Source organism: Pipistrellus hanaki (assembly GCF_964339955.1).
Source record: "Pipistrellus hanaki genome assembly, chromosome: 10".
In the NCBI taxonomy this organism is placed as follows: domain Eukaryota; kingdom Metazoa; phylum Chordata; class Mammalia; order Chiroptera; family Vespertilionidae; genus Pipistrellus; species Pipistrellus hanaki.
This window is the reverse complement of record NC_140512.1, coordinates 24,068,187-24,140,275: the sequence shown is the minus strand read 5'-3', so window position 1 is coordinate 24,140,275 and position 72,089 is coordinate 24,068,187.

Below are 72,089 nucleotides of genomic sequence, written 5' to 3'. Positions count from 1 at the left end.
TAACTTGGTTGCGGGAACATTCCCAATAGAGGGTGTGCAAGAGGCAGCTGATCGATCTCTCATCAATGTTTCTAACTCTTTATCCCTCTCAGTTCCTCTCTGTAAAAAAATCAATAAAATATATTTTAAAAAAATAAAAATAAAATGATAAAGAAAGGGACATATGGGTATACACACTGTGGGCTTTTTATCACATTCCTACTGCCCAAGAAAAAAATATTCCTTTGGGATGTGAAGAATAAGCCCGTTTTGCCATAAAAAGCAGTAGAATGATGTTTCTTGCTGCAGTTTTTAGGGTCATAATCTAATGTGTTCTGAATTGATACTTTCACTTGACATAAAACATGACCCTCATCAGTATTAATACTTTCTTTCAACTACTTTACATGGTATATAGTTGAACATTTTTCTTAAGATTACCACATTTTCTTTCACAAAGAATTCAGGTAAACTCCATATATTTAGTAAAATGCACAATGCTTTATTTCAAAGGTAACACTTCTAAAATTTTCAAAGATGTATTTATAAAATTTCAAAATACCTAACCATAAAAAATACATAACCACTACAAAATGCCATATTGTCTTTTTTTACCTTATGGAATTATGTTTTCCAATTTATATATTTATTAGTAATGTATTTAAATCTTGATTATTCAGAAATGTATAAACATCTTTGTGGCTTCTCTGGGGACTATTGATAACCTTGATATAATTTTGTGCCAAAGATGAAAAAAACGGAAAGTGAATTAATGTTGATTATACCTTTCTGCTTGAAAAACATCTCAATTCTTAAATAAAATAGTTTAATTTCAGGATTATGACTTTTTGTCAGTTACTCAATTATTTTATGTTTTGAATATAACATTTTTATATGCAAAAATTAGTTCTAAAACATTTAAAAAGCCTTCTTTGCTAAAAATCCCTATAGTTTAATTTACTATATGTATAGAAATACTAGTATATACTAATAATATATGTGTTTTATGTAGTATAATATATAACATATATTTCAAAATATATATATATAATTTAAACATTATATATACAGGGGTTGGCTAAGGTAGGTTTACAGTTGTTCAAATTAAAAATAATAATATAAGAATTAATAAATAAAAATATAAGAATAAACTGTTTCACATACTCACAACTGCAAACTACTTTTGCCCACCATTGTACATTATGTGCATGTTATATACATATAATATTCACATTACATATACTAGATAATATAGAATTGCATCTATATAAGTAAAAGGCTAATATGCAAAGTGTCTCCTCAGGAGTTTGACCAGGAGACCAGGAGTTCAATCACTCACTATGACATGCCCTGACCACCAGGCGGTGGCATGGAACATGGTGGGCAACCAATGGCAGCAGTGGGGTGCTGAGGGAGTGAGAAAAAGTGGAGGAGGGGAACCTGATTGGCCCTGATCACCAGCCAGGACTAGGGACCCTACCCATGAATTAATTTCATGCACCAGGCCTTTAGTATGTATATAATTTATACATACTTTAGAACAATTTTCTTTTTTTAGTGAATAATTATAAACTACCAGATTTATTATAAAAATAGCAATTTTTACCATTGAGTTGAACATTCTATACACTTTGATAACTGATTATACTTTTAGGCCTGGCCGATGTAATACATTAGAGGTTGTAGGTGATGTCGCATACTTCAATATGTTGTCTTTCATCACTTGATTGATGGTTAACTGTGCCTTGAAAATATGAAATCAGATACACTTAAGTAAATTTCCCCTTACTGCATTTCCAAATGTACACAGAAAAAAACAACCCAACTCAATTCACAGTTTGTAAAAATGCCTTAAAAATAAAATAGAAAATAACAGTTTATAATGTTTGGAAACTTCTGAGAAGCTTTGTTTCCAGTATTTTATTTTACTTATTGACCTTGTCCAACACAAACTGGAGTTCCAAAAAATCAGATGATTTTCCACCAAATGAATTCAAAGCTTGCAAAAAACCTGATAATAATGGGGACAGTATTTTGCTATCTCCCCCTCCTGTTTAGGTCCCTAAAGAGGAAAACTATAAAAATAAATAGTGGTCCACACAAAAGGAAGAAGCATAAATATGACAGGCCTCGTGGTATTTTTTTTTTCTGAATGGCTCATGTGATTTTTTTGGAGAGTGTTTTTATAGGCCAAATTTCAGAATCATAGAATCATGGAATTTTTAAAACTGGAAGTAATTTTAGCAATCACTAGGGTGCTGTTTAGTAAACTCTCTCTTGAATTTCCAAAATGATACCCAAAATAGAAGAACATCCTCTCTCCAAAGGCTGCTTCCTATATGTGCTGGGTACCTGGCACCACACGGCGTCACTACATTGTGGTCTGGTACAGCGAGGAAAAGGTTGGTTTCTCTAGGAGTCCATCCAAGGAGGCTTAGTGATGGAAGTTAAAGGGGTTCTCAGTCTTACATATTTATCTAACCAAATCTAGATATTATGACTGGGATACATTTCCAGTATAGAAGAATGCATGCCACTAACTAAAATATGAATTATTCAGAAACTTTAGCCTAGCTTATCATCTCTAAACTCATAGTATAATATATCAATAGATTATAATACTATTGATACTAGAGTCCCAGTGCACTAAGATTTCTGCACCCAGGGGGTGAAGGGGAAGAGGGTCCCTCAGCCGAGTCTGCACCTTCTCACAATACAGGACCCCTCAGATAGGGTCCCTAGGCCTGACCTGAGATCAAGGCCTATCAGGGCTTTCCTTCCCCCAGCTGCAGGCAGATGGCTCCACCCCCGTCACTATACTGCTTGCCATCTGTACAGTGCCCCCCCACTCACCCACCCCCCGCAACTGGTAGCCTCCCTCTGTATGCAACAGGCTTGGGGTGCGATGGTTTTGTTGGTCTGGGCCTCCCTCTGTGGTGTGATCGCTGGCCAGCAGCACACTTGCCACAGAGTCACCATTGCCAGTGTCTTGGGCATCTCTCTTTCTTTGAGGGGCTGTCTGCCTACCTGATCGCCCTTAATCACTGGCCTGCCTACCTGATCTCCCCTAAACACTTGTTTTCCTACCTGATCACAAAAGGATTTGTATATTAATTCAACCATTTTTTAGAGGTAGGATGTAATTCTTGGAAAAGTTCTTATATAAAAAGGAAAATTACAAACTGTAATTTAAAATTGGGAATGATTTTAACTTGTAATCTAATCACAAAACAAAATCATTTTCCTTAGGAATCTCCTTTTCACCCTTACTCAGAATTTCCTCATATTAAAAAAGAAACACTGAATTCCTTGCAATAAAAACAATACTTGAAAAATGTGCTTCTGAGGATGCCACTGAATTTGTTTCTCTCAGTCTAGCTTTTATTTTATTTCCTTTTTTTTTTTCCTTCTAGCTTTTAAGTTTGAGTATAGGTGGTCAGAATGACCATCCATCCATGGAGAGGCATATGCTTAGATAGTCCTTAGGTTCACCTGTTTCATATACTAGTCTACAACTGTACATTCCCTCAACTTTTTCAAGCATTCACAGACTTGGTAAATTATTTCAAAGTCCTTTTTCAATTTATATTTTTAACATGATGATGTTTTGCCTCTCAAGAATTATATTAAACACTTATATGTATTCACTGAATTCTATTGTCTTTCCAGAGAACTGCAGATAAAACCACAAAATATAATATACAGATGATATATGATAGAATTGTAACCCTAAAACCTATATAATTTCATTGACCAATGCCAACTCAACACATTTAAATAAATAAGCAAACTTTAATCTTATAGATTACGCAATTTTAAATATATTTCACCAACAGCTGACACTAAAAGTCTATTCTTTTATTTTCTCTTCCACTAGGCATTTTTTCCTATCTTTATGGGAGATTTATAAGGTCATGGATACTATCAAGTTTATTTAGATATTTTGGGTCTTTAGGAAAAAAGAAAGCTTTCTACTTATCTACTGAAAATAAATCAAAATACTGAATGAACTGGTGAAGTTCCAGAATTATTTTAAAGTCTTATTTAGCTGCCAAAATTGATGGAACTTATCAGCCTGCATTTTTTTATGCAAGAGAATTTCTAATATTTGAATCAACTTCTAAAAAAATCTTCATCAAGGAATTTTTTAATTCATTTTTTTGTTGTTGCTTAGAGAGAGGAAGGGAGAGAGATAAACACTAATATGAGAGAGAAACATCATTGTTTCCCATATGTGCCCTGACCAGGGATCAACCTGAAACCCTTTTTGTTTATTGTTATCAGTTGGTTTGTTATAACCAACTGAGCCACCTTGCCAGAACTTTTGAACCACCTTTTAAACCAAATGATTTGATTTTGTCTATGTAAAAAAAAAACACCTTTTAAAATATTGTGTTTCTTTGGCTACTTTTTATTCTGATTGGCTAAAATTGCAAATAGCAACTTAAATATTACTAAAGAGAAAATAAACAATGGGAGAAATTATTACATTTGAACTCAGTTCTCTTATAGTATGCTTCATTCAATGCTTTTGAATTAAGTTAGAACTCATTAGCAGTAATCAACAACAAAGATTCATAATTTTAATATGTATTAATTCTATCTCATTAGCAAACCATTTAATAAACTAAATTATACTATGCAGATGCAAAAATATTATCAATCTACATTTATTAAACCTGATTGATTAATACTTCTTATAAAGGGTTCCATTATAGTTACTGTTATCCTATATAATAAAAGCCTAATATGCAAACTGTCCCCTAAGGCAGTCATTCCACCAGGAGTTCCATTGGGAGACCCAGGAATTCAGCCACTCACTATGGCGTGCACTGACCACCAGGGGTCAGCATGAAACATGGTGGGCATCAGCAATGTGGCGCTGGCAGCAGGCAGCAGTAGAAGTGCTGAGGGAGCCTGTTGGGTGCCCTGCCCTGATCAATTGCCCTGCGTGCAGGATGGTGGAGCAAGTGAGGGGGCAGTGCCAGGCCAAGGCAGGGTGCCAGGTGGGGCTGTAGGGCTGCAAGACTGGGTGCACAAGCTGGGGCCCAATCTCTGCATGCCACCTGGAGGGACCCCATCCAAACATGGATTTGTGTACTGGGCCTCTAGTAATTACATAAGAGGAAAAAAATATTTACATTCCATTTCATAGGAAGTAAGAAGTACATATAATTTTACAAGAAAAATTTCTTATTTAAATAACCCTCCATCTCAACTCCAAAATTGTCAGATTTTATGTATTTGCTAAAGTATTCAATTTAATTTTATTAAGCTTCCCCTCTGTTTTTTAAACACAGAGTCCCTTTCTTAACAGAACCATTTCTGTCTATTGCCTACAGAATTATTCACTCACTCCGCTACGTTATATCTGGCAGTATATTTTTCTATTTGAGGTGATACTCTATTATTTTAAAATAATGCGTTCCTAAGTGGAAGTTCATTTTTTTTTCATCTTTTCATGTTCTCTACTTGACACTTTATCTAGCACATAGAAGATAAATTTCCACATAAGATGTGAATTTCCACCAGCCAATAAATTTCATGAGGGCAGACCTTTCATTATTTGATCATTGTTTTATCATGATCACCGAGAAAGTAGCTGGCAGATAGGAAGTATTCAATAAAGAAATATTCAGTGAGCCCAGCCAGTGTGGCTCAGTAGTTGAGTCTCAATATATGGACCAGGAGGTTAGGGTTTGATTCCCTGCCAGGTCACATGCCTGGGTTGTGGACTCTATCCCTGTGTAGGGCATGCAGAAGACAGCTGATAGAAGATTCTCTCTCAGCCAGTGTTTCTATTTTTCTCTCCCTCTCCCTTCTTCTCTGTAGTCAATAAAATATATTTTCTTAAAATATATTCATTAAATGTATGAAATTTCATTGAATTTGATTAGTTATATATAGTTTATTTAATTTCTGATTCATTTAATTTGAATTATCCTAAAGTGTCTAATCATGAAAGTTATTTCTCTATTATTTGCTATTAATTGTATTAGTGTACAAAGTATTTTCTGACTTTAAGTTTATACTTCCAAACACATTTTATTCATCAAAATAAAAGAAAGAATGAGATTTTCAGCATCCAATTGTAACCTATGCCTGACCTCTGACAGGATCAGCATCTGACAGGACCAGCATCTAACATGTGCTTTATATCTCCCAAATCTGGAATGCTCCTCAGAGCTTTCACTAAACGGCATTTGAATCTTAACACTGAAAATGGGGTGGAAACTTTGCTGTACAGTCTCACTTGTGATATTTCTGGCACCACTTAGGTCCTTTCATGCCAAATAATTGCAATAGGTCACATTAGATTTCAGAATTATTATCTCTTGCCAGGAACAGGAAGATAAGTGGACATGATGAAACTCTCACAGGTTAACAATAATTACAACAATATATTTTTCAGCCCTCTCTTTGGCAATCTCCTGTTTCCAGTCTATAATTTAATTGCTTCATTCATATTGAATTAAATGGGGACTAGTAAAATGGAACTTATTGTTTATTTAAAAGAGCACTGGATTGTGAAAATCAAGGGACTCAATCATTAACAAGCCCTGTGTCTTTGACAAAGACTCCTCTGTTCTCTTATTCTTAGGAACCCAAACAGAAAACAGGAGATTGAGCAGCATGATGTCTGAAGTCCCTTCAAACTCTAAGATTCTATGATCCTTTTAACTTACCTCCTTTGACATTTTCCAATTAACACCCATATAATTATACTTCATGCTCTTTCCTTAGCTTGGAATACCCTATCATCTTTCCTTGCCTTTTCAAATCTTGTTGATTTTCAAGACCCAGCTTACCTCAAATTTCCAACCAACCTTCTCACGTTCACATTGATTTTTCTTCCTTCTGATCACTTAATATCATCCTGTGAGGATATATATTAAAAGCCATATTAATATACTATATTGTTGGATGTTAGTTTTTCATATTTAACAATATTGCATGAACATTAGTGTTTGTCTTATTTCTCCAAGTAGATTATCATGTTCTTGTAGAAGAGATGATGGCTATACATCTTTTGTATGCCCTATGACATTTAACAGTATTCTGAATATTCATTAAGTTTTGTTGTTGTTTTAAGAATCATTTGATTGGCTACTTAACTGATTTTAAAAAGAAACCTGTAATATTCTGCAATTAAAAAACTCTATAAAAATAGCTTTTTGCATAAGATCTTAAGCAAAGCATGACTAAATGTGCCATTCCATTCGTAATACTAGCATTTGAAGTGTCTTCTATTATCTGATTCATATCTTGCTATTTCTGAGAATCAGGTTTGTGTATGGAAGAGGAAAAGGCTTTTGCTGAGAACTCAGTGTATGTTCAAATACCCTTACAGATGATTCATTTTCACTAAAATATATATTTTTATAAGGTGCAAAGAGTAAAAAAGGAGATGACTGAGGAGAACCAAATTTTAATACCAGATTTGTCAGGAAGTCCCTGGATAACAAAACTAATATGTTATCTCTATGCTCAGTTTTCCTATTACATGTTCTATTCAGTATCATTCTCCTGACTTACTTCACAGATTAGTTTAAGATAAAATGAGAATATTTTAAAAAATAAACTTTGAAACATATAAGCAATATTAAAATTCTAGAATAATACTACTTTAGTTTTCTTTTTATCCTAAGTTCAACTGTGTCTTCCTTATCAACCATACTTGTTAGTTTTTTCTAAATTTGGTAGATGAAAATCCAATAGAAAAATTGATACATGAAGCTAGGACTTAACTTTCCACTGAAAATAGAAACAACCAGAGCAATAGATGTGAGACACCTCTGACGTGAAATAACTTGAATTTTAAAGATCATTTTTTTATTTTCTGAAAAAGGAAAATTTCCCCCTAAAATATTTCTAATAATAGACTCCCGATGCATGAAGATTTGTGCAAGAACGGGCCTTCCTTCCCCTGGCTGATGGCACTGCCTTCGCTCCAGCTGGAGCCACCTTTCTGCCTTCCCATGCTGCTCTGCACCTGCATATGCAAATTAACCCACCATCTTTGTTGGTTTAATTTGCATACTCACTCCTGGTTGGCAGGTGGGCATTGTGAAGATACGGGTCAATTTGCATCTTACTCTTTTATTAGTGTACTTTTTATTTATGGAACATAAAGTGACTTTTCTACAATGGTTAAAATTGCTGGAGCACAGGAGCCAGTGGTAGCACATACTATTTCTTTTTTTCTTCTTTTCTTTTTTGACAGTATTACAGGTGTCCATTGATTTCCCCCCTCCACTTTACTCCCCTCCTTGCAGACTCTGCTCCTCTTCAGGCCTTCACCACACTATTGTCTGCGTCCATGGGTTTTGCATATTGTTATATAAGTTCTTTGGCTAATCTTTCTCCCATCCTCCCTTCTAAGATATGTCAGTCTGTTCTATGCCTCCAGAACTATTTTGATTACCAATTTACTATGTTCATTAGATTCCACTTACAAGTGAGTCATATGATATTTGCATTTAATTAACTGGCTTATTTCACTCAGCATAATACTCTTCAGGTTGCAAAGGGTAAGAAACACTTATCCTTTTTATAGCTGCGTAGTATTCCATTGTGTAAATGTATCACAACTTTTTTATTCACTCATCTACTGATAAGCACTTGGGTGGTTTCCAGCTCTTAACCTATCTGCAATGAACATAGGGATGCATATATTCATAGAAGTGAGATTACTGGGTCAAATAGTATTTCCATTTTTAATTTTTTTAGTAAATTCCATACTTTTTTCCATAGTGGCTGTACTCATCTGCTAATAAACATATTAAAAAAATGCTCAATGTCACCAATCATCCAAGAAATGTAAATTAAAACTACAATGAGACAGCACCACACAACTGCCAGAATGGCTATCATTAATAAGTCAACAAACAACAATGGCTGGCAAGGATGTGGAGAAAAGGGAACCATAGTGCATTGTGGGTGGGAATGCAGACTGGTGCAAAGACTATTTCTATTGAGATCTTCAGTCTCAAAATGGATTGTTAGAATGTGCGGGTATTTATTAGCGTGTGTTGCATCAAAAATACAGTTCTTCATTAAGATAAATTAATTTATAAAGAAATTAACATTTTATAGAAGAATATAATTACACCTTTTAAAGGAAATATTAAATTAAAATGTCAACAGAAAACAGATAACAAATTAATTGTGTTTGATTTCCTCTTGAGAAAGTATATATAACTTCCATTAGCTACATCTCTTCCACTTTGTTTAGTTTTAACAATACTTTTTAAATATTTCTGAATGATTATTTCTTCTAATCTCTTTTTAAGCTTCTTTCTTTTGGTTTAATAATTATATTTATTAAGTGCTAATTTAAATTTAAATTTAACTAAGTATACTAATTATACTATTTAATCTTCACAAAAACCGATGAGTGAAATTATTATCTTTAGTTAGTTGAAAACAAAATTAATTTCCAGGAAAATTGCTACTCACCCAAAGTCCACATAGAAAGCAAAAGTCCAAGTCTGTAACAAAATCCAAGATTCTTTGAATCCAAAGTAGATTTTCTAAACCTTAATCCATTCTGCCTTTGAGGTTTTTAATTCTTACTCTTTGTAGAAATGCATTATTTTTTTGGAAAAAAATTTCATACTCTTTACAATCAGAATAAACATTTTAATTTATTTATATTTCACCTTCTTATCAACATTTAAGCTATATTATATAATATACAGAAATTTTAGAAGAACAAACATAATGTAATCACAGAATAAACACATTTTACATCACACAGTTCTTTACACAGGCACAAAGTAAAGTAATTGGTTGTTTTTTAATAAAGCAATTCATTCTTTTAAATAAAATAATTTATTTGTCAAGGATATTAAAAAAAAAAAAAGCTGAGAAATTACTATAGGTTTGAGGAGATTAAAGAGACAGAACTAAAAAGCCATTTGCTATTCTGGATTAGATCCTGGAACAGAAAAACGATAATAGTGAAAATGAGTGAAATTCAAATAAAGTATTTTATTTATTATCAAGGTTAGTGGTTTAGTATTGAACAAAGCACCATAGTATATACAGTATTTTGTTAACATTAGGAAAAGTTAATTCAGTAGAAGGTGTTCAAAAACTCCCTCAACTATCTTTGTAGTTTCCCTGTGAACTTCAAGATACTTTTAGCCCTGACTGGTTTGGCTAGGTGGATAAAGTGTCAGCTTGCGGACTGAAGGGTCCCTGGTTTGATTCAGGTCAAGGGCATATACCTTGGTTGCAGACACATCCCCAATAGGGGGTGTGCAGGAGGCAGCTGATCAGTGTTTCTAACTTTCTATCCCTCTCCCTTCCTCTCTGTAAAAAATCAATAAAATATATTTAAAGGTATTTTTAAAGTTTAAAAAATTTTAAATGTTTTATTGATTATGTAGTATATGCTATACTGTGCTAAGGAGTACTCAAGAAAAAAAAATTAACTCAGCTTCTCAGTTGGTGGTAGGTAGCATAAATAGAACATAATTTAGAACATAATTCTATATACTCTCAAAGTTAGACGTGTAAAATTTTTCACTTTTTCACTTTTTCAAAAAATAATTTAGACATGGAGTTTTCTTAGGCTTGTTTATAATGCCATCTATCATTTTCCAATAGAAAATTTAAATTATAATATGCTCCTCAAATATTCAATTACATTTGTTACATTTGACAGAGTTATAAAAACTAATGTAGTAATTGCTTAGATAAAAGGTTTATTTTAATATTCATAAACATAGTATACTTGAGAGAATAATTATAAATCAATTATATGATGTGCTTTTGTAACCAATCATTTAGAAACCCATTAACACTAAGTTCTGAGAACAGATGCAATACTGTGAATGTCACTGTATGTCGGAGTACTGTAAATACAGGATTGGAAAGGCTCTATGAACATTTAACTACATTTAACCCAAAACCCTGCAGTTCATTTTCTATCAGTAAAATGCCTAGGAGTTTACACTTGCAGTTTTAAGAAATCCAGATGGACCATATTACCATTTGGCTTCCTTGAATTGTATGAAAACACGACCTGTTCTCACAAAAGTATACAGTTTTATGTTAGTATTAAGTGCTGTAATATCTCTAAGCTTTTAATTTTACTGAACCTGCTAAAAAAAAATGAATATTCTGTTTTGCTGTCATATGAAAATTGTTTTGACTTATGATGACCCTGGAAATCAATAGTATCATGATGCCACCTCAGATATGTGAAGTTGACTTTCTGACACACCATCAGAAGTGTATGGACTTTCTTTGTTTTCTTGGCAGTGGTAGTAAATTTAACTCAATCCATCCACATTTTGTTTTCCAGTCCTTCATGTGACCTGTGTTTTCCATGTGCGTTCTAGATGTCACAGTTTCAGAAACAGTAAATCCAGCTATAATGAAGTAATAAAATTTGTTTTTGGTTCACCACCTCCTGATTTCTGTCCATATTACTTCTCCTGCTTACTCACCCTTTAGATATTCTCTCAAGGAATGGTTTAAGGATTTGAGCTGGTGACTGCATTTGCATTTCATAACAAAGAAAATCATGTCAACTTTCCCAGTGGCATTTTCCTTTTTCCTTTTTGCAGTTAAAAAAATCTACTCAAGAAAAGGATACAAAAATATACCTCTATTATATTAGGTACAAATAGACAGATTGTTAGCTCTGCTTTTAAGGAAGGATAGTCCTATTTATTACCATAACATGAACAGTATATAGGGATGCTTATATGCTTATAAAGAAATACTCATATTTCTTTCCTGGAAAGAAATTCAGTTCACACCTGTTATCCTGGCATAATTAGAAACAGAATCCCATTTCATTCTCAAAAATGTCCCAATTTGGATATTAAATTATATAGTTATTTAACCATATGGAAGACCTTGCCCACAAAGGGACCCAGATTTGCTCACAAGAGGATACAGGAAGAAATGTATGCATGAATAGACACATAAATTGATGTGCATACTTTTTAGTTCTTCTTTTCAAATATTTAATGATCCTATTATAATCATTAACATTAACTTACGATATTTTTAAGTTTTTACTCACCCTTTATTACCATAAGTAAAAGGAAGGGTAAATTCAATGTCAAACACCAGAAAAGGCAAGTCAGCATAGATTTCTGGTAAAGAAAAATATCCAATTTCTGATATCTGTTTCAAATATTTATAGGTGAGATGAACAGAGATGATAGCCAAAAAGACTGGGTTTGGCTCAAGATCCAAGCCCCAGTATAAAACTATTGTAAAAATTGTAGTTGTTCCAACAAGACAGAAAAGTTTTATCTGTTCCAAAAAATTGATTGATATTATATTTGTCATTACTTTAAAAAATGTATTTTTATTTGAAAAGAATGGTTAGAAACATATAGACCCAATTAACAAAATCCTTAGAGAAGTGGAATATTTCAGAAATTCTGTAATAAAATATACTTTCAAAACACGTGCTTTTTTGGTCACTGGCTCTAATCACATTCACAACACAAGTCATATTTTTGCTGAAAATCCGTGAGATAGCAGCTGATATTCTCCAAAGGTAGTTCGGATATAAGGATCAATAGAAAAATCAGCTTGTTACACACTTTAGTTAACCAGGGCAAACATTTCCAATATATCGATAGTTGCCATGGTGTCTTTTCATTGAGTTTTTCTCGTTTTCAGGCATTACTCTTTATATGAATACAATTACAATAGGTGATATATTTGTAATTGAGGAAAAATCATGTAAAGATTCAGTTATTTTGTGTTTAAACTTTATGACAAGGCAAGCCTCTAAAATATCATAACAATTTAAAAGATAATACTACACAGTTATTACCTAGAGCAAATGAGAAAAGGGGTATCTATTTGCACTTAGATCCACATCAGCAATAAACATACCTCAAATGATGTTTCTTAATCATGAAAATAAAAATCAGTAATCAGTAGGGTTTTGTATACCTGTTGCTGATAACCCATTATAAATATATGTAAGTCACAGGCAACAAAACAGAAGTTCTTGAGCCAGATCAAGTGATTTATTTTTCAAAAATACCATTCAATATACTCTTTAAAATAGGAAGTTTTATATAAATGTATACATTTTAGTGTGTTGTTTTTAATTAAAAGCCCTCTTAAATAGGCTGTGATTTCTTCAACTTAAAAGAATGCTTTAAACTTCTCACTATTCTTGTACTTGATCCTTTGCCTTTCTATATAGTTCATCTGCCTGTGCTGACTGTACTCAGTTGCCACCCAGCTTAGTACCCTCTTATCCAACATTGGCTGCAACACCTTTTTAAAAATCACTTTTCCTTACTTTCTTACAACAATAGAATCTGAAAAACTTAAAATCTACTTTTCCATAGTTTCTCAGAACTAAAGTTCTGGATGTGACTTTTGTTCTGCCAATGCACAAACTTAGATTAGTTTTAGAAGGCAGAGATGAGGTATTTCTGTTTCCAGCAGTGTCCTTGGACATGTGTGTGGTTAGTAGAAGTTACATTGGTGGAGCCAGCATCCCATTATCTGGTAAGCTGCTGCCAGGGACAGCTGTAGTAGCTAGATGTTGGCAAGAGGAATTTAGCCCTGGACTGCAACTATATATCGACTATTGCAATAACAGTTCCCTGACTCCAGCTTCTCCAGTTACTTCATGTGAGGGAAGATCTAATTCTCTAAAATCAGTCATTTCTATTGTTTGAAATAACTAGAAAAAATTCTATTCCATCTTGATATTGTCCCTTGAATAGATCCCTATTCAGTATTAAAAAAAAAAAAAAAAAGAACACTTTCAGCTACCCTTTATTTGAGAAATTCACTAGAATTATCAGTCTCAGTTGTATTAATGTAAAAATGTAACAATGTTTTTGGTGCAATACTGCCCCAATATCTATTACTAGAGGCCCAGTGCACACAATTCATGCACTGGGTGGGGGGTCCCTCAGCCCGGCCTCTGCGCTCTCGCAGTCTGGGACCCCTCAGGAGATGTCCGACTGCCAGCTTGTGGATGGATGGCCTTCTGCTGCTGCATGGCCTGCTGTTTGAGCTTCAGCAGCTGTTGCACTGGCTGAGACAACACAGTCTGTCCTGGGAACACCATCAAGTGGGTAAGCCAAGCACAGAGGCAGGCTCACCCTGAGTTCCCTCTGAGTCCTGAGTCACTGAGTTGTTCAGACTTCTATAGAGAATGGCATCAGGATTGGGCCTGAGCCAGCAGTCGGGGACTGCTCAGGGGATGTAGCCATGCATGAAGCGGCAGGTGAGAGGAGCCCGAATCGAGTCCATGTGCCACACTAGTGCTCATCCCAGTCCACTGCGCCTGCTGCTGCTGCTAGGTAGTGCTGTAGAGGCTCTTGCAGTGAGCCCAACTTCTGGCTGAGTGGTATTCCCCTGTGGGAGCGCACTGTATTGAGCATCTTCCCCCGGGTGATCAATGTGCATCATAGTGACCAGTCCTTCAGGTCATTCCACCATAAAGGTCTCTTAGGCATACACACACACACACACACACACACACACACACACACATATATATCTTAGGCAAACACAAATGCTTTTGAGTAAAGGCAAGTGATTTAAATGATAGAGAACTCATACAACTTAAAAGGAAGACAAACAATCCGATTTAAAATGGGCAAAGGGAAGAAAGTTAGTTGAGGAGGATCCAAGATGGCTGCTCGGGTATACACCTAGCCGCAGCAGCTCACAACAATTTCAAAGGAATACAACTAAAATGTAGAGTGGACATTGCCCAGAGCTACAGGTAGTCGACTGACTGAAAACTCTACAATAGGAAGGAGGGAGAAAACCAGAAGGAAAATCAGAGGAGCTGAAAAAAAGCCTAAGGTACGGAGACATGCTGCGCGCTCGCACGCACGCGCGCGCGGAGAGGTCGCAGCCGGAGAGGAGGAGAGGGCTGGGTGCTGCCTGGCGTTCCCTAGCAGGAAGGAAATAGAACCCCCAGCCTGGGCTGAACCCCCGAACCGGCAGCGCTGAGCCCCAAGTTATGTGCCAGACCCTGGGGACCCAGGCTCCGGCAGGGGGAGACAATCCCGGGGGACGGCGAAATGCGGGGCCCCCGGAGTCGCGCGCACATGGCGCGCAGAGGACTGAATGTTGACTCTGATGCTGGATTACCCTAGCCGGAAGAAACAAAGCCTCCGGCGGCAGCTCTGAGCCTCAGTCCAGACCTCCCCGAACTCCAGGTCTGGGCCAGTCCCTGGGGACCCAGGCTCGGGCAGGGGGAGACGGGGCTGTGAGGTGGAGTCCTGGGAGCGCGGCGAAAGGCCGAGCCCCCGGAGTCGCGCACACTGTGCGCAGAGGACAGTCTGTTGACTCTGATCCTGGACTCCCCTAGTGGGAGGGAGAAAGAAAGCTCCAGACTGGAGGAACGCCACGAGGAGCAGGAGCCCCTGCCGGACACCGGCCAGCTGGGCGCCAGCAAGGAGCCGGGCGACAGGGCCCCCAGTGGGGGGGGTGCCCCTGAGCCTTCGACTGCTGAGCGCTGGCAACGGAGCCAAGGACGGGGGCTGCTTCCTGGGCGGCGCCGACCCCGGCAACAGGCTGGAGCAGCGCCGGAGCCCGCGGAGAACAAAGGGGTGCCACAGGCCAACCTGCTGAGCTCCCAGGACAAGGAGGAAGAAACCAAAGAAGTTCTCAATGTGAAGAAATCAAGTGAGAGCAAATGATAGTAAAATTACTTAAGAAAGAATACAAAGAAGATCTTGAAAAATCAAAGACTAAGTCAGAACTCAACGCACCAGCCAACATTGCAACATAAATGCGTTTTGTTGTTTTTTTTAAAAAAAGAAAAAGAAAAGAAGAGGAAAAAGGGACAGAATGTTGGAACAGCGGCGACCAGGCCTAGAGTGGCCAGGCACAAGGCAGTGGCAGCTGGGCCCGGAGCAGCAGTGGCCAGGCCCCAGAACAGCAGCAGCCAGAACAAGAGCATCAACGGCCAGCACTGGAGCAGCCAGACCTGGGGCAGTGGCAGCCAGGCCTGAGGCAGAGGCGGCCAAGCCCAGGGTGGCCAGTCCAGGAACACCCAGACACGGAGTGGCTGGGCCCGGAGAAGCCCGGCCCAGAGCAGCCGGGTTGGGAGCAGCCAGGCCCAGAACAGCAGTAGACAAACACGAAGAATCCAGGCTGGGAGCGGCCAGACTCGGAGCAGCCGGGTCGGGTGCGGCCAGGCCCGGAGCAGCGGCGGCCAGGCTGGGAGCGGCCAGGCCCGGAGCAGCTGGGTCTGGTGTGGCCAGGCCTGGAGCAGCGGCTGCCAGGCTAGGAGCGGCCAGGCCCGGAGCAGCAGCTGCCAGGCTGGGAGCAGCCAGGTCCGGAGCAGCCGGGTCTGGTGTGGCCAGGCCCGGAGCAGCGGCTGCCAGGCTGGGAGCGGCCAGGCCCGGAGCAGCAGCTGCCAGGCTGGGAGCGGCCAGGCCCGGAGCAGCCGGGTCGGGTGCGGCCAGGCCCGGAGCAGCGGCTGCCAGGCTGGGAGCGGCCAGGCCCGGAGCAGCCGGGTCTGGTGCGGCCAGGCCCGGAGCAGCAGCTGCCAGGCTGGGAGCGGCCAGGCCCGGAGCAGCAGCTGCCAGGCTGGGAGCGGCCAGGCCCGGAGCAGCCGGGTCTGGTGCGGCCAGGCCCGGAGCAGCGGCTGCCAGGCTGGGAGCGTCCAGGCCCGGAGCAGCCGGGTCTGGTGCGGCCAGGCCCGGAGCAGCGGCTGCCAGGCTGGGAGCGGCCAGGCCCGGAGCAGCCGGGTCTGGTGCGGCCAGGCCAGGAGCAGCGGCTGCCAGGCTGGGAGCGGCCAGGCCCGGAGCAGCAGCTGCCAGGCTGGGAGCGTCCAGGCCCGGAGCAGCCGGGTCTGGTGCGGCCAGGCCCGGAGCAGCGGCTGCCAGGCTGGGAGCGGCCAGGCCCGGAGCAGCCGGGTCTGGTGCTGCCAGGCCAGGAGCAGCGGCTGCCAGGCTGGGAGCGGCCAGGCCCGGAGCAGTGGCTGCCAGGCTGGGAGTGGCCAGGCCCGGTGCAGCGGCTGCCAGGCTGGGAGCGGCCAGGCCCGGAGCAGCCGGGTCTGGTGCGGCCAGGCCCGGAGCAGCGGCTGCCAGGCTGGGAGCGGCCAGGCCCGGAGCAGCCGGGTCTGGTGTGGCCAGGCCCGGAGCAGTGGCTGCCAGGCTGGGAGTGGCCAGGCCTGGAGAAGCGGCTGCCAGGCTGGGAGCGGCCAGGCCCGGAGCAGCCGGGTCTGGTGCGGCCAGGCCCGGAGCAGCGGCGGCCAGGCTGGGAGCGGCCAGGCCCGGAGCAGCCGGGTCTGGTGTGGCCAGGCCTGGAGCAGCAGCTGCCAGGCTGGGAGCGGCCAGGCCCAGAGCAGCCGGGTCTGGTGCGGCCAGGCCAGGAGCAGCGGCTGCCAGGCTGGGAGCGGCCAGGCCCGGAGCAGCAGCTGCCAGGCTGGGAGCGTCCAGGCCCGGAGCAGCCGGGTCTGGTGCGGCCAGGCCCGGAGCAGCGACTGCCAGGCTGGGAGCGGCCAGGCCCGGAGCAGCCGGGTCTGGTGCGGCCAGGCCAGGAGCAGCGGCTGCCAGGCTGGGAGCGGCCAGGCCCGGAACAGCCGGGTCTTGTGCGGCCAGGCCAGGAGCAGCGGCTGCCAGGCTGGGAGCGGCCAGGCCCGGAGCAGCCGGGTCTGGTGCGGCCAGGCCAGGAGCAATGGCTGCCAGGCTGGGAGCAGCCAGGCCCGGAGCAGCGGCTGTCAGGCTGGGAGCGGCCAGGCCCGGAGCGGCCGGGACCGGAGCAACCGGTCCCAGAGCAGCCGGGTCGGGTGCGGCCAGGCCTGTAGCAGCAACAGCCAAGTCCAGAGCAACTAGGTCGGGAGCGGCAGTGACCAGACCCGGAGCAGCTGGTTGTGGAACGAACCAGAGCAACAGAGGCCAGGCCCGGAGCAGCCAGGCCCGAAACAGCTCGCTCCTCGCCTGTACCTGCCCACGGCTGCCTCTCAGACATGGCTGGAAACTTTTGCGGGAACTTGAGGGTCTGCTGAATCAAGTGATGAAGGCTTAGATCTGGATGTGTTGAGTTAGTATAGCGCTGGGGTGTTGATCTGTAAGTGCCTTGGGTGGGGCCTGGATGAGGCTGGTTGACCTATTTGGAAATGTCTTTTGTGTGAAGTGTATCATTGGGCATGTGGAGGTATTATTGATATGAGATAATGCTAAGTAACAGATTTACTATCTGAAAAGGGATTTACTATCGGGGAAAGGGAGGGAGGAAGAGACTGAACATAAACTGTGCACCTATGGATGAGGACAATGGGGGATGGGGAGGGGGCGGAGGGTGGGGTGGGAACCTGGTGGAGGGGGGAAGAAATGAGGAACCTTTGTAATAATATGAACAATAAAGATTGATTTGAAAAAAAAATAAATAAATAAAAAAAATAAAAAAATAAAATGGGCAAAGGACCTAAATAGACACTTCTCCTAAGTAGGCATATAGATGGCCAAGAGACATATGAAAAAATGTTCAATTTCACTAATCATCAGAGAGATGCAAATTGAAATAACAATGAGGTATGTCCTAATACCTGTCAACAAATGGCAAGTGCTGGCAAGGATGAGGAGTAAAAGAAACCCTAATATCCTGCTGGAGGGGATGCAAACTGGCGTAACCATTATGGAGAACAGTATGAAATTGTCTCAAAAAATTAAATGTGATACTGCTGTTTGACCCAGTGATTCCACTTCTGCGAATATATTGTAAGAAATCAGAAATACCAATCAGAAGGAATGTGTGCATCCCTATGTTCATAGGAGCACAATTTACGATAGCTAAGATCAGGAAACAGCCCAAGTGCTCATCAGTAGATGAGTGGATAAAAAAGCTGTGGTACATTTGCACCAAAGAACACTATACAACAGTAAAAAAGGATCTCTTACCTTTTGAGACAGCATGGAGGAGCCTGGAGAGTACCATGCTAAGTGGAATAAGCCAGTCAGAGAAAGACAGGTATCACATGATCTCACCCTCCCCCAAAGAGAGGGGAACCCATTGTGATTAAAGAAAAAGTCTGGTCTCAAGATTTAGTTAATCAGTAGTAAGACCCATTCTGAAGCGAAGGTATTAAGGCTAAATGACTGTACCTCTAATCTACCACAGATACTCTAACATGGCATGCGTGCTTTTGGAGAAATGGCTTACGATATAGGGCTCAATTGAACATTATGAGATTCCATTTCAACCTCTCAAGGTGTTTTCCCATAAAGGCTCCCATGCATTGTCCAAATCAGTGAAGATAAAGGGAGAGATTGGCTTGCTGCTATTCCAGCTAATTGTTACTGGAGTCAGTTTTCATATTTAAACCTAAACTGTGGAGTGCTTCCTATTGGTTCCATTATGTCTTTGCCTAGAGAACTAGAAAATTTTCCCCAAAATTCTCTCCTTGAACACTGATTGGCCAATGATTTAAATGCCTCACTTAAATACTTACATTGCCAGTAGTCTAATTTCAGTCTCCATGACTTCTTTCTGACCCCAACTGGAGTCTCATGTTGGCCTCCTACCCACGTGTCTCCCCAGCATTACACACCTCTAACAGATGAATGATCCTAATGCCACTGAGTTCCTTTCGTCCTCCAACATGAACACTGGCACTCTAGAGTGCAGGATGGAAGTGTTTCTGAGTTAGTTTTTGCAACTTAAAAATGCATATGTCAAAAGCAGTTTCCCCCATAGAATTAATGATACAAGACCCCCGTTCATTTCCAGGGTGCTGACAGCAATAACCAGCGGTTTGTCTCTATAATGACATTAGGAGACACTTAAGCATAAAGCTCTTCACCCAACAAAGAGAAACACTTACTGTCACACGTGGCAAACTCGGGATATAAACGCTGCTGCCTGGCAGCATCACAGAGGGAGGGTCATGAAGCCAGTTGTTCTCTAGTTCTGCGTGCCCTGACAAAGGTCCATAGGTCAGGTGGAGATCTTTTTTTGCATGATTTCCAGACAACTAAGCTTTTAATAAAAAAGGAAGCCTCTCTGACATTTAAGAAATAATCTATGTGGTAAACAACTCAGCTTAAAAGTGCAGCAGAGATTTACATAATTCACAGCACAGCTACAATAAAAATACAGGGATTTTGTTGAAGAGGATAGGTTGTGTTCTCCTCTGGGAGGGATTACAGACCAGGGTGCTGTGCTGGCACTGTGTAATGGCACTCCTGCCCAGTGATGGCCCAAGTTCTGAGAAGTTGTGTTCATATGTTTACTAGAGTTTTAAATAAGAAACATGCAGCAAGGCACATGGGGGCAGACCAAACATTTCACATCAGAATCCACATATGAGAATTAAAAAGCTTCTCGGCTGTAGATTTTGCTAGTTGCTATCCTCAAAGTCTAAGAGCTGTTTCCCACACTCAGGAAACTTACCTGTCTCAGTGCATTTGGTTCTGCTCAAACCCAAGCATCGGATCAGTATGTAATAGTTTATTAGAAACATATTATCATCTGTTATTTGACCGTGTGTAATTCTGTACAGACAACGATAAACAGGAACTTCCTTTGCTGTCAAGAAGTTCATATTGAAGTGAGAGGAAGAGAAAGAAAGGTTAGCACACAAGTGCAATGCACTGTAACACATGCAGTCACAGACAAGGTTGTGATTAAGTCTTATTGGGGAAGGTCAGCAAGTATGGGAGACAATATTCCATGTGCTTCTGTACATTCACAATGGATCTGGCAGTTAGTTTGAGCCGTATGACTATGCCTGCTTTTGGGTTGTATATCACATAAAAGACAATTTCCATCCTCTTTTTCTTTGTTAATAACCAAGAAGGCATTAGGGAGATTCCAGAGCCACAGTAAAGAGGGAGCCTGGAACTCTGAGTCTACTTGAAGGAGAAGTCATGGTGAGATTGAAAATTAAACCACTGAGGTTTTTTTGGGGGGGTTTTGGTTTTTTGTTTTGTTTTGCTTTGTTTTGTTTTGTTGTGTGTGTGTGTGTGTGTGTGTGTGTGTGTGTGTGTGTGTTTGAGAGAGAGAGAGAGAGAGAAAGGAGAGAGAGAGAGAGAGAGAGAGAGAGAGAGAGAGAGAGAGAGAAAGAAAGGAGAGAGAGAGAGAGAGAGAGAGAGAGAGAGAGAGAGAGAGAGAGAAGCATTGATGTGAGAGCAAAACATTAGCTGCCTCTTGCACACCCCTATTGGAAATTGAATTGAAAACTTTCAATACAAAGTACCATCCAACCAACTGAGCCAGACAAGCCACTGAGGTTTTAATGTGTCTGCTATTGCAGGTAACATTTGCCATCTTGGTTATATCAGAGAAAAATAATTTGGATGGCTAACTTAGATAAATATTAGTAATGAGAATAAAAAAATTATATCAGATTTTGACAGATGAGTAATAAACTATGGCATCAAGCAGAATATCATAAAAATTGTACATATACATAAGAAGATAACAATTTTGAAGAATATCCAATTTTGGATATTGCTAATATATAACATTTGATAGTCACATATCACTGGTTAGGCCATGGAGATAAGCAATATCATCATACATGATTTAAAAAGTAACTTAAAATTATCTGATAAAAATGAGGCACTAGCCGAAACCGGTTTAGCTCAGTGGATAGAGCGTCGGCCTGCGGACTGAAAGGTCCCAGGTTTGATTCCAGTCAAGGGCATGTACTTTGGTTGCGGGCACATCCCCAGTAGGGGGTGTACAAGAGGCAGCTGATCGATGATTCTCTCTCATCGATGTTTCTAGCTCTCTATCCCTCTCTCTTCCTCTCTGTAAAAAATCATGCAGCAGAGATATTTAAAAAAAATTTTTTTTAAATGAGGCACTAAAGGAATTTTAAAGAAAGTCATAACCATGGCCATGTTTGTGTTTTGTGTTTTTTTTTTAAGGTTAATCTAGTAGCCGACTGAAGAATATTATAGAAATAGTTTTACAGATAAATTAAAAATCTGTTATCATTAGTCTCAGTAGAAATAAGACCATCAGAAAAAGTAGATATGCAGGAAGTAGAAAGTTTCAATCTCATGTCTATTAATAAAGTCAGGCTTAAAGTGCTTCGGTAACTGATTATAGATGGGGGGGGGGGGCGTGGTTTGGGTGAAAGAGATGTGGTGTTTAGTTTGTAACTTCTGGCATGTGCATGGATAATGGCACCACTAACTGAGAAGCTATATAGGAGAAAATAGATTTGGAAGCAAACAATGTGTATATGACAGTAAGTTTTCAATTTTCCAGAAAATAAGTATCCATATAAGAAAACTCAGAAATAAAGGCTAGAAATAAAGACCTCACACAACATTGTAAGCATAGGAAGTAATACTTACTCAAGGATATGTTTATACTTACTCAAGGATATGTTTGCTGATTTTAGAAAGAAAAGAGAGAAACATCAATATGAGAGAGAACATTGATCAGTTGTCTACCATGTAAATCCACAACTTACAAATGTGCCCTGACCAGGGATAAAACCCCAAGCTTTGGTGTATGGGATGATGTTCCAATCAAATGAGCCACCCAGGGCCAGGGTTAATGTTTGTTTGTGTGTGTGTGTGTGTGTGTGTGTGTGTGTGCGTGTGTGCGTGTGTGTGTGTGTGTGTGTGTGTTTTAATTAAAAGATAGTTTTATTGAGGGCAGGAAAATTTTTGAACTAAACCAATGTTGAGAAAATTTTTATTTGTTAATAAATTAGACTGAGTTTTGATAGCATTACATCCAGAGAAAGCATATGAATGCCATAAGAAGATTTGAGATTTCTGACCATCTCCTGTTTTCTATAATCCAATTTTAGCAGTGGAATTCATTTGCTGAAGACCTGTTTCTACCCAGATTTGAAAATCAAGTAGAAAAGTACAAATCATTATTTTCAGGGGGGAAAAATAAAGGAGGAAAAGTGGATGAAGCAGAGAGAATAGAATATTTGTTTTAGAAATTACCTTTTCTATAAAGTCTTACAAAAAATTCTCCATTGCAATATTTAAGATGATGGACAGAGAGAAATAAAAATAATGAAAGAAATCAAAAGCTTGCTGGTGAAAAGATGAATTAACTTCTACCAAACCTGCAGCACTGACATTTTCCCAGCACACACATGTGATGGACTTTATTATGCTATTCAGCCCCCGAGTGGCTGGTTTCTGGTGGCAATTTCACTATTCACAAGGTTTAATGTCATGGTACTTGTCCAGATCTCGTTAATGTTACTAAAAGTTTTCCCAGGAGTGTTGCCATAGCACAGCTGTCAAAAATATAGCCAGTAAGTTTAAATAATCACTATGACATTTTTCTAATGAGTAAAAGCCAAGATACTCAAAGTTCAGAAAACTTATCCTGAACTAACATTCTTAATTTTCTCAACACTTTAAAACTGAAAAGAAACAAGTTCATGTTACTGGTAAAATTTTCAATGTTTTGTCAGCATCGTTTTCTATACCTAATTAACTTTAAAAATTAGGTTTTTGAAAAGCTAATATAAGACATTTACAAGAAGCCAATTCTTAAAGAAACCCTGTCAAATGGTCAAAATCTTGGACTGCAGATAGTTGGCTATGGTTGTTTTTCTGCATGACCTTATAAAGTTACTTAACTTTTAATTTCCCCATTTACAAAATGATGATAAAAACATTAAATTGCCCCTAGAACTCCAGTGGAAGTCAGGTAATGAATTGAAAAAGTGATTCTGAAAATTATAAAAAGCATTTCATAAAATCCAATAATTGGTTATATATTTCTAATACTTATTATGATCATATAAGATAAATGTCAATTTGGTATAATTACGTGGTAATATTCCTCTTTAATAGAGACTCATCATAGATATTTACATTTGTGGGTTTTTTGTGTGTATTTTCTGTTACTTTTAAATGATTTTGGTTGTTTATGCTTTTAATTACTTTCTAAGAATTCCTCAAGTTCTATTTCTATTTTATGAAAATAAAGTTGCATCTTCTTATTCCTCTATATATCACAATACTATAGTATGCTTTAATTTACCTGAACTTTTTATTCAATTTTCTACTAATGAGCTTTAATAGTTTTTAAATCCATACCTCTAAAATGTAATCATTTTTTAGAACCTACATTTCTATAAAGAATTGTTTTGACAAATTCATATCAGAGTTAACCATACTATGACTGCTTCCCAGGTTTATCTCAGTCCATTTTCCTAAGTTGCATTCTTAAACTCCTAATAGTATTTATTTCTCAATTTTTCTAACATATGTTTTTAAACAAGTTTTGTTTTATTTATTGTTTTGATGGCCCCAATAGATGATATCTTTTCTGATATCTCAATTACATAAAAATGTCTTTCTGTTCTCTGCATTTATAAAAGAGTCCTCAGTTGGGCATAAAATAATTAGATCATGTTCTTTTCCTCTTAAGACACCACAAGTAGTGTTCCCTTGTCTTCCATCAATTTGATTCACAAAAGAGAATTTTAAAGCCCACTGGTTTTGTGTTCCTTTGTAATAAAATATGTTTCTACCTGGGTACTTGTGCAGCATAAATGTATGCTCACACACACATAGAAACCTTCGTATGTATAAAAATAAAATCATAGCAATTGTGAATTAGATAAGATGCATACAGGTTTCATTCTACTATACGTGTAACTTTTCTGTATATTTAAACATTTTCATGCTAAATATTGTAATTCAATAAATTTACAGAATACTTACAGTTGTGATTTTTATGTGAATAAAAATAAGTGCACCATTCTGTATGCCAAGGTGCATTTTAACTCAGAAATGTTTCTTATAACTCAGAAATGTTTTGACTATTGTTCCAATTCCCATATCTTATTCTCTACTTTATAATTACAACAATTCTGGGGTTGAATTTCAGCCATTTTTCTTCCCTGTCTATCATATTTGTCCATCCTTTACACAGGTTTCTTTTTTATTCTACATTTGGGGAAATCTAATTTTCCTTTTACGTTACTAATTTAATTTGCCATTCTGCAGATGCCACTCTTTTCTGCTACCAATGCTGTTTTATTTTTTAACTTGTTAGAGTTATTTTGCTAATTTTGAAAGGTCTCTTTTACTTACTTCTTTTTAATATTAGCTCATACTCTCTGCATCTCCAGTCAGTTTCTTCTAGTTATGTCTTATTCTGATACAGTGTTTTCTCTTTTGACTATTAATCATGTTTCATATGAATCCAGATTCCTATATTTTATTTACATATCCCCAAAACTTTCTAGTATATTTTTTTGCCTATTTGCTTAGAAATTTTATATGTTTTCATTATGTTATCTTTTCCCTATTCTATATTTTATCATAAGCCATGTGCTTTCTTTGTTTTGTTTTTTTCTTTTTGATATTTATATTTTCTGAAGTGAGAGCTCTACAAATTATAGTTGCCAATTGAATGAACAACAACCAAGCAGATTCCTTATATTTTGTTCAATGTGCACTTTGGTGTTTGAAACCCTCTCTCACATTTAAAGATGAAAAGTAAGTACATAGTTAGGGTGATCAACCTTCCTGGTTTTCCAGGGAATAGCCTAGTTTTAGCACTGAAATTTTCATTTCCTAGTAAACTACTATGCTCTGAGTAAATAATGACACTCAGTCATTCTAGGACATCCCAGTGACTAGTGACCAATTGGATTTTAATTTGTGCAACGGTTTCACTCCAGAGCTGCCAAGCTATAGAACACAAGCAGCATGTGGTTTCCTGGAGATGTAATGTACAGCATGGTGACTACAGCTAACAACATTGTATTGTATATTTCAAAGTTGCTAATATAATAGAATAAATCTTAAAAGTTATTTCCAGAAAAAAATTGTAACTGTGTTATGTTGATGGATGTTAACCAGACTTAATGTGGTAATCATTTCAAAATATGTGTGTGTGTGTGTGTGTGTCTGTGTGTGTGTGTGTGTGTATATATATATATGTGTGTGTGTGTGTGTGTGTATACACACACACACATATATATGTGTGTGTGTGTGTATATATATACACACACATATATATATGTGTGTGTATATATATATAAATTTATATATATATAAATTATATCTAAATAAAAATGAGAACATAAAGAAAATAACATTAAATAAACATAAAATAATGAAAGATAAAACATAATTAAATATAAAAGTACATGTGGTTGTTTTGAGAATAAAAAAGAATTTTAGAACCTGATTAAAACTGAACTGACTATGAATACTTTCCTAATTTTTTTTTGGCATTACATAGTGGGCTGATGAGTAAAACATATTTACTAGACATATTTCTTTGTACTGTAATAAAGTATTACAGTAGAATAGTAAGAAGTAGCAATATTTACACAGGATAGTAGCATATATTATTTTACACATACATTATAGATATATTATTAATGCCATCACACAAAATATTTCTCTTTCAAGACATAGTCACTCCATGATTACAGCATGTAATGCCATTCTCTGGTAATGATAATTATTTTCTATATTCATTGTGTATAATATACTGCTTTGCTACTCTTTACTTTTTTCTGCTTTGGGCCTTTCCACTTTAATTTCACATGCCTAAACATTTCTTTATCTTTAGCAATTATGTAGGCGAGGCATGTTATTCAATGATCTCATCTATTATATCAGGACTACCATGTCAAGGCTTCATAAAATATAGTACAATGATTTGCAAAGTGCTTTCTAAATGTGAGGCTATAAATAATAAATAGAGTTCATTTATAGTAGACAGTGAGTAAATGGTAGACCTTAAAAAAAACAACGCTAATATTATTAAAATATTATCTGATATATGATCAGAAAAAAAAACCTTTGTTTCTACTCCATTCCATTACAAACCTACCCCATTTCATGCATTCCTACCCATATTTCTACTTAAAATAAATATAAGGACATAATTGCAATTCTATTAAAACATATCTAGAAGTTCAAATGTCAATGCTGTGACTTGGTTATCACAGTGGCCAAGTAACCTAATGGAATTGACATTTTGATGGAACTTTTGACTTCTCAGAGCCACAAAACTGTAGTAATTCTGCTACTTCACTTAACTGTTTTAGCTCCCAGACAGGCACTGTCTGAAAGTATTAAGTAGCATGAAACTCAACTCTGTGGGCCATAAAATAAGCCATTTTTCTTTCCAAAAGAAGCTAGAAATGAGCCATAGTATTATAGAACCTAAAACTGAAAAGTGCCCACTGGCCCATTTTATTCCCCCGATGCTTTCACACACTGAGCATAACTCCCCAAAGAATAGTGCCAATCGCTTTCTTCTGTTAAATGATTCAAATGATGGCCTTTCCACAATTGCTTTCGCTTTTACAGTTTGAAAGCCCCAGCATTAGCGTATTTAAGCAGTGACTTCTTTTTTCCCCTCCCCTGTATTTCTAAAACCAGGTTGATTCAGTGGGGATAGAGACTGGGTACATTTTAGCACTTCATGTACTTTGCTTACAACTAAAGGGGCAGAGATGCTATTTACCATGAGGGCTGGGTTTTATTACCTTCATCTTTTCTATACACACTAGAACTTTCACTTAGAAAAAAATCACCCTCAAAATTTCCCCTCCAGCCATAAAGATAGCATTATTTTACTTCTCTTATTTCATCATATAACCATTCAGAATTGTCTTAATTATCTTAAATACCAAAGACTTCTTAAACCAGAAAATAGCTTTCTAGGATACCTTGATACAATGCCTGAAACTGCACAAATTTCACCTTTGGACTACGGGGGGGAAATAATTTTGTTGAAATTTGTTAGCTGGAAGGGTGAAAAATTTTGAGTTACTGCTTATAAAATGTTAACAGAAATGGCAAAGTATGGTTAACCAACAAATAGGGGCACCCTGAGGCACTAGGTCGAGGAACAAGTGGAAAGAGTTTTCAAAGACTTTAAATATGAAGGAGAAAATCAAGGGTTGGAAAGAAATGAAAAACACATCTTGCTTATGGCATACCTCTATGTTATAAGGTGCCTTACAAAATTTTAAAGGTTTTGGCTAAGATGTTGATTTATATGCATACATATGCTTACTTGATAATATTGGATTAAGGTACTAATAAATGATGATTAAAGAAAACTGTGAGCTCCTTGTGTGGCTAAAGGAAGACCTGATAGGTTTTCTAATAATTACCATTTTTGTTCTGATTACAGAAGGCAAGTTGAATTTTAAAGCACAACACCAAGGTTTTAATTAAATGTACAAGAGAAAGTTGATACAAGGGAACATAATTGAAGCATATCCAATTTGATCAGAAGTCAAGAATTTCAGTAATAAGAAAACCTTATAATCATAATACCTTGTTAATAACAACACATATTATTCATATGATAGCCCTAACATTGAATTTTAATGAGAAGTATCCAAAAACAACATAGTCTAAATGATGTTTTCATAGAACTATTAAATTGCACCCTGTTTTTGACATATATCCAGGACTTATATTAAAAACGTACTAACAATAGGTTGTTTTCAAAGCAAAAGGATAGGAAAATGGAAAAGAGAGAAGAATAATAGGATCTGAGAATCCAATGAATTCATATTTATCTAGCTATGTGGCTATTAATTTGCATAGTAGCCATTTCTATGAGCCAAACTATATGTTTCTTTGATCTAAAAATAACTAAAGAATTTATTAAGATCTACATAATCTTAACAGCACAGTGGAAATTTATTGAAATTTTCAGGTGGATAGAGCAGGCCACATTTATTAAGGCTTTTCATGTTATTTCATGGTAAATATATTACAATGATTACACACTCTGAGAGACTTGAGTTACTAAATAATAAATGACATATCTAATGATCATAATAGCCAGCATTCATTCATTGGCTAAGCATGAACTCCTGCCTATTATGTTCCATGTAAAGCCAGAGGCAATAAGAACATAGGAAGAAAACTGTGTGAGGATATCCACCCATATGGAGCGGGAATGACCTATTTTAGAAGCTTTCCAAGTGCATGAAAATGTAACCCTTATCCCATAACATACTCTCATCATGGGCCTATGCATCACTCTTTTAAGAGTCTCATGCTCTACCGACTGAGCTAGCCGGGCGAGACTATGCATAGCTCTTTAAAAATAATCTTTTATCATATATGTGTATACCTAAATAATATACTCTTTAGTTTTGCCTGCGTCTAACTTTTAATCCCATTTATTTGTTTTTACTGAAATAAGGGACACTCAAGAACCATCAATGGGGAAAAAGGGAGACTTATGTAATGCTTTAAACAATTAAGACTTAAAAAACAAACAAACACTGAGATACCAAACACACTTAGAAATCCTGAAAAATAATGTACATGTGTTTTTTTATTTAGTTTTTAATTTAGTTAGCCTGACATGGTTTTAAGATGCATTTTACCCTATAGATTTGGGCTTTGAACTAACTTTTCATATAATAATACTTATTTTTTTTTAAAATAGTTTCTGTAGAGAAAGAGTTGCAGTTGTCTTTAACATAGATGATAGAAACTTGCTTTATTGTTGTTGTTGTTGTTGTTGTTATTATTATTATTATTATTATTATTATTATTGAGTTCTAAGATTTTGGGGCACATTTGAATATATGACTAAAGGAAAGAACTTTGTTTTAATCTGAGTGTAAATCAATAGAAAATATTTTTACAAAAATTGGCAACCTGCTCTATACATTTCTCACCTTGCAACTTTCTCACTCCTTACCTGGGTGCTGTAGGACAGGTTGTATATATCTCAGTATGATTTTTGGCTTTGTACCTCTAAGCCACAATGTTGGGCAAGTTGGCACAGCAGTTCCGGAAAATATTTCTAAAAGGGAATGGTGAGCAGTAAATTACACACAGAAGTGATGGCCAAGTCACAAAGTGATTGCCAAAAAAATAACCTCCCAAACCCAAACAAAAATATATCCCATTTATTCTCTCAAACAGATTCCAGAAATGCCCATAGCTAGCAAAGCCACATAATGCAGAGGTTGGAGGGAGGAGACAATAATCTCCAGTGATTTTAGTGCCCTATTTTGGTAAATTCTAGTAAAACATTAAAACCTTATGGATACATTGCTGGGTCTCTGCCAGGGTCCTGGAAGGAGCTCAGGCAAATAAAGAGGCATGAAGCTTCAACTCTGATATTATGCAGGTAAAATTTTTACAATAAGAATAAAATACTTATTTTAAAATCTGTATTAAATTAGCACTAACTTTGCAAAAGATAATATTGGTTGTAAACACAATAGGTTTCTTTATAGAATAACTAAATGCATCTTTTTAAATTTTACTTAAAGTGTTTTTTTTTTTGGGGGGGAGATATGTTAATTAATTGACAAGCAATTTAAATGCTATTTATTTTTTGCTCTGGAGAAACACACATATATTCTGAGATAGAATGATATTTTTTTCAAGGATATGTATGATAACTTTCATATAGTTCACGTGCTTATGGTGGATTGATTGGGTCTACTCCCTCCAAACACTAGGTTCATCATTTTTTTTCTCTCTTAAAATGAAATGTTAGGTCATATGTACAAAATATTTATGATGCCTATTTATGATGCATCATACATTAAGCATCATAAAAAGGTCATTTATAATTAAATAACTTTTCATGTTAAAGTTATTTTTTTTTCTACAAATAAAATAGATAGGGCTTCAGTGGTATCAACGTATTACTAAAATTGGGAAATAATTTATTTTCAAAGAAATTTGTTATAAAAAAAAAAAACTTAATGAGGCCATTTTGATTAGGCACACCTCATCTAAGACACAACCTTTTCTATTAGTTGAAAGTTAATTGCATTAAATTCACACTATTGAACATAGGGAAAAAAATAGTGGCTCATTACTCATTCTTGGTTTGCCCAAGATAATATGATTTTGGAAATAGGATTAAAACTGAGGTGTTATGGCAACTCTCTCATGCAAAAATATCCTCTCCCAAAGCAAATTGAGCATATTTATCAAATAATGTACTTTACATGTATTTCCGGAAGGAGCTTAATTTCAATAGCACCATAGGTGATTTATTAATACATTGTTTAACAACTGCATGATTCAAAATTTCATACCGAATAAATAGAATTATATTCTGTGCTAGCATTAAAATTTCATATTTAATTAACTATTGCTTTGAAAACCAGGTATGGGTCATTTTGTATTTTATAAGGGACAAAAATAAGTAAATAAGTAAACCATGGAAAAAGCAGAGGTATAATTTACCACCCAGTCTGAATAGATCAAGTACTATATATAATAGTGAGGATCTGTTTTTAAAACTCTGCATTCAAATTTTCTCCTGTCAGAAAACTCACTGCCTTATCACAGACACATTGCATTAGAAGAAAACTTTCTGCAAAATCATTATCTTTCTCTTTACTTTCTAAATCAAAATCAATCCCAGCAAAAACTGTGCTCAAAGCTGCTTAAAGAAGGCATTTGGTTTTCAATAGCCATTTGGTCTTTTTATAGGAAGATATTCCTTTTGGCTTTCTAGAATACTTTTCTCATTTTGAAACTAACATAAAACCTGGTTAATGTAGCAGGACTTCCTTTTACCCTTCTCCATCTATAAATTTCTGCAGTCCCATCTGGATCGGTGTCGCACAATGGAGAACAGATGGACAAGAGACAGACCGTATAATGAGGAAAACTGTGAATAGAAAAGATTATTATTCATAATCATGCTAAATGGTATGCATATAACGTTAGGTGATTTACATTTTAATATTTGGAAAATGAATGCCTTCCAAAAAAGTTTCCACGAATGCGTTCTCTCTCCATTGTAAACTATCATTTGACACTATTATTGCAGTTTACCAGCGGGATATGTTTTCTTTTTTAAGATAGAAAGGGCACTGGAAAGGCCAGTCCAAAACACATACAATATGCATAAAGCTAATTATGAAGCAGGCCATCAGGAACTAAGATCTTACAGATGCACTCATGAGAGTTCTTGGATTAAGGGCATTAATGGAAAGTAGCTGTTGTGAAGTATCATTTGGGGACTTCAGCAAAGAGAAAGAGGAAAATAAATGGATTAGGCAGTGAAGAATGCCTGGGGTCCCAAACTTAATTGCTTGCCCTAAAAAGCTTCTAATGCACAGAAGAAGGTTAAGAAAACAGACAAATGGGACACAGAACTGAGCTGATTCCTTCTAGAGCTCTGTACCATGTGGGCTCTGTCTATAATAATAAAAGCATAATATGCTAATTAGACCAGACAGCTGAACGTCCTTCTAGATGTCCTTCCAGACAAAGCCACAGTAGCTGCGAAGGCCTACAGTGGGAAGCTGCTGCAGCCAGCAGTGGCAGCAGTGGCGGGGAAATGGGGGCAGGGCCTTCCATTTGGCCTGGTCACCTTCCACAGAGGGACATGCCCTGAGGGCTCTGGACTGTGAGAGGAAGCAGGCTGGGCTGAAGGACCCCCACCCCTCCAGTACACAAATTTCCGTGCACTAGGCCTCTAGTCTAATAGAATATTTCACTTTACATAATTCCAGTTGATTAATTTTTGTTCACAGGGCCTGGAATCACAGAAATGACTAGTGCAGCCACCTTTGTTTAGAGAAATTAGGTATTATATTTTTATTTCATAATGTATGACATTGCATGATTGTAAGCAATATAAAGCAAAACTTTTCATAATGAGCAATCAATCATCTTGATTTTTACATATATATATATATATATTTTTTTTTTAATATTTTATTGATTTTCCACAGAGAGGAAGGGAGAGAGATAGAGAGCTAGAAACGTCAATGAGAGAGAAACATTGACCAGCTGCCTCCTGCACACCCCCCACCGGGGATGTGCCTGCAATCAAGGTACATGCCCTTGGCCAGAATCGAACCCGGGATCCTTCAGTCCGCAGACTGACGCTCTATCCACTGAGCCAAACCGGTTTCGGATGATTTTTACATATTTTGTATGTTTGCACGGCCAAGTAGAATTTTCTTCTTTTTTTAGAAACCAAGATATGCCTCCAATATCACATTACTGTTGGTTATTTCTAGAAGGGAGTTTTCTATTTAGGGAATGTGTAACATTATGGTGCATGATGCAGTGATAATAACATGCCTTGTAGATGCTTTTCCTTGTATGCTAAACTCTCTGAAGAATTTGCACTGTTTTGAGCACTAACTCAAGAACCCAGATTCTCATATTTAACCATTTTAGTCATAAATCAACATGATAAAACTTTTCAATTACACTACTTGAATACAACAAAAACTACTTTATGTAGGGAGTAAAATGCATTTCACAATTATTCTATACTGATAAATAAAATAGCTACATTTTACAAAGCTGTCCTAAATCTTTTACATATATATTTTCAATTAATCCCTAGAAATGTCTTGATGAAGTAGATATTACTTCTATCTCCTTTTTACACAAAAGAAAACCAAGGAGGTTTAGAGAAGTCAGCTCATACCATTAGTATTTTGGGGGGTCTTGATTTGAACCCCAGTCAAGTTCTAACAGACTTGGACCACCCTGTAATTCTCCCTTACTCTACTTTTAGGTGCATATATTATCTGCCAGAAACCATTCACTGCTCTTCACACGTATCGATCCTTCCTCGACACTATTAATTAGGTACCACTATTATACTTATATATAAGAAAACTTTGTCCCTAAAAATTGTATGATTTGATCAAGTCTAACTCCAAAAGAAATAGAAATGTCAAGGAGTTTTATAAATAAAAGAAAGTTTACCTGCATAGCCTACATGCCTTAGTTTAGATCAGTGATTTTTAACCTTTTTCATCTCATGGCACATGTAAACTAATTACTAAAATTCTGCATCACACCAAAATATGTATTTTTGCAAATCTGACAAAAAATATGTATCATTTTGATTTATTCATACCTAAACAATATTGTTGTTTTGGCTTTACTCATTTTTATTTATTTATTTTTTATTTTACAATCTAAGGAAAAACAGATCAGTGCCCTGACTTTATTGTCAGGTACTTCATGTTTTAAAAATTATTGTGGCAAATCGGTTGAAAATCCCTGATCTAGATGATCCAAGCTGTTTAGATGCAGCACTAAGAGGTGAAAACAGACTACCTAATCCCAGTCTGGTGCCTTCTCAACTGTTATTTAGCCAATTGGGCTACACTCAAAAGAAAAAATGCTGTTTTCCTTTTCTTCCTAATTGGGACAATAAAATGTTGCATCTCAAATATGTGCTATGGCCCACTGATCCATAGATCTAGCTACTAAACATACCTAAAAACTGCTTTATGTAGAATTTGATAGAGATATTAAAAAAAAAACCCTCCTGAGGGGGAAAAAATATAGTTTATTGTATAGTTACAGTAATGATATATACACTAAAAATAATAAAAATCGCTGATCTAAACTATATATACTGATCTAAACAGTAATGATATATACACTAATAAATGCAATATATATATATATATATATACTGTGTCTCTGCTAATAAGTTTCATTCAGCCTTTCTTCATACAAAATTAGAGAAGTATTACACAGCTATAGGCTGCAGGACAGCTATAGGCTGCAGGCAATAATCTGCTTTCTCATCTCTCTGACCTTCCTTTTCCTGCACTCTCTCATCTACCTTGGAGTGGTCATTTCTTTCTGCATACTACTTCTTTTTCTAAAAAAAAAAAATATATTTTTATTTATTTCAGAGAGGAAGTGAGAGAGAGAGAGTGATAGAAACATCAATGATGAGAGAATCATTGACTGGTTGCCTTCTGCATACCCCCAATGGGGACTGAGCCACAACCTGGTCATGTGCCCTGACCTGAATTGAATCGATGACCTCCTAGTTCATAGGCCAATGCTCAACCACTGAGCCACACTAGCCAAGCTGCATAGCACTTATTTTATTACTATTTGAAATAAAATAGGTGCTGTAATTCACACTTGTTCAATGTTTAGTCTTTGACAACAGATTTCATGCAATGATTAATTAAATATCAATTTAATTTGAAAGACATCATTTTTTTCCAAAGAATTCAGCAAGAAGGTCACTCCCAAAATGCCTTGCTGTGAAGTGACATGGTTTTCTATTAATTTCACTTCCTTGTGTAGTCTAAGATCTGTCCTTGGTACAGTTGCACTGGCTTTATCAGGAGAGATTGATACCGACATCACATCAGTTACCTTATGAGAGAAAGTAAAGCAGCTGAAATAAAACCTATAAAACTGTTAACTGGAATCTGAAGATTTAGCCAGTATTTAGGGAATGGTAATTTTTTTTCACAACTAAGAATTTTTAAGAAAAAGAAAGAAATTACTGACTATAAAATATACCATAAAACATTTTTGGCTAATTAAATGCAGTCAAATATAACTAAAATATACACACCTATGGATGAGATATTCACTTGATGCATTTGAAACTAATAATTATATCACATGAAACATTTAAACAAAAGCCAACTTTTACTCATGTTCAACTTTTACTCGCTCACATAATGCAACTGTAACTGCCAACTACATCTCTGGACCCAGTTGACAGCAAACTGGTGTGGTAAGTTATATTTGGTGAGCTCAGCATTTATGAGGATTTCTAAAACTAGACAATCATTGGAATTCAGTGTAAATCCCTGTAGGGTACATTGTTTTACAAGGTCTACAAAGTAAATTTATCATGTGTTCTAAGTAGTCAATCTACATAACTTGCAAAGCAAACAAAGCATGGAAAGTTTAGGTTTTGTAAAATAATCTTAGCCCATGACCAAGAGTAGTCTAAGTATAAACACATATGTGTCATGTGTGTATCCTGGAGGATACTGAGAAATGGCGTGTTGTGTTGTAAGCCTCTGCTACCTTTTTCTATTAACCCTCTGTCTTTCATTTCTCTTGTTCAAATTATTTACTGAGGTTGGCTCCACATGGGGCTAGAGAGGGAAGGCTTCTATGAAAAAACTAGAGGCCCAATGCACAAAATGTGTGCACTCAGCAGGGAATGTGTGTGTGTGTGTGTCTCTAATCTTGGCCTGCAGTCTGGGAGCAGTTGGGGGATGTCCAACTGATGGCTTAGGACTGCTACTTGGGGAGCACTTGCCTAAGTGTCAGTTGGACATCTGTAATGCTGTCATGGAAGCAGGAGAAGCTCCCACCACCACCACTGTGCTCACTAGCCATGAGCCCCTTCTGGCTTAGCAGTGCTCCCCCTATGGGAGCACACTGACCACCAGAGGGCAGCTCCTGTGCATCTGCCCCCTGGTGATTAGTGCATGTCATAGTGGCTGGTCTTTCTGCCATTTGGTTGATTTATATATTAGCCTTTTATTATATAGGATAACAATGGGAGCTATTTCTTTAGCAATAGTAATACAGAATTATTATAAAACTAGAGGCCAACTGCATAAAATTTGTGCATGGAGCAGGGGGCCCCTCAGCCCAACCTGCATCCTCTCCAATCCAGGACCCCTCAGGGGATGTCCTACTGCCAGGTTAGGCCTGATGGCAATCAGACATCCCTCTCCCAGTCCTGGACTGCTGGCTCCTAATCACTCACCTGCCTGCCTGCCTGGTCACCCTAACTGCGCCCCCCCCCCCTTCTGCTGACCTGGTTGCCTCTTGATGACCCCACCCCACCCCCACTGGTCTAACTACCCCCAACTTCCCTCCAGCCAGCCTGGTCGCCCCACCTGGTCGCCCCTCTCCGCTGGCCTGGTCACCCCACATAGCCTGCTGTTTAGTCGTTTGGTCATGCCTCACTAAACCCCCTGCCGGCCTCATCATAGGCAGCTATCTTGTGATGGCATGACAGTCAATATGCATATTACCTTATTATTATATAGGATAGCATTTTGAATGAGGGTAATATGTCCAGGGGAGAAACCTCCCTGACTTGTTACATGGAAGCTTCCCAGCAAGTTCCTCTTCTTTACATTTAAGTCTTATATTCAACTCTACATGAGACAGATATGAAAATTTTTATTTTGTTTGGCAGCTAATAAGACATAATATAGTTTACTTCTCAGCATCTAAGGTTTTTCTTTACCATTTCTCTTTGTCCTTATTTTTCTATTAATTTTAGATTTTTGATTTTTTTGCATTATTACTTTAGTCTTAGTGGAAATTAGATAGATAGATGCTAGATAGTTACATAGATGATAGATATAGATGATATATAGATAGAAGATAGATATATGTATAGATATAAATAAATAGATATAGATATTGATAAGATATAGGTTAGATAGATATAGATGTAGATGTAGATGTAGATGTAGATGTAGATGGATATAGATATAGATATAGATATAGATATAGATATAGATATAGATATAGATATAGATATAGATATAGATATAGATATAGATATAGATAGATGTATCAGTGTGGAGCGGAGAGAGAGAGGACTGGGAGAGCCTAAGAAAACTGCAATTTAACACATTCTTCAGGGCATTCTTCCACATGCTAGTTTAAGAGTTGCTGCCCTAGATTTCCAATCTGGGATTCTTTTTACTCTGTGGTGAAATAGTGTGACTCAACTTAACTAAATTCAATAAACATGCTTTGTGCGTCTGTTCTTGATCAGGGATTTTGTTATGTGTTTTGTATGCATATATGAGAAATAGATGATCTCTGTCTTCAAGGAACTCACATCTAACATTCTATTCTAAACCATTATGCATTACCACATTGACATCTCTAGATTCTTAAACAACACAATTGCATGCTTTCCAGCTACATAAAGAACCCACCACTGGGAGGTAATTTCAAAATAAACCTTTCATGATCTCAGTTTATATTTCAAGATTTTGCAGCAAGTATGTCAACAGTGTATCTTGCCGAGCTTTTATGGATTTCAGATACAAAATATTGCCCATCTGACCTTTCTAGCATATGAAGCTTGAGAGGCTGAGATCATGGGTATCTCCCCAGTGCCCAGAGGCATCACTATTGCTTTATTTCAAATCCTTGGTCAGAGAAGTGGGTTGCAGAGTGCTCTTCACTCTTAAAATTTCAGGGGAAATGTTAATAGAAAACTTTGTAACTTTGACTGAATGAAATTGATTTTGAAATGTACAAGAGTTACTTCAATGATGTGTCTGACAAAGTGGTGTCTAAATACCATCAAAAAGTTTATACTGCATTTTCCAATCTTATTGTTTATAAAAAACCTGGACAAAATACAGGCAAGTACCTGCCACTTTTCATTAGTCAATATAAGGTTCATTGTGTTAACAAGTCTTTAAATTACGAAATAAATAAAAATAGATAAATAAAATAAAGAAGAAGGGTTCACAGTTTAGGGCAGATCCCTATTCAAATGAGAAACTCCAGAGTTTTGAATGGGGTCTCTTGAATTAGAATATGCTTTTTAGACTAAATTCTCGTTTTTATTAGTGGACTTTATTTGTAGACATAGCATTGTGTCCTGTCATCTGACATTATGAAAAGCAATCTGTACTTTTTTTTTTGCCACTTCAAAATAATTGCTGAATACTAATATGGACTTTACTTCTTTTGTGAAATTCCAGGGAAATCTCTCACTCACCTCAAACATGACGTGTGTCATGAATAGGACCCGCCCTCTTCTGAGAGCATGCTGAGTGTGGCCCATCTGGCAACACTGAACTGTGGCCTTATTTCTGGCAAAGCAATCATTCGAGTGAGCCAAGAATAAGAGTATTAGAAGGAACTGCCTGTATATCAGACTAAAAGAAAGTGATGAGTATATAACATTTCCCAGTGGAGAACCGTTCCTAAATTATTCTGGCCGCCTTTGCAGACACATAGAACGCCCTCTTCTTGCTTTGTTCTCATTGGGATCTGCCGCCTTCACATGGGAGACCAGCTGCAGTGACACATGGTTCATTTGAGAAAACACATTTGAACCACAGGCTTTTCATAAAATTCTAATTTATCTCATAAACATTCTTTTGAAGTTTCTAGACACTTAGAGGTGTCAAGTTTAATCCTTATTTTTAATCCCTAAGTAATTAATTTTATAGTGGATCTATTTTACCAAGCCTACAAAGAAGGGTCACTGTATACTATACAATGTGAAAGAGACATGTAGAAGAGAAAGTTGTGCTACCACTGGTAATAACAGAAGTAGTAGTGATAATAACTAACATATACTACTTTCTGCATGGAGGCCCTGTACTTTGAATTTTACCTTGGCTATATATTTTATTGATTCTTTACAGAGAGGAAGGGAGAGGAATAGAGAGCCAGAAACATTGATGAGAGAGAAACATTGAACAGCTGCCTCCTGCACACCCCCACTGGGGATGTGCATGCAACCAATGTACATGCCCTTGACCCAAATCGAACCTGGGATCCTTGAATCTGCTCTATCCACTGAGCCAAACCGGTTTTGGCTTGGCTATATTTTTTGTTAAAATAGCCTTATAAGTAAGTTTTATTATTAGCCTCAATTTAATAATTGAACTTGGGCAAGTTACAGACCTTTAACAAGCGGACAGAGCTAGGAAATAAATTCAGAGGAGGTCAAAGAAACACATCACGTTAAAAATTCACACACATTGCTGAAACTGGTTTGGCTCAGCGGTAGAGCGTCGGTCTGCGGACTGAAAGGTCCCAGGTTCGATTCCGGCCGTGGGCATGTGCATTGGTTGCGGGCATATCCCCGATAGGGGGTGTGCAGGAGGCAGCTGGTTGATGTTTCTCTCTCATTGATGTTTCTAGCTCTCTATCTCTCTCTCTCCCTTTCTCTCTGTAAGAAAATCAATAAAATATATTTTTTTAAAAATCACACACATTACCTGAATTTATCTACATACAAACCCTCAGTATACAATCTTGTACCATATTTGTTATGTTCAAATTATCATCAGGTTAAATATCTTTCCCAATACTACACATGTGAGAATCTGATTTATACCTCAGTCTGACTCCAAACACCATAATATGTCCATTAACGTTGCAATTAGTTAGGTTTCTTTCTTAGAAGGAGTAGTAGAGAGGCAGGATAGAAAGAAGCTAGGAAAATTCCTGGGCAAGTGAAATAGGGAAACTGAGACAAGAAAGTTAAATAAGGCCAAACAATTTAAAAAGCTTACAGCTGGCTTATGAATCTCAAACTCCGCCCCCCCCCCCCCCCCCCCCCAACCAAGAACACTAGAAAGCAAATGGTTTATACCTGCCCTCCCTAGCCAGGCACTATTTGGCATATGCCACCCTATTCAGGGAGATAGATGACAGAGACCCAATTAATGTCATTTGTGTCAGCTAAACACAAGGACAATGGTCATGGGCTAATAGGTCAAGGACAATAACCCCATGACAGCCATACATAACCAAGATATAAGTAAAACAGCAAAACAGACCAGGAATAATCCAAAACTACCCTATACACTTATTTTCATCATTCTAGAGGTCCAGTGCACAGAATTTGTGCATGGGGAGGAGTGTGTGTCCCTCAGCCCAGCCTGCACACTTTCCAATCTTGAAACCCTAGAGGGATGTCAGATTGCCTGGTGAGATTGGGCCTAATCTCTCACAATCCAGGATGCTGGGTCCCAACTGCTCACCTGCCTGCTTGCCTATTTGTCCCTAATCACTTCTGCTGCCAGCTTGATCCCCCCTAACCATTCCCCTACCAACCTGATCGACACCTAACTGCTCCCCTGCTGGCCCGATTGCCCCTAACTCCCTCCCCTGCTAGCCAGGTCACCCCTAACTGCCCTCCCTTCCCACCCTGGTCACCTCTAACTGCCCTCCCCTGCCAGTCTGGTTGCCCCTAACTGCCCTTCCCTGCTGGCCCAGTTACCTCTAACTGCCCTCCCTTGCAGGCCTGGTCGCCCTCCTCTGCTGGCCCATTCACTCCTAACAATATGGAGTTTCCTCAAAAAACTAAAAATGGAACTCCCATTTGACCCAATGATCACACTTCTAGGAATATATCCCAAGAAACTAGACATATCAATCAGAAAGGTATATGCATTCCTATATTCATAGCAGCATAATTTACCATAGCTAAGATTTGGAAACAAGTACCCATCAGCAAATGAGTGGATTAAAGAACTATGGTACATCTATACAATGGAATACTATGCTGCTGTAAAAAGGAAGAAACTTTTACCATTTGCAACAGCATGGATGGAACTGGAGAGCATTATGCTAAGTGAAATAAGCCAGTCAGAGAAAGATAAACATCACATGATCTCATTCAATTGTGGAATATAATGAACAACATAAACTGATAAACAAAAACTGATCTAGAGACGGAGAGGCATAGATCAAACCATAAAACCTTAGAGGGAAGGTAGGGGAGGGTAGGGGTAAGGGGGAGAGATCAACCAAAGGACGTGTATGTATCCATATAAGTGTAACCAATGGATACAGATACCAGGAGGGTAAGGGCATGATGGGGGTGTTGGGGGGGTGAGGCCATGGGGGAAGAAGGACACATATGTAATACCTTAATCAATAAAGAAAAAATGTCTACTTTCTCAGTTCAGATTACCCAATTGGGAATGAAGAATTTAGCAGAAAGAGCTCTAATATTAAGGGCTGTCACAAGCTTGGTTAAGACCTGACCTTCTTAAGAATGTTTTTTAGCCAAAATAGGTTTGGCTCAATGGATAGAGGGTTGGCCTGTGTACTGAAAGGTCCCAGGTTTGATTCCGCTCAAGGGCAGGTACATTGGTTGCGGGCACATCCCGAGTAGGGGGTTTGCAAGAGGCAGCTAATTGATGATTCTCTCTCATCGATGTTTCTAACTCTCTATCCCTCTCTGTAAAGAATCAATAAAATATATTTTAAAAAAAGAATGTATTTTAATTCTTAGAGACTTGGTGGGTACAAACTTCATATCATCAATTTCAAAGTTGGGGCACATGTTGCTGTGTTAAAATGAACTAAATTTATATATAAATTTATTTCAGATTTTTAAAATTTATATTTTTGATAAAATAATAAAACCTTACTCTTACCAAGTAATCACTATATTTGCTCAAATAAACACTGAAATTTTAAAAGTATCAGTATGATTTAGATGAGTCACTTTAACCTAAAATTTTGACTTTTGCATTCAGATCTTCCAAGAAGTAATAGGTCAAGGGAATGCAAGTCATCCTTTAAATAAACTATCCAAAAACAGTTCCTCATCCCCAAAAGCTTGGGAGGTTCACAACATTTGGCCTCCTACCACTCTTAGTAACTTAGTAAATTTTTCATTGTATGCACTGGGCCAAAAGAAACACCTAACAGTTCCATTTATGTTGTAGTTAATACCAAACAACTTAAGCATTTATGCTCTATCAAGTTAGTAGGCTTTTGGGAAAAAAATACACATCAATTGAAAGAACAAAATAATATTTTTACCTCATTCTTAAGTAACCACAATTACGTACAAATTGAATGTATGCACCTGTTTGGCTCTGCAAGCCCTTAAATCAGATCAAGCTCTCAAACTCATTTCCTGTTTCACATTGATTTTCATATGATACTATTTTTTTTTTTATCATGCCACCGCAGGACACACAGCTTAGCAAGTTATGATGTCATCAGAAGGAATGTAACTCAATGTAATGTTGACATTGTTAATAGATCAGTTCACTGGGTGTCTGACAAATGTGGAGCGCTGTAGTGTTTTCTTGGGAAATCTAAAACATTGTGCTCTTCTCCCAAGAGTTTGCTGCAGCTTTAAAGAGAGTTCCTCAGTGCATAGTTTGGGAAGTGTGGTTGCAGTTTGTTGATTTCATCGTCATGTAGATATATCCCAACAAACACTAGTTCCTTAAGCTGCTGGGTTGTTGTTTTCTTACATTCAATTGCTTGAGCTTACTAACCTTCCTTCCGCCTGCCATGTGCACAGAACCCTGGGTGAGAGAGATTCGTAATAGCCAGCAGCTGGTTCCAATTGTTCTTTATTAGACTGAGATGTGAGAAGTGGCAAATGCATCAAGGCAAAAGGGCAGTGGGGCTTGTTTTTCTAGCAATATTTTTCTAGGGTTCTACTGTTAATCTTATTGTTGGTTGTGCAGGATTCCAGGGATATATTTGCTAGGGCTCTTGTCTATAGGAACATTTTGATTGCAACATAAATAATGCTATGTTGGGTATAATGAAGTATCAATGAAGATTCCGAATAATAGGTAAGAAGATTCTTTCATAGGGAAACTTTCTGAACTCAGTTTATTCTCCAATCAGTGCACATGGAGCTTGTGTCTCAGTGTCCAGGCAGTGAATGTAATGTTTCTGTCTCTCTATGGTTATTATTAAAGGCACTATACTGGCTAATTTCATATTTCCAAATAGCAATGCTATTTAGTACTCCCAGTGTCATGAAACAATGCAGAACATCTTGCCTCTACACTTTCTAAATATTGTTTGTTTACCACTAATTGCATCCTCACTCATGAATCTTCATTTGCTGTAGCACTGCCTGTGAAGACTGTTTTCAGTGACTCTTTCAAAGGTAGTTAATGATACTATACTTGGATTTCAATGACAGCAAATGCAAGTCTCACTATCATATAAATAAGCATGTGAATAATAATTTATTTTATGGTCAGGTTAAATTTATCTTTAAAAATGTGTTGACATAAAGGTAAAACAACACATTTTCTAGCCATTGTCTCCTGTTAGTCAATAGTCCCTGGATTGCTAGAAAGTGATCTTCTCCAATGTTGGCTGTCCTCCCACCTTCCACACACCGAGGAGGTAGCCAGTCAGAAAGGCCTGTTGACCTTGCAGAATGACAATCTCAGTAGCCATTGGAGGAGATAGGCATGGGCACCCCAAGCATGTCCTCTCATGTGGCCTGGAGTCTATGGAGGGTTCTCCATGACTGCCAGCATCAAGGAGTGGGGGGAGGGATGGGCATGGGATGAAGCAAAGAAAAACAAACATTCTAAACCACTTCAGTTAAAAGCTGTTTGGAAAACAATCTTTAGGATATTTTACCTTTAGGTTAGCAACACCAGGCAGCCCATGAAAGTACAACTTGGTTGTTTTGGGCTTCTGGAATTTTGAGTGTCGAGTGATATTCTTTCCAGGTGTGTTTTTCAGTGACTGAGCCACTGGACGTAAGCAAAGTGCTATTGATCCTCCTTGGGCAAGGTGCCTTCCTTCCAATATTCTTTCCCATGGGATCTCTTGCCCCAAATATATTTATTTGCAAAGTTAAGAAATACATCACAAAGCTCCTCCTTTTCAATGGGTGTCTCCCTGCTATCTGTGAGATCAAAAACAGAAATTACCATTGTTTTTCTAATGGCCCAGGGTATTAATAAACATTGATGAAGATCACTCACTCTGGAGTGAATTTTGATGTAACTGTGATCTTCCAAAATATCATCATCTTGATAGACAGCTGCCACAAAGAAAAGAAAGCAACAGAAGTAGAAATTATAAATTCTTACCAGATAACGATGAGGCTTATGTGCATACATCAGTTATATATTTTTTTCTTGTAATTATCTTGTTTATTTTGCTTACTTTTATTTGTGTATTTCTTATATACATAGGTTGAAATGCTTGACAGGAGTCATGCTACTATGCAAAGATATTTAGATTGGATGCCAGGAATCTTGTTTCTAGACCAACTCTCCAGCAGTTGATTGTGTATTTCGATATCACTCCCATTTCATGAAGCTACAACTTCTTATTAAAATAATTAAATTTTATAAACTTTAAGGCCTGATTAAAATTCTAGATAGCTATGGTTTTAAGTAAATAAATGACTGTAACTTGAATGGACATAACCCAATTTTGTATAATTTTGATCATATTCTTCATCATTTACTTCTGATAGATTGATGGATTAAAGAAATTAAATCCATCCTAAACAGTTGTTAAAATATCATTATCATTCACATCAACTATCTCTTGAAAGCAGTGAAACCAGATTTAACAGATTAATGTAATCTGAGGTAACTATAAGATTCCTAGCCACATTGCAATAGAACTAGGTCTGAGACTCTGTAGGTGGGTCCTATTACTTTTCTTAATGGGATAATAATGAAATTTCCATTCCTTTAGGCCATAAATACAGTTTTACTTGGTAATTTAAAATGTTCAGTTTAATTTACTTATTGATATTTTAATTTTCTTTTAAGAGTAAAACTTGTTTCCTGAGCCGCACTAGCACAGCCAAGGGTTTGGCAAGCCTGAGGGAGGACAATGAAGGATTGAGAAAAAAGACAGACAAGAGAAAAAGCTGGGTCTAGGTGGATCTTCTGTGCCTGGCTGAGGCCACAGAACCGATCCAGATTGCAAAGATGGAGACAAACAAGGTAGTTTACAAAGTTCTTATAAGTTTCACTTGTTTTGGCAGCACTTGCTGCCCCTCCCACAGTCCACTAGCTACCCAGGAAAGTAATAGGAAGCAGTCACAAGATCAAGCTTACTTATGCTTAGAGGACTGTGCCCTCCAATCTGGGACTTGTTTGTGACTTTGCCAACAGGTCAGTCCAAGGCTTAACCCTATAACCGCTTCCCACAGTTTCCTCCATTACTGAGGTCAGAGATAAGAGGAACTTAGAAAGAACTGCATGTGGGATTCTTTTCTTTTCCCTGCTTATTCTTCCCCAATTAGACATCACCATTTGAGAGGATGCCCAGGTCAAGAGGGAGATGAGAGAGGGGTACAAAAAAAAAAAGAGGTGATGAGATATTGGTTGGTTTGTTTCTGACTTTGTAATTTAAATTCTTTTCCAGTTATTGATAACGAGTTGACCTTCAAACTGTACATTTGCTAATTTGTCATAATTTTGCTGGTTAAGTTTTATTTGTTGTAGTGTGTCCTGGAAGAGTCTGTCTACAGTGGCCCTCAGCATCCCCTTGTGCTCTGGATGAATGTGCCAAACTGCAAGGCTTGTCCTGATCGAGAAGTTTCTGCAGCGAGTCAGAGGCGAATAAGCAGGTGAAGAAGACCACAAAGTGATTATATGCATCTCTTTGTTCTAAAAAGAGGAGCAGCTGGCTTGTTTATTTCTGCTATAAAGTTTGATGCCAGAAGTGTCACTGACCCCACTGTAGGAATGATAGAGGACCAGCACAAGTATGTTGACATTTGTTAGTTTCTTTCACCTCTGTCTTTTGTCAGTTTCCATGAAGCTGTGGCCAGTTAGCATCTTGCAAGCGGGAAAAATTCTACAGTTCTTCAATATTCTTGACAGTATTTGGCAATGAGAATGGGCAGCTGACAGAGACATGGCTTTCTGGAAAAGAAGGAAGACTGGGCCCCATTGACCAATTGATGGGATATAAGGGAATTCTTGGGAATTTGCATCAAGCATACTAACCAAATAATATGGTCAAATAAGCAATAAATGTTTCTCTAAAATGTTGCTTCTATTTATGAGGAGGAATTAGGAAGTTCTTAGTAGTATACTATATGTATTAAATATTTAATTGGCTGTGATAAAAAAAACAAACACATAAACCTTCCAAAATGTTAAATAAGGAAAAAGAAGTAACTAATTTTAGTTATGCATTACTAAAAAAAAATTAAAAAAATAGTTCAAAAGGAATATTTTTTGGTTACTTCTCAATTAATTTAGCATTTTACACTCTTATGGATTATCAGAATTGGTACCTAAAGAAAGCCACTATCTGATTAAATACTTCTTATACTAAAGACTAATAAATAAAATCTAGTTTAATATTAAAAATCAAAGATAGTAGAAGCTTATTATTTACCATTTTGTAATTTACATCAATTATATAAATCAGTTTTAATCTAGGTATTCTTCATCAGATTGCCCTCTTTTCTCCAACTACACTTTACCATGTAAGAGGATTATTGTAACATAATAAAAAATAATTCTGCTCTTCACAAAGTACCTTTTTCAAAAGCAGCATAAATGTTTTCACTGAGCATTATAAGAAAGGGTACATGCCATCATGGATTAAGAAAATGGACTTGAATGAAAGATGAGTAGGAATTTCTATAGAAATAATTTTTTTTTTTTGTTAATCCTCACCAAAGAACATTTTTCCCCTTGATGTTTTTAGAGAGAGTGGAAGGGAGAGGGAGAGATAGAGAAAGAGAGAAACATCCATGTGAGAGAGATACATAGAGGTACATGCCCTTGACCATAATTGAACCCATGACCGTTTGTCGCCAGGCCAACACTTAAGCAACACTCTACCTGAGCAAAACTGTCCAGGGTGAGAATTCATTCTTAATGAGTAGTTACTCTGTATCAGGAATTGTTCCAAATGCTTCACAATCAGTTTTTCATACTCATAATGATGCTATAATTAGGTTTCAGTAATTATCTCCTTTCCAAGAGAAAAGAAAAGAAAAGAAGTAGAGTCCCATTAAGTTGCTTTGTGCCTCACAGCTCCTCAGTGCAGACCCTGAAGGCTAACCTCAGAAGTCTGGATCTAAAACAGTTTTAGATATTGTGCCACAGCAGGTAACCTTACTTTTCTGTCTGAGTTTCTTCATATGTTAAAATATGCACAGGTAAATATTGAAATGATCCTTTTCCAGGATAAGATTGCTGTATATCATTAGAAGAGAAAGCATATTTAAAAAATAAATTTCCAAGTTAGTCAAAGATTAATTTTCTTTTAAAAACAGTGGGGAAATTCAATATTCTCAGTACCTTAAACATATTGGAGAAAAGCTACTCAATATCAGAATATTATTTTAAATTTGTAATGTCTCTTTTGAGGCAAAGTTCTTAACATTTTTAAGTAGTAGAAGGGAGTAAAAATACATAATTCATTATGACTTATTTTCTGCTTTCTTTTTTGGAAATAGTACAATGCTTATACCTAGAATATTATCAGGAAAAGAATTATTCTGTTCTTTTTCATTTACAAAACAATTTTTGGGGGTCTGGTGGAAATCACACAGCCCTCAGTGATGTAGCTAGTATGATAACAGTGCTCTCTTTATTAGAGAGACCTACTAAGAACTCTGGATGTCAGAACAGATACAAAAATCAGAAATGAAGGAGCCAAAAATCCAAAGAAGACAATGTAATTTGTCATTCAAAACCATAGTGTTATTTTATTTCATTACTGCTTGGTTAATTCAATGGTATTAATAATGCTTATTTAAAATACTGTTAGCTCAAAAGCTCTGTTTCTTAATTTACTCCATTTTTATCATTTAATACTTACTTACCACCCCCATTTATATTTGAGATATTGTGCTTGAAGACTGTCATCTGCTTTCACAGAATCTACATCTGTGGTAGACAGACCAGCAATTATAATGTAATGTAATTAATTCAATAATAGGGAAAGCAGAGGTAGTAAGGAAGTGCCAAGTTGTGAGCATCAAAATTGTCAGTGAAACAACCCCAAAATCTAGACACTGAATCATTGTTAATCAGTGAATGATACCAAATCCACTCATCATGATACAATTACAAGAGTTGCATATAATCCATAGCATTCTGGAAAAGAATTTATACCTCATAAAAAGTATATACATAAATATTCTCAAATAAAAATTTTATGGATGACACACCTTTGCAAATATGCATTTTTATATTATATACTAGAGGCCTAGTGCATAAGATTCTGCACTCTGGGGAGGGAGGGTTCCTCAGCCTGGATTGTGAGAGGACACAGGACAGTCCAAGGGACCCCACTAGTGCACGATCAGGGCTGGGAGGGACACAGGAGGTTGGCCAGGTGGAGAGGGACTTCGTGAGGGCTTCAGGGTGTCTCCAGCCCGTCTTGCTTAGTTCCCAGCAGCAAGCGAACCTACTGGTTGGAGCATCTACCCCTGGTGGTCAGTGAACATCATAGCGATTGGTCAACCCCCTGATGGTCAGTGTACATCATAGCTAGCAGTTGAGCAGCCTTAGCATATCATTAGCATATTACTCTTTGATTGGTTGAACAGGCGACTGGACATCCAGACACTTAGCTTATGAGGCTTTTATTATATAGGATATAAGAAAATGTTAAAGTATATTAGAAATATAATTAACTTTCTGATAACAAGCTTTATATTCCTGAAATTTCAAAACTTCTTACAGACTGCCCAGCTAGCCTGGCTCAGTGGTTGAACATAGACCTGTGAGCCAGGAGGTAAGGGTTTGATTCTCAGGCAGGACACAGGCCAGGCTGCAGGCTCCATCCCCAGTGTGGGGAAGGCAGGAGGCAGCTGATCAATTATTCTCTCTCATCATTGGTGTTTCTATCTCTATCTTTCTTCGTCACTGACATCAATAAAAATATGTTTTTTAATAATAATCTTCTTATAGACTTTTTATTCTTATAATTTTAGAGTGAACAGAGTCTGGGTGATCATATTTTATAAATATAACCTCTTAAGATTCCCTGAAAAATAATTCACATGTTAATGACGGGAAGTGCTAAGCACAAGAAAATTAATATTCTCTAAGCGAGATGGCTTTATACACATTTCCTAAAGATGTCATCTCTGCCAAAATCTTGCCAGAGCAGACTATTCCAAGATCCAGTATCTCTTTGCCTTTTAAAAATTCAAATATAACACCCTCAAAATTCCTCACTTTAATTGCATGTCAACACAACCTATTTATTTTTATGTTTGGGGACCAAAACAAAAGGTTATTTCTCAGATTCTCAACTAAGATATAAACCACAGAGTACTGTTTGTTAAATACTATAACATTTAACTTTTAACCCTTCCTTTCTGTAAAACATTTTATTTTTTATTAAACTATTAATTTCTCCATGTGAGCTACTTCTACCTTCTTGGTATAGTTTACCTTAACTCATTGTGATTTTCTCCAAATACTAGTATCTCTATTTTAACTTTTAGAGCAATTTCAAATGTTTCTTTTTGTAACAGAACTTCGGTTTTACTGAAAGAGCATTTAAATTAAACAAAGTAAAAGGGGAGCCAGGGAGAGTTTTAAAAGATAAGTAGCCCAGCCGAAACCGGTTTGGCTCAGTGGTAGAGTGTAGGTCTGCGGACTGAAAGGAACCAGGTTCAATTCCGGTCAAGGGCAAGTACATTGGTTGCGGCCACATCCCTGGTAGGGGGTGTGCAAGAGGCAGCTGGTCGATGTTTCTCTCTTATCCACGTTTCTAGTTCTCTATCTCTCTCCCTTCCTCCTCTCTGTAAAATATCAATAAAATATATTGAAGAAAAAAAAAAAGATAAGTAGCCCAGTTTTTCTTAGCATAATTAAAACACATTGCTGAATATAGCTACGACTAAAGCCTTCAGCAAGGCATCGACTTGATTATTTCATTACTATTACAAAGATGACTATTGAAAACTGTACCAAAGGATTTTTATAAATGTGTCCCATGTTTCCTGTATTTTTCAAATATGCATCCTAGAATTTGTAGTACAGGTGAGCCAAATATCCACAGAATTTTTTACAAAAGGGTGATAATTTGTCATGAAGTATTTGGATATGGTGGATGCATACTTCAGAAATATTGCTCTCATGTGTTTTAGCATATTACTACAGTTATAATAAAATTGGCCCCATAAGTACGATAGGTTAGTAAGTGTATAGTTTCCATTTTAAATTTGCTCCAATATAGCCTTGTTTCTTTGTCTCTTAATCACTCTTTTCTAAAATATGTCATTATTATAAGAGCTTTAAACAAAAACAGAGTGGCTATATATTTCAAAGGTTTGGCTATCCAACTTCAGTTCCACAAAAGCAAAGCACTCAAGTTCTCAATGATCTCTTTGTATTTCTCTTCCTAAATTGTATTTGTCTTTCCACCACAGGTCTTCTGACCTCTCCTCTGGACTGTGACAATACTCTCTTACCTGTTCTACCAGCACTCAGTCTGTCTAACCCTCCTTCCTGCCTCTCAGTCCATGAATGTCATTGACAAATGATAAAGTACTGCATAGTTCTGATTGTTATTTCAAACCTAATTTTTGAAAGTATAACACTAAATAATAAGCCCACGTTTTAATTGTCCAGGAGATGGTATAAGAACTGTTTACACTTGTAAACCACAGCCACAATTAGCATACTGAAAATTTTTTATCATTCCAGAAAGTTTTCATGTCCTTATTTATTAAATTATATTTCAAACCCTGAGTGCAGGGAACCACTGAACTTATTGAAGTCTATCTCAATAACTTGTTTATATCTGTTATAGAACCTCATGGAAATGGGATTCTACAATATCTAGATCTGGCTTGTGATTAGCACTGTGTTTTGAAAGCCATCCTTGTTGTAGCTTATATGTGAGGTTAGTTCTTGTTATCTGTTGAGTAATATTCCATTGTATGCATGTTCTAGTTTGTTTTCCACTCACATGTTAATGTATATTACATATACAGTATATTTTGAACTGTCACCCCAAGCATTTATTTAAACATTAATAGATATGGATAAAAATTACAAATGATATAACACAAGCAACAGCTTTATGTTCACAGATGGTCAGAGGCTGACAAACAAGAAACAAGATCTCGGTACACTGAGATTTGGTTGTTAGGAAAATTATTTGTCGGCCTGAGGAACAGTCTATTCACAGGCTTTGGTTGGGCCATTGTATATGTCATTGGTGGACATATGTTCTCATTTCCCTTGGAAAAATACCAAAATATGTTAAACTTTGATAAGAAATGTCAAAATATTCTCAAAGTCAGTCTCTCATTACATATGAAAGTTCAAAAAGCTCATATTCTGGAAAATACTTGGTGTTATAAGCATTTCTAATTTTTTTTTTTTTGCGGTTCCAGTGAGCATAAAATGGTTTCTGATTGTGGTTTTAATTTTAAGCTCTTGTCTTACCATCTCTTCATGACCTTAATGGTTATCAATATATTTGTGAGGTATCTGTCTGAGAAATTTAGACCCCTTTAAAAATATCCTATTACAATTCATAACTAAGATTGACAACAGATAAATGTGACTTAAATATTTTCTAATTTTCTTACCTTTTACCGACTCATATGATGTTTACTTTTCTATGGTTGTACAATATAAACAATTTGAAAATGTTGGTTCTCACAGCAAAATAAAGTTTTGTTTAGGTTAATGATGTTCAATAACTATGTTGTGAAATGCAGAAATCTTCTGACTTCATGCAATATGTGCTTTAATTATATAGCCCTCCATCCTCTCCTGCAAGATTTACTGCTGGTTCACCATATTTGGTAAGTGGCTTTAATCATACACCTGAAATATGCATGGACTTGTTTCAAGTGGCCATAAAACACTATGGTGAAACACCTGCTTTCAAACAAGATCTCATGGAGATAAAATGTGAAATTCCATTAACTTCATAAAAACAATGAGTTATATGTTTTTAAAGCTACATCTATATGCCCTGAAATGCATAACTTCAAAAAACTTAATTTATATTTTGGAAAAGAAATCTGTTGAACTATTGTAGCAATTGGATTTATAAGAGTATCGCTGCACTGAGATTTTATTTGTAATGTGAATTTTCATTTTTATAAAACCAATAAAAAGTTCAGTTATTAGAATAATAGGAAAAATAATGGAAAATGTTGCTTTTATATTTGAAGTATTTTTAGAGGAATATATAAATACAAGTAAGACCATAGTCTACAATTCTTACCCACTAAATTGCACAAAAATTAATTTAAAATATAAAGGGGTAACTATACTGCAATCAATTGTTCACAAATTAACCAATATGTAAGTTTTTAAAATTAACTTTAGGTATATTTGAACTTAATAAAGGGGACATATGTACAAATAAAAAAAATATGCGTGACATTATTTTTTAATTTCTTATGTTCTCTGACTTCTACTTGTTCTTTCTCTTAATGACACATAGGATGAAATATCTATTATCTGGTGTATTTGAAAAGTATTCTTAAGTCATTTTAAAATGATATAATTTATTAGCATTACATGTGACTTATTTTTTAAATAATAAAACTATATTTTATATAATTTCAAATTATATATATATATTATCACGTCCTCTGCAAATAGTGACAGTTTTATTTCTTTTTTTTTCTCAATATAGATGACTTTTATTTATTTTTCTCACCTTCCAATGCTAAGCTCCTTAGCTTTGGTTTTATCAGTGCTTTTATGGATATGACTCCAAAGGCAAGGGAAACAGAAGCAAAAACAGACAAGTGGGGCTACATCAAACCCAAAGCTTCCGCACAATGAAGGAAACCACCAACAAAGTTAAGACTACTCACTAAATGGGAGAAGATATTTATTTGCAAAATATGCTTCCTATAAGAAATTAATATCTAAAATATATTACAAACTCACACAACTCAGCAACATATAATGCCCCAATTTAAAAAGGCAGAGCCCAATTTTAAAAAAGGCAGAGGATCTGAATATATATATCTTTAGTGACATAGAGAAAGGAGGGAGTGAGATATAGAAACGTCAATGATGAAAGAATCATTGCATGCCCCTTACGGGGGGTTGAGCCCACAACTTGGGCAGGTGCCTGACAAGGAATCGAACTCTGACCTCCTAGTTCATCGGTTGTGGCTTAACCACTGAGTCAAGTTGATCCAGCCATTTACAATTTCTGAAATTACACTTTCCCCATATGTTTTGGGAGTAAATTTATTTATGTGTCTCTTTCACTACAAAGTTGACCAGGTGGGGAACTGCCTTAAAATCATCAGGTTTTGCCTTCAGATTATCTTGGCAAAGATATATCATAAGAACAAAAATTGGTTAATAATTCTCATGTGTTGTTGGCTTAGGGAGAGAAGCTCATCAGTATATCATTTTTATGATAAAATATTTTCAATATTTTTTTTTATAAAAAAGAAGGATCATATATAAGACACTTCTAGTTTCAGTTATATATAAACATAGAGAATGAGACTTTCTTCTCAGTATAATTCCCATAACATTTTACTCTCCATTTTTACTAGGTGTTTTGATATTTGTTAAACCAATATTTTAAATTTTATTCATTTGAATTATTCATGCTATGGCTCCAATTTTTCTTGTTTATTTAGTACTTCTTAGTCTTGAAAATACCATATTTGCTAATTTTGAAAGATATTGGCATCATAAGGCATATTAATATCATTTTTATATTTTTATAATAGTTTAATTTATTTATGTAGCACTTATTAAGATGGTAGTTCAGATATTGGGTAAATATGTGATATGCAAATATGATTTAGACATAATTTCTGCCTTCAGTGAGCTTAGTTTACTGAAAGAAAAAGTAAACAGATAAAAGCAATATCCTATCATATATTCCTTCATTTATAAATGTGAAATTATATGACTTAAGTTTTGTAATTTTAAATACTGAAAATATTACAATGAATATGTTGTAGAATAGTGTAGTTATCTCATTTTCCATGTGATCTTTTAAGCTCTGATAAGTGAAATATAGAATAGGAACTGAACTATGTATGTGAGATGTTTTCTGTTTAAACTTTGAAAACCAATCTCATGTTGTAATATTTGAAGACGTGTGTCTTCTGCTAAGTTAAAAGCTTTGTAAGATTGCAAATCAACATTAAAAAAAAAAGAATTGCTAGAAAGATAAGGGACTCTCTATAGCAGAAGTCATATAAAAATGTGTTAGTAATGCCTTTGTACATTTATAGTAACAGTCAAGTTAGCCATCCTATATAACAAAACCCTAATATGCAAATTGACTGAACAGCGAAACAATCAGTAGAACTACTGATTACTATGACACTCACTGACCACCAAGGGGGCAGATGCTCAATGCAGGAGCTGCCCCTAGTCTGCAGGCCCTGACCAGCAGTAGTGGAGTGAGGGGCTGGTGAGTGGGCAGCACCAGGCCAACCAAGGTGGGTGCCAGCCGGGGCCCCTAATTGCCCCGCCAGTCGCCCCTGATTGCCAACCAGGCCTCGGGACCCTACCAGTGCATAAATTTTGTGTACCTCTAGTTACTCAATAATATTTGGTGTTGGGAATACAAATTGAATAAATTAACATAAGTAGGGGAGGGATAGGAGAAGACAAGCTTAGATATAGGGCAATGTCAGTGTTGTGGGTGAGGATTATATGTGCAATTTGGGAAAAGTCACGTATTTCTTGAGACTAAAAAGCCATATATTTACATATTCTCTTGGACCTTAAAGTGGACCAGACTCTGTTCTAAATACTTAGTATATTAGCTCATTTGATTCTCAAATAAACTTGATGAGATTGGTGCTATTATTAAAGTCTTTGTTTTATAGATAAAGAGCTGAAAAAGAAAGAAAAAGTAACTTGCTCATTACAAATAGCTGAGATTAGATAAAACAAAGCAAATAAATAAAAGAGTGGGGCTCAAAACCAGGCTAACAATAGAATCGGTGCCCTTAATCACTCTACTTTACAGCCTAAAATACACATCACCACCATACCAACTTAAAGTTCCACATGTGAACATTCCAGCTAAAGGATTTGATATTGACCAGGTAATAGTCAGTTGGAGCCATTATTGTTTTTTGTTTTGTTTGTTTGTTTGTTTGTTTTTACTTTCCCCTTCCTTCCCTATCATCTTCCTTCCTCCTTCTTTCCCCCTCTTCCTTATTCTTTGTATAGGTCCAAAGTTCAGGCAAGGCATGGCTATTTTATCCTCTTCAGGGTATAACCAATCTGAAATCAAGGTGTCCATTAGGCTGAATTTTCATCTGGGATATCTGGGGAAATTTTCACATTTCAGCTCATTCAGATTGTTGGAAAAATACAGTTTTCTCCTGGTTGTAGGGCTATCCCCATAGCCTTCCTTGCTTGCAATAGGAAGAGATCACTCAAGTCCCAGGAGCTGCCTCTGTTCCTTGTCAAAATCTTCCTTTCTTAAAATCAAATATGCCATAAAATGTACCTCAATCATATGAGTAAAATCCAGATACAATCTCAGTCCCAGAGGTTATGCAGGGTGTGTAGAACAAGGGCGTGGGGATGTCAGTCCCATTTTAAACTTCTGCCTACCACAGGGAGAGACAATGCAGAGCCAAGTATAATGCACACTTAACATGCATAAATTTACATAGAAATTGTGGTAAAAACACCAGGAAAAAAGATAGATAAAGAAAACAGGAACTAAAAGAGACAGAGGGGTGGGAAAAGAGCCTAAATAAATGATGTCTTATAAACTAAGACCAGAGACAGGAGTTTAAGAAAAGGATGGCAGCCGAAACCAGTTTGGCTGGTTTATCAGTGGATAGAGCATCAGCCTTCAGACTGAAAGGTCCCAGGTTCGATTCTGATCAAGGGCATGTACATTGTTTGTGGGCACAACCCCAGTGGGGGGGGGGGGGGGGGGTGTGCAGGAAAAGCAGCTGATCAATGTTTCTCTCTCATTGATGTTTCTAACCCTCTGTCCCTCTCCCTTCCTCTCTGTAAAAAAATCAATAAAATATATTAAAAAAAAAAAAAAAAGAGAAAAGAAAACAAAAGAAAAGAAAAGGAAAGAAAAGGATGGCAGCGTGGAACACACTGTGATTTGCCACTGAAAAGACACTGTGGACTGACTTGAAAGCATCCTTTATGAGGTTAGGGCAGGAGTAGAAGACAGCTTGCAAGGAGTTAAGTAATAATGAGAAAAAGTCAGCAAGTATTAATTAATTTTGTGGGGGGAAATAGTAGCATACAGAAGGAATTTTAAAAACCTGGCTTGATTCCCTTGTGAATTCTATAATAATTAGTTAAAAAGAAAAAAAAAGAAAAAAGAAAAATAGTGGGAGAAGAAAGGTGGTTGACAGGCAAAGTCAAGGTCATATGTTGAATGAAGTATTTTCTTGGAGAAATCTTGGCATATAAAAAAAGTATTTGTTTGACCACAATAACCCATGAATGTCCCCAAAGAGCAGCAGATAAAAGTATAAATGGTATTTGCTTTTTCTTGCCAAATATATATTTTTTTCTTTTTTGTCCCTTCTGGAAGTAAAGGAATTTCCTGGAAAACAATTACCACATGAACTTGTAATAATGGGTAGATGCTTTATAAAAAAATGTGGGGGTGCCCTCCTTCACCTGGAAGCTAGCTCTGCTCAAATTCCCACAGTGTCATCCAGACATCAACGCATCATTCATTCATTCATTCATTCATTCATTCATTCATGGTGAGGCAAAGTAGATTTATAGTTGTGAGGAGAAGAAACACTGAATTTATTCTTGTATTATTATTTAGTAACTAAAGGCACAGTGCATAAAATTCACGCATGGGGAGCTGGGGGTGTCCTTCAGCCCAGCCTGCACCCTCTCCAATCTGGGACCCTTCAGTGATCTGGTAGGATAGGGCCTACACTAGCAGTTGGACATCCTTCTCACAATCCAGGACTGCTGGTTCCAAACTGCTTGCTTGCCTGCCTTTCTGATTGCCCCTAATGCTTCTGCCTGCCAGCCTGATCACACCCTAACCACCCCCTGCCAGCCTGATTCTAACTGCTCTCCTGACAGCCTGATTGCCCCTAACTTTCCTCCCCTACAGGTCTGGTCACCCCTAACTATTCTCCACTGCAGGCCTGGTCACCACTAACTGCCCTCCCCCACAGGCTTGATCACCTCCAACTGCTCTCCCTTGTAGACCTGGTCCCTCCCAACTGCCCTCCCCTGCTGGCCATCTTGTGTCCACATGGGGACAGCTATCTTTCCCCACATGGGGCAGCCATCTTGTATGTTGGAGTGATGGTCAATTTGCATATTATTCTTTTATTAGATAGGATAGAGGCCTGGTGCATGGGTGGGGTCTGGCTGGTTTGCCCTGAAGGGTGTCCTGGACCAGGGTGGGAGTTCCCTTGGGGCATGGGGTGGCCTGAGCAAGGAGCTGTGGTGGTTTGCTGGCCTGCCATGCTCCCTGGTGACCCAAGTGGAGACCCTGGTATCTGGGATTTATTTATCTTCTACAATTAAAACTTTGCAGCCTTGAGTGGAGCTAAGCCTCCTGCTTGCTCTATGGCCACAGCCATTTTTGTTGGGATTTATTTATCTTCTATAACTGAAACTTTGTATCCTTAAGTGGAGGCCAAGGAAGGCCAGGGCTGCAAAAAGCTTGCCTTCCTCCATCTCTAGGGGCAACTCAGGGCTCCTAGTCTCTGCAGCTCTGTGGCTGCCATCATTTTGGAGGGGATTTATTTATCTTCTATCATTGAAGCTTTATTGCATTGAGTGGAGTCCTGGGCCAGCAAGGGCAGACAGAAAGCTTGGCTTCTGCCAGGGAATCTCAAGCCTCCCTCCTGCTCTCTGTAGCTGCAGCTATCTTGGTTGAGTTTATTTGCATATTCACTCCTGATTGGTGGTGGGCATGGCTGGTGGGTGTAGCAGAGGTATGGTCAATTTGCATATTACTCTTTTATTAGCTAGGATAAGTGTATTATTTTCCATACAATCAACAACCTACTTTTGCCCTCCTCTGTAATTCATCAGCAACTACTGAAACTTGCAAGTCTGTCTCAAAGAAAAATTTCAGACCAATGGGAGAATAATATTTTCAGAATTCATCCATTTCCATTCTTTTTCATCAGGCACCAAGGCAGCCTAACAAAGGCAGATATTAATGTTTCTTTTAACTAAGTATATTTATCTTAATGTCTCTCAATAATTCCAGTGCAAATAACTTACTTAGTGAAAATGTGGCTTATCATTATTCAGAAGCATTGTGCAAAATAATTATTAAGCTGAAAATCATGTGGTGTTTTTTTGTTGTTGTTGTTTTTTTCCAAACTCTTGAACAGGCGTAGGGTATTTTTAGGATTAATGAAGCAGTGAGCAGAAGAAATAGACTTCTCAACATTTAAACTGGGGCCATTAACTTTATCACATGTCTATATTTTATTATTAAAGTGTGTTTCTTTTAAAGAAATTTAAGGGAACTTTTTACTTACTTACTTACATTATATAGTTTACTATATATTCAGTACAATGATTGATTTCATGTTCACTGTTAGTACAACTGTTTCTTCATGATGACTAAAAATGATTTAGTTTCATTTTTTAAAATCATCTTTCTATGACCTCTATGCTATTCAGTTTATTTTATTATAAGTTTTATGTCATGCTTGATCGTTGTTTAAGAGCAAAGATTAAGTAAAATGTATAAATAATATAAACAAATAGAGTAATAATAGTTTCAGTACAAAAAGATTGAGACCAGGTTGTGTGTCATCTATGATTTTAAATGTCATTGTGAGCTGTTTAGTGAACATGGGGAATAATTCATATTTCCCTGCTAAAATAGAGAATGTTATTGGAAAGGTATCCTAAGTGTCAACTTTTTCACCACTCAACAAAACTGAAAAATATACAATTTAAAAAATCCTTGCATGAATATAGTACTTAATGGGTTTCAGATAATAATGCTAGTAGACTTGGTACTACTTTAGGATTCTTTAAAAAATAAGTCAGTGAAAAGCTAATATTCAGAAAATCAGAAGTTTAGAATGGTCTAAAACTTCAGCCCCTAGAATATACAAATTGTTCCTGAACTTACAATCAGTTTATATAACATGGTGTCTGGCTATGATAAAATTGTAAGAAATTGGAATTGTGAAGAATTGATGTCATTTAGCATACACAATCCTTTACTATAAGAACTGTTTCTTTTAATAGCCCCCATATCTAGAATTACATGAATCCATCTGAGAAACATTTGAGTGCTCAATGTGTACGCAAATGTGTGTTTTTTCCCCCTTTAGAATATTGTTCTGGGTTGAAGATCACTGAATGGGAGATAGATATTTGAACAATATGTAGAAATATGTAGATATATCTTATATTTTTAGAGTTGCAGTCAGATAAAATTTTATCTGAATTTTATCTCTGAGAGAGAGAGAGAGAGAGAGAGAGAGAGAGAGAGAGAGAGAGAGAGAGAGAGTTTTTAAGGTCAACAGAAGGAATCACAGTTTAAGTCTCCCCACATAGAATCACCCAAACATTAATGTCAGCTCTTTCTCTGTCACCAAATCAATCTAACTCCACTAAATCCTCTAAAAATAAACATAAGCCAGGACTTATATATATCTCACACCTTTTTTCTTTCACTTGCTAATATATTTAACATATTATATTTTCCTAAAAATAATTTTATGTAAACCTACATTTCAATTTATATTTTCCATCTCTGTGATGGTACTCTTTCAGTCCCATGAAATCTCAGATTTTATGTCATGGACTCAGTTCTACTCAACTTGGTGTATTCACTTGGTTTCAAGGAAGAAAATAAAATCATCTGGGTGTTTTCTGCAGGAAGATATTTGATATAGGTAGTTTAGTGCTTATAAAGCCATTGTAAGCACTGAAGGCGCATGCTGGGCCCCCTGTAAGTTCTCCATGAACAACAGTACTGATCCACTAATAAGTGACTTCTGAGGCCGACAGTATGGCTATCCTTAAATAAAGAGGCAGTTACTGTTATTCCGAAAACCTCATATTCAGGAAGCTGGAGGGACACTGAATGCATTCTAGGAAAGACCCATATATCCATGTTGCTAAGCCTCAGCAGTAGTCAACAGCCACAAGAAAGTCAATGTTACCTCACTTTTAAGCCTTTCAAATCTTCAAGTATAACCAATTAACAAAACACATTTTACATACAGAACCTTGTTTTTTAGCTCTATACTCTTTGCAAGTAGGAGAAACTGGAGTGACAATCCTAAGAACCTAATGCTCATCTATAATAATAAAAGCATAATATGCTAATTAGACTGGACATCCTTCTGAACGAAGCCCGGGCTGCAAGGTAAGCCCAGGTCCCGGTTGCCAAAGGCAAGCTGGTGCTGGCAGCCAGAGGAAGGAAGGCCTACTCTTGTACAAATTTTGTGCATCAGACTTCTAGTCTAAATATAATAGAGTAACAATTTCAATTGACAGCAAACCAATTAGGTGTACCAGTGACCAACATCTATAAATCTGGTCCACATCTGTCATGGCAGCACTCACAGAACAGACTTAGCTTAATCACATCAAAGGATTAAGTGGTAGAATCTCTCATGCTTTTATATCTGTGTGAAAGAACGAAAAAGTATTTAAGGATTAAAAGTGTCTCTAGATTCTCTATAATAAGTCAGACATGACTGCCAACCCTTTGCCTACAGTTATTTATGTTATAATAATAAAATTGTGGTTTTCATGGCCACAAAGAAAACTTTGTACAATTTCATCTACATGAATCGACAGCAATGGCCTTTGCCAAATATTTTGATTGCATATTCTCATTGCCAAATGCTAATGTCTAAACTTGGCTCTGTTTTGTTAACCATGCCATTTTAATGTAGCTCTGTTTTATCTGACAAATGAATGATATCACAAAACTGTACCTATTAAGCCCTAGACTAAGAGGTTACTTAATGTACCCTCCCCGCTTTTCAATTAAAAACAGATAGTGACAGTTCCTTTCATGGAAAAGAATCCAGAATCTTTCTGCTAGGTTATTATGGAAAAGTCAGAGTGTAATTACCTTTAGGAAAATTGGTACATTGCCAGAGTTGGTAGAGAACTCAGATATTGTCTTATACTCTGTTTCTCTGAAAATAGTACCTGAGACAAAGGATGATGTGTAAATAGTTTATATGAGACTGTGATCCCAGGAGCCAGATATAAGACACCAGGAAAAAAGAACCAGAAATGGATAGAGAACCAATATGTTATCAAGTTGGCCATTATAATGGAAATAAGGAACTTCATTTTTTGAATCCACATGAGAAACCTCATGAACACATGCAATAGGAAAGAGAACTATTCATCAGGTTCTATCCCCATGTTCAAACGTTGTTCCAAGAGATAGTAACTTCCTCATATGGGAAGAGACATGAGATCGAAAACCCTGGGAAGAAGTGTACAGGATAGGCCTGAAATTTTATACTCTAATTATAGTGCTGTATTTCATATCCTAGAGAACAAACCCAAACTGTAACAGGCTAGTTCATCATTTCATTAGATCAGTGATTTTTGGTGATATGATAGATGTTAGTCCAAAAGACTTCATAGTTATTTGCTCTTTATTACACCTCTGTTGACATAAATTGGTCCCTTAACAGGCAATACTGTACACTATACAATGCTGATAAAATGAGCATTTGATGGTGATACTTGTTTAGACACTGTACACAAGGTGGGAGAAGCAAACCCATATCCAGCTTTCTATTTTACCAGATATAAGAGGCAGGTCATTAACCTGCCATTAAATGCTGATATTGAAGACTAAGAATCACAAGTTGCCCCACTGAATGATATATAACCCCAACCGCTATATATGTTCTGCAAAAATTTCCAAGTACATTCTCCTAGATGTCCCATGTAGCAATGTCAGAGGAAGTCAGGGGCAAGAAGTGGGGGATTGCCGAAACCAGTTTGGCTCAATGGATAGGTCCCAGGTTCGATTCCAGTCAAGGGCATATACCTTGGTTGCGGGCACATCCCCAGGAGGGGGTGTGCAGGAGGCAGCTGATCAATGTTTCTCTCTCATTGATGTTTCTGGCTTTCTATTTCTCTCCCTTCCTCTCTGTACAAAATCTATAAAATATATTAAAAAAAAGAAAAAGAAAAGAAAAAAAGAAGCGGGGGATTGAGTTTGAAATCATGGTGAGGCACTTCCTTGTTTTACCTGCATGATACTGGATAAATAGCTTGACCTTTTCAATAGAGTACTATCCTTAATAAGAGTTGAGGCAAAGAGAATTTTAAATGGGTGCAAGAGATTTCCTATAGAAGTACAAATAAGATATCCCCATCTCCTACTAATGTAGGAAGTACAATATTCCTAATAGTTGAATGCCTTGCCTCTCCTGAAATATTTTAATTAAGATGATCAGTTTACTGTACTTTCCAGAATTACATGACCGGCTGGCCATCCTGATAGGCATTCTCATTAAGACCAGGAATTCAGATGCTGTATTCACACAAGGAGCTACAGAAACTGCTTAGAGGATGAGTCATTCAATGAGCCACTGGAACCCAAAGAAAGATACCATACAAAATTCAGAAATGTTCAGAGTTTTTTCATCAGCAACTGTGCTTTGGAACCAAATGCTCTGTCACTTTAGGCTCTGACAGCAAAACAGAGACGTGAAAGAGAATGCCCTAGGGTGGATCTAGTAAGGGGTGAGGAAGAAGGAACTCTAGGAAGAAAGAACTCAGATAAGCATACATGGCCCCCTTAGTTGAAAAAGAACCAATAGTATTTTGTTTCTACATCATAAGTATGGGTGCTACTGTGTTTTTTCAGCCCTACCACACCATGCCTGGGGGTAGGGGTGGCAGCTGTGAAAGTGTCTGTAGATGCTGAGTGATCTAAGTGAAGAGTAGCACAACTGCTCTTCATACTCCAACTATATGGCATCTCAGTCAAGAGAGCATAATAATCTCCTTTTATGAAAAGCACTGAATAAAATAAAGTCAGTCAAAATGTAAGGAAAGATATTTTAAGAAGCACATTGAAATGAAATTCTAATTGTCCCATATCTTGCAATTATTAATTTTTGTCTTGATCTCTTAGCAGCAGAAAAAATTAGTGTGGCTTTTACATGCCAATCCTTCAAATATTTGAAAAGCATTGCCATCTCCTCTTAATATTTTTTTCCTAGCTTCTTCAATAACTGTTCTTCGTTTGGCAATATTCCAAGCAACTTACCATCTTTGCCGTGATTCTTAGATCTCAGTCTACATATTCTTCTTCATCTGGGTTTTCTAAAATAGAACATCTTCCAGGGGCAAGTACACAGCTGTATTTTCAAGCAGAAGTAGAGCAAACTCAAGGGAGTGGTCAGATTACCTGTGGAGGTCAGAAAAACAAAATCAGGATCTGGTATAATGTAGGCATAGAATATACACACTTCAAGCACACAGGAATTAAGATGAGGTCAGTATCAGCGGAAATTAAAATAAAGAGAGGGAGAGAAGCATATGGTTTATGGTTATAGATAAACCACTATAAGAGATGAGCATCTGGATTCCCAGACAATGACTGCCCTCAACATTGCCTTGTACATTTTTTTCCCACCATATGCCGTCTACTAGGTTCATCATGCATAAATATACTGGTGTGGAGTTCTTCCTTTTATAATAATCAGTCAACATCTACAGACCCAAACAACACAGCAATCAACACAAATGTATTTATGTAAAAGCAAAAACTATAACAACAAAAACAAACTAAAATAATTAGTACTAAATTCCAGCAAGGGTGCCACAATTTTTCAGATTTTTCTTCATATTAAGTATTCACAATAACCTTTTGAGTTAACTGTTATTATTTAAATGGTAAGTATTTAGATCATTTCTCCAAAGTCAAATAAATAGTGTTAGAGCTGTAATAAAAATTCAGGTCTGTCTAAACCCAAAATATATGCTTCTGAATGCTATGATTTGATCTTCCATTTAACCAGGATATTGTAAACTTCAGCAAATATTTTTTTTTATATATTTTTATTGATTTCAGAGAGGAAGGGAGAGGGAGAGCAATAGAAACATCAATGATGAAAGGGTATCATTGATTGGCTGCCTCTGGGAATTGAGCCGGCAACCCAAGCATGTACTCTTGACTTGAATCGAACCAGGGACCTTCCAGTCCATAGTCCAATGCTCTATCCACTGAGCCAAACCAGTTAGGGCTCAGCAAATATTTTTAAGTTCCTTCTCCTTATAAAGTAAAATGATAAATATTCTATTTTTAAGAGAGTCTCATACCAAGAAGCTCACACTCTAGTAAATAACACAAAAATGTACCAAACTTTCTCTATAAAAGATTAAAATTTTAAGTATGTCATAAAGGAAAGCAAAGCATAGTATCATATATTAATTCAAGAGGGGAATAACTAATTTCACATGGTAGTATTGGAAAAAGAATTGGTTCTTGGAGGGTTAGTAGGATGTCTGTAATTAGAAAAATTTTAAATATATGGGATTTTAAACAAAGAAAACCATATTTGCAAAAAGCAATTGCAATTGTCCTGATGAGATATAATGAAAACTCCAATAGAAGCTTAAAGTTAAACCTTTTTCATTTCTTATAATTACCTCTAAATTACACAATTGCTTATTAATTTTTCTTTTACAAACTAGAATGTTAATGATAAACCAATTTCTTTACAATCCCTTTCTTATACTCTCACTACCACTGATATGAATTCTTTGTATTTCTCCATATATTGTTTTTACATATACTCATACATGCATAGGTAGTACATGTGAAATATATACATAAATTACTATAAGCATGTATATGTTATATATATGCCATGATACTATTACATTAGTTTGCTAGGACTATTATAACAACGTGTCAAAAACTAGATCGCTTAACAACAGAAATGTATTTTCTCCAGTTCCAGAAGCAAAAAGTTCCTCATCAAACTGTTTCCAGAGCTGGTTGCTCTGAGAGCTATGCTAAAGAAGCTATTCCAACTCTCTCGCCTCCCCTTCAGGGTGTGGTTGCAATCTTCAGCATTCATTTGCTTTCAGAAGCATCACCCTCATTCCTGCCTTCATTTTCATAAATAGGCGCATGTTTGTCTCCAAATTTTCTGTTTTAATAAGTACAACAGTCATATTTCACTAAGTGGCCAGATTATCATGATTTCTGAATGCATAATAATCTGGCCACTCAGTGTGTATGTGTGTGTGTGTGTGTATTAGAGGCCCAATGCATGAATCCATGGGTCCGGCCAGCCTGTCCAGGGGGAGGGGACATGGGCGGTTGACTGGCCTGCCTGCTGGTCGAACTCCTGGACAAGTGGACAGTTTGCATATTAGTCTTTATTATGTAGTTATACACTGAGTGGCAGATTATTATGCATTCAGAGATCATAATAATCTGGCCACTCAGTATATATAGGACTTACCATAATAACCTCATTTTAACTTGATTGCCTCCATAAAGACCCTGCACTATGAACTGAATGTTTGCATTTCTTCAAAAGCCGTATTTTGAAACACTGATCTCCAATATGATAGTATTTGAAGATGAAGCTCTTGAAAGGTAATTAAGCCATGACGGTGGAGTTCACTTGATGGGATTGGTGTGAGGATACAGAGAGAAGGTGGCTGTCTACGAGGTAGGAAGTGCACCCTAAGCAGAGACACTGGATCTGCCAGCACCTTGAGATGTCCAAGCCTCCAGAACCATGAGAAATAAATGTTTTTTGTTCAAGCCTCATGGTTGCCATTTTTGTTAAAATAGCTCAAAACTGTCTAAACTGCCATATCTCCAAATCAGGTCACACTTTGAAGTACTGAGGACTTAAATGTATGGATTTTGGGAGGACATGCGAACCAATAACAACTGTAAAAACATTTTGAGTGTTTCAGATTTAATAACCATAAACCCAAGATAGTTTCTTGGATACAAAGACAAATTAAAATGTTCAGATTTCAGATTTCTAAGTGATTGAAGTTTCCATCTAAAGCAGGTAGATGTTGAAGATGATATAATTTTGTTAATTTTTGCTAGCTATTTTATACTTTTAAGCTAAGCAGCAGTATGGACAGGTATATTTTTGTTTGCATGAGTTCTATAAAATAATTTTAAATGTTAATAATTGTTTCTCATGACTATATCATAAAATATGTAAACAGTTAAAGTATTTTTAAAAATATCTTTATTGATTTCAGAGAGGAAGAAAGAGGGAAAGAGAAATAGAAATATCAATTATGAGAGAGAATCATTGATTGGCTGTCTCCTGTGATTCCCCTAATGGGAATCAAGCCTGCAACACAGACATGTGCCCTAGACCAGAATTGAACCCGAGACCCCTCAGTCATCAAGCTAACACTCTGTCTACTGAGCCAAACCAGCTAGGGCTCAGCTAAAGTATTATTATGTATTAACTTTTAATATATTTAGAAATAAGTTGTTTTTGAGATTTTTCATGACTTAAATGGAGAATGAGTAAAAATCATTTTGGATAATGTGATTCTGAACTAACAGCTTTTTATATCAGGATAAAAACCAATGCTACTTGGGTGATTCATTTTTAGTGATGTCATATTCATTTGTAAAGTATTGATTTTGTTCATGATTTCTACTGAACAATTTAGAAATTTGTCCACTGACTGAATTTGGAGCAGGCTATTTATTTATCTTGTTTGAATATGGTAGAACATTAAAGAAAGGAAGGAAATGACTACAACTTTCAATAAGGTTTCTGGCCAATGTTATATCCAAAAGAATATAGCATAACGTGCTTGCCATTCCTAAATAGTGTCTTGTTGTAATCTTCTAAATTTCGTAATTTTATCCACATGGTTTCTTCCGTTATATAAAGGCAAATTATGAAGTGGAAGACTGAGCTGAAATCCATCTATTTGCTTAAAGGGTGTGCAGTGTGCCAGGCATTCCATTACTTTAGAAGGCTCAGATCTATGCTGGGGTATTGCATATCTCTACATCACTTGTTTATAAGACTGTGTTAGAAAGAACAGCCTGACCTCAGTTCAGAAATCAGCAGAGTGTCTGGAAATAAGAATGAGTAGGCCCAGAATAAACAGACCCAGAAATTGCAAAGAATACTGGAAACAAACAGGCATTGTAGGAACTGCAATCCATTACTCAGAGCTGTTGATTTCTGCCACACTATTTTAGCAAACACAATGCCTTATTTGGGATTCTTCACCACAGAATTGGGAACTAATTTGCTTAAAAACAGATAATATTATACCATCCCTGCCAGTCAGCCACTAAATAAATGTCCTGTAAGTCATTTATTTGGATTAGGAAGAAACTTCTTTGTTATTATTTGGTCACTCCATCTAAAGTACAACAAATGCATTTTGTACATTTATCAAGATACATGAGAAAGTTTCTTATTGTGATAATATAAGATTACAGTAATGTTTTGTAAATATAAATGAAAAAAATCTTAAAGTGAATTTTAAAAATATTTGGTGCTAAGCTTTCTGAAATTGTAACTTAAATGTGTAGAAGTGGGAGAGTTGAGCAGTGGAAAGGGAAATGAGATCATGAGTTATACAACAAATGCCAAACTGCAGAGTGTCAAAAATGCTATAACTAAAATTTTCAGTACTATATCCAGGTTTTGCTATTGCTTTTATTAAGTCATGACATATACTCCTCTGTAAAATTAAACCACTTCATTATAGGAAGCTGGTCTATATTGATTCCATGATATTGTCCTAGGATGTATACATTGAAACGTCTTCCAAGAAAGATAATAAAATGGGGGATATCTGTAATACTGTACTTTGTTATTAAAGATGTAAAACATTTTCCTTTAAAAGATTATGCTACTATACACAATTCTAGTCCTAATAGGAACAATAGTGCTACATTAGAAAGATTATTAATTTATAAATTACAAACAATGATGTAAAATTTTTATACTATTAATAATTTCTTAATGCAGCATCTTGATCACAAAGAAGTTTTGCTCACTTTTCTGCAAATTTATTTACTAATCAAAATTTATATTTATAGCAACTTCATTTATAATCGATATAATTTACTTTGGAAGATGTAAGGTCACAAATAATTTTTATAATTTTTAATTGTGGAGAAGGATCTTTCTGCTGATGAAACTATTTCTGGATAAATTACTTCAAAATATATTTTTTAGTAATCTGGATCTGATGTTTTTCATGAAACTATTTTTCTAAAAGATTTAACTCTTTATACAAATCAGTTTCTTATAAATCTGAAAATAATGTAAATGTAAATTTGCCCTGGTGGAGTGGTAGTTCAGTTGGTTAGAGAGCATAGTTCCAATATGCCAAGATTGCAGGTTTGATTTCTTCCCCTTTCTCCCTGTTAGGGCACATATAAGAATCAACTAATGAATGCATAAATAAGAGGAACAACAAATCTGATGTTTCTCTCACTCTCACCCTTCCTCTGTCTCTAACATCAATAAATTTGAATGCAAATTTACATAATGGCATTTTAATGTTTTCTCTGACATTTCTTGTGATTTGTGACAATCATATAAGAAACAGAGCAGCAATGCCAAAACTGGTTTGGCTCAGTGTATAGAGCATCGACCTGCAGACTGAAAGGTCCCAGGTTCGATTACAGTCAAGGGCATGGACCTTGGTTGCGGGCACATCCCCAGTGGGAGGTGTGCAGGAGGCAGCTGATCAATGTTTCTCTCTCATCAATGTTTCTAACTCTCTATCCCTTTTCCTTCCTCTCTGTAAAATATCAATAAAATAAAAATAAAAGAAACAGAGCAGCTTCATGATTTGCACATATTTCAAAATGCCTGTCTATGCATTTTATTTCTGTATCTTCAATTTCAAAAAAAGACTGAATTAAAATTGTCTTCCTTGTTAATAATAGAGCCATCCAAAACTTCATATGACAATTCAATAATGCAATGATATTTAAATTCCACTTCTATTCTAAGCCTGTGGCTATTTTCTTTGCACTATTGTATCAGTTATCAGATCTGGAGATTCTAAACTTCTTGATGTGTTCTAATAACTTTCAGTATTCTTTATTGTAACATCCATGTATAAACTTTCATTTTGTAATAATTTATTGACATAGTGATTGCTTGACTGCCAGCGGTTTCTGTTTCAGCATTCAAACTGGAGAGTTAATATTTCTGCAGACACCTCAGAGGCAGGCTCTGGGGACTTATGCGTAAGCCAGCCTTGCACTGCACTTTAGGTTCTGACACCTGCACAGAACCCCTCCTCCCTCCCATAGCCACTGCTGCTGGGACTTTTTCTGCTACTGTAGCCACTGCTATTTCCTATCTGGCCTCACATTCTAGCTTGTCAATCCCCATAGTGCTTTGGACCTCCCCAAGGCATGTGCTTGTGTGCCATGCCAGCCACAATGTGTTCATGCTTCCACCATGCCAACAAGCTGGAGCCAGCAGGTGTTGACTGTTGCTCTACTACTACCATTGAATGTTCTGGGTAGCAAAGCACACACATGCATGTCAGACTTCACTTTAAAAAAACAAACTCAAGTCCAAAGAATTTCAAGATAGTGAAGGCAAAGCATTAAACAAAGCATGTGGCTCTTTATCAGTACGGGGTTCTGTGCTACTAGACAGATCACGGGCCAGTGAAGCGATCTCAGCTAGTAGGTAATAGCTTCACCAGATAGTCAGTGATTTGGAAGTAGCAAGATTGAAATATTAGATAACAACGAAGTTTCAGAAAGATTATTTTTATTAGATTTGAGGTTCAGCAGAAAGTCTTCACTGGAGAAAAGATTTTTAACAAAGATTTGATTAAACTATCCAGGATGACCAATTATTTTTTTCATTATCCAATCTGGTTCTCTAATGGCACAAAACTAAAGCAACCCATGGGAGTAGGGATGAGAGTGTTTGACCACATCAAGAACATGAGCTTCTTACTTTGTTCTTCCTGGATTGAATCCCAATTTTCCAGGTACAAATCCAATGTTTATTTCATGATTAGTCATTGGACAACCCACTTGTGTAACAGTATTTATGCAAGTCTGCCAAGACTAGTATTAAAGTAAGATAGAACAGTAAATCATCTACCTACAGTAGAGCAAGACTTTTTTTTTTATATAGTAGTATTCAGATTTTTGAATGCTGACATGTTTCCATGTCAAACTAATATTATAATACTAGTGGCCCGGTACACAATATTTGTGCATGGGGGGGGGGGGGAGTGTTCCCTCAGCCCAGCCTACACCCTCTCCAATCTGGGACCCCTTGGGAAATGTCCAACTGCCAGTTTAGGCCCCAACCCTGTGGGATCTGGCCTACACCGGCAGTCAGACATCCTTCTCTCAATCTGGGACCACTGGTTCCTAACTGCTCACCTTGCCGCCTGTCTGCCTGATTGCCCCTAACTGCCTCTGCATGTATCCTCATATGAATAAATATAAAATTCAACTCACATATATTTGGAACTCCGTAAATATTGAGTGACTAATATGTTCTCATTGGACAATGGAAGATGGCCCACTTTTGGAGCTGTGTGTATACTAGTGATGTCTTGTGTTCTTTGCATCAAGAGATACAAAGCAGCCCTGCCGGCATGGCTCAGTGGTTGAGCATCAACCTATGAACCAGGAGGTTATGGTTCAATTCCCTGTCAGGGCACATGCTCGGGTTTCGGGCTCAATCCCAGTGTGGGGAGTGCAGAAGGCAGCCAATCAATGATTCTCTCTCATCTTTTATGGTTTTTTTTTTTTTTCCCTCTCTCTCTTCCTCTTCCTTCTTCTCTGAAATCAATAAAAAAAATATATTTTTTTTTAAAAAAAAGAGAAACAAAGCAAATGAGGTATCAGTCAGTGCTTGTCCTGCCCATACCCACACTCTTGAATCAAGACACTATCTGACTGACCACAGCATTCTGTCTGGTTATATTATGTGTCACCATCGATTGGCTCAGTAGGAGATACCTAATCCAATAAGCTCAATTATACACTGTTCAAAAGCCTAAAATATAATCATACATAAAAGAGATTCACTTGACAGAAATGAATAATTAGCTCAGACCATTACATACCCTTTCCTGGAAACTTAAGCTTATTTACATTTAAAATAAATGTTTCAAAAGATTTTTAAAAAAGGTCAGGAATTATTATCATGTCAGAAAAAAGAAGGCATAGTAAGTGGAGTTTCACATTATTTGTCAAACATGAGACTAAGATTCATAAATTGTTGCTTCTGAGATATGTAGTGCACTCTTGAATCAAAAGCTACTCTCCAGCCAGCCACGCCAAAAGTAATAGTTGCTGTTTTAGAGTCATCAGGAGAAGTTTCAGCCAAACAGAATATTGACAAACTGAATATGGCATGAGGCATGTATGGCATGTGATAGAAGGTGGACAATAAACATATTTTATTCAAAAGCCGCAGCAGGTGCCAAATATGGAAGCAAATTTGCATGGACCTTTGCTAGTATGATTTCACTGCAATGGAATAAAATGTGATGTGACAACAGATTTTAGAAAAGTAGCTGAAGTATGTTTTACACAGATGAAGCACATGGAAAGAAAGGATAAAAACAAAAGAGCAGTTTAAAGTTTCTAAACAGGTGATCAGATTATTAGTGAAATGAGGAAAAATATGATAAAAAGTTCCATGTCAAAGGATTAGAAACTAAGTGAAATTCGATTGGAATGAGCTGCAAGTCAAGTAAAAGTGAAAGAAGGGTGTATCATAAAGTTGACAGGCTCCCCCCATTGTAGTTTATTTGTAAATAATAATAATAATAATAATAATAATAATAATAATCTGGCCTATCAGAGAAAAATTTGTCTTTTAATATTTTTACTATTTCTAAATAATAAAATTTGTTTGTTAATAACACTTTGACAGTGAGGGTTCAATCTGAACAAGCATTTTTTAAAAATGTTTCTGCAAATCTTTTAGGCTGATGGAACTACTCTGCAAAGTTTCTTAGAAATGGAGGAATGTTCTCATTGGACTTCTGGTACTTCCTTGCAGCTCTGCTGGCAATACTGGTCAGCTTT